Here is a 70073-nt window from a genome sequence, read left to right on the forward strand (position 1 = left end):
AAGGCATTTACATGTCCGGAGGGAAATCAGGCAAACACAGTGAACAACAACTCCTACAGTTAAACCCCCCCCTTCCCTTTAGAAAAAGAAATGATAGACCACCCCCATGCATATGAAATGGATACAGAAAGACTTGTTCGGTGTGCTGAGGCAAAAGACAGAGTCGCCACACACTACTACATAGCAGTACCTGTGGTGTAAGGCTCACTGTTGTTCTGACCGCAGTTCTTCATCTTGACAGGCGAGAGGCAGAGGGGCTTGACCACCTTATGGGTACCCTCACACCAGTAGGAGGTGCAGAGAGCCAGGATGGAGAGAGCCAGAGCCAGCGTGGTCAAGGTCAGGGAGAGCAGGGAACGAGAGCGGCGGGACATGCTCTCCAGCATGGCCACGCGAGGGAGCAAGGGGACAAAGAGGCAAGAGCGAGGGAGGGAAACAGGGCAAGGGAGGGGATAGGGAGTGAAGGGGGTGCACGTGGAGTTATGACAAAGGGAACTGTGGGGACGATGGTGGTCACGGATTGTACAGAGGGAGTAGAGGCAGATGTTTTGGGATGGCTTTAAGAAGGGATGAGCTGCCAGGTCACAAAATCAATGATGAACAAAGAAAAAAGTGATGTAACAGTACAGAGAGAAGATGACAAAAGCAGAGGACAAAGTGGCGTTGTGATGTGGAGGAGATTATAGCGGAGGGAGGAAGAAAGCAGGAGAGGAGGGGGCAATGGGATGAGGCTCTTTGAGGTTGATACATGTAGGAAAGGACAGATGTAACACAAAAATGAACAAAACAGGGGGGATTTACACGGCCCACACTGGGATTCAGTAGCAGGAGGCACGATACAAGGATGTATGCTGTCCGGGCAGCTTTACTGTGTTATCCTGCTATGGATAATGAGAGCCATTGATTTGGCCATGGCCTTGACCTCTCTGCTGAAATGTATTACATCAGTGATATAAACACCAGGAGATCATTTGAAAATACTACGATATCTAATTATAGGTAATATTACAAAGTGGATATTTGCACCATCTCGAAAAGCCAACTGGTCTTGCTTGCAAGAAAGTGTAGTGAAATGGTTGCATGGAATGCACTCTGGCAGCTACAGCCAAGGCGTCTGTATGGCGACATCCACAGATCCGCTAAGTATTCTCTGGGTTAACAGATGTCACCGTAATGGCTGAGGCCACATAACTCCTCCTGTTGTCTGTTTGTGTTCATGAAGAGGGGTTAAGGAGGGATCAGTAATCCATGCTATCCTGTGACTCAGTTTAAGGTCTTCCCGCTTCCTGATTAAGACACTCCGGCCCTCGCCCTGCCTCTCATTATGCACTCTGCTACTGGGCCCTAAATGAGGGGACACGATGGAGGGGAGGAAAACAAGAGATTACTTTTTTTTGATGAAATTATAGATAAACCTGAGCTCTAAATGAGATTTTGCTAGTAATCCCTGTTCATCTTTTTTAATCCGTTTGTGTTAGGTGTGCTTTAGTGTGAAAGTCCCTCTAAGGTTTGCTAACGTCTCTTCTCATATGATGTCTCCCCGTCGGCCCCTGAAATACAACGGACCCCATATTAAACCAACCGAATAGACAACTGCTATGGCAATTGAGCAAGACAGTGTTTAGCTCCTGCAATTGCAAAATATGTATGTAAATATCCATCAACATACATATATTGTGAGTCATGGAGAATTTTTTAAAAGCTATCAAATCACTGTGTGTATGGATTGTGCCATTTTAACACTGCTACGACATCATAACAACTTTACTTCCTTTCTTAGCATGAATTGATTCAGTCAAATCAGTGGTGCATCCCTGGCGTTGAACATTTAAAGTCTGTATGAGTTAAGAAAAATGTTCACATGCCATGGTGTTTATGGTACCGGCCATTTTTTTCCTCCTTCGGTTTGCAAGTAATCATCGATAGGCTCACAAAGTTTTGAAAAGCTGGCACGACTCTCGCTAAACCTCATCCGAGGCTCTGCAGATCTCCCATCATCACCGACATGCCCTCATAATTCAGACCCAACGCTTCTAATTCGGGTCCCTACTGGGCCTGAGGTGCTGCTCTCAGAGTGATAACGCTTTGTTCGCTTGTGAAAATAAAATGGAGCAGTGCTGAAAATGAGTCTGTGAGACGACAATGCTCTCTGAATTCTGCTGGGAGAACAACATCCACCGCCTAATGATGCAGCTCGACCAGACCAGTATTATTACCCTTTCATCTCGCTCGCCGGTGGAGATGGTCTTTAAAAGATTAAAGCAATCAGCTTCAACACAGGAGGAGTTCTGGCCTAAATAAGAGCACTGCTTTTTCGGTGTTCTGATTTTGCAACTTGGGGGGGGAAAATGGTGAGAAGACAAACGGTTTGCTTTGCAATTATGAGCCATATCATAAAAGCTACAACATGCTGGTCTGCGTCCACCGTCTTTTAGCAAAATATCAAAAGCTCCATCTCAGAGGCAACGCTCACAGAAATCAACCATCCACCGTTATATAAAAAGTAGGAATAACGCAAATACGTACCAAAGATTATTATTATTATTTCTGGTGGACCGCTGTAATCGTTTAAGTCACACGTGGGAAAGTCACTAGTCTTGTACCTTCAGTTCTCACTCCTTCCAGCGCTCAACATTTCTAAAATTTTCTGAAGACGTCTAATGGTCGGTCCATCTTCAACAGACCTTCTCCGAATCACTACTCCCTCTCCATCCTTCCTCCCTATTTAACCAGAATCCTCCCGTGTGTCCGTCACTAACGATCCACCATTGGGACGAGCATCCATGACCCTTACCTCGCCAGCCGAACCGCTCCCCTTATCCTCCTCGCCGATGTTCAGATGGAACTGCAAGAGAGTGATGGAGTGTCTGTCTCCATGCCACTCTACTGCCTTTTCTGTCTTTCTTGGGAATTTATGTCACAAACCCATCCTGAATCGTGTAATCCCTCTAAGTCCATCTGTTACTGTAGTCCCCCTCTCTCCCCCTCATCCAACCGATTTCTCATTTATGGCTCCTTCTCACACACACCCCCACCCCCACCTTTACTGAACCTTCAGCCTCCGTGTAGAACGACTCGCGGATCATCAAAGCATCTTCCACTCGACATTAAATTATTTCCCCGTGTGGGCAGTGAAACAAGAGTAACCGCTCATCTGCAGGAATGATTTTCTCCTTCACCACCCGTCAGTGCCAGCGCTGTGCAAAGCCAAATCCTGAACCCGCCGAGTCAAGTTAAATGTGTTCATCTCTGGGTGCCAAATGTGTTTCTTTTTTAAGGAAAAAGGCAAGCAGAGAAACAAGGACTGAGCTTTTTGGTCATAATAATTTATTTACAATATGTTATGTACATTAAAGTTGAAAGAAATACATTGGCAAAGAAGCAAAAACAACAAGGTATGTATGTGTCAATGGTGAGGTTTAAAAAGAAAGGGAGCAGAACCACGCTGGAGTTGAGGCCGCTAACCCCAGGCTTGGGACTTACAGTAGTGTAAAACCAGCTTGCCATCACTGCCGAAACACTAAAAAGAAGTAGAAAACCATTCTTTTAGTCAGAAACAGAGACCAGAGTAAGGATTTGGTGTTAGATAACAACACCTGAGAAAATCAGCTCTTGATTAGTCAGTCCAACAGACAGAGGACACAGACGGAAAGAATGCTGTTTGATTAACACTCGTGACCTGTCAGTAGCAAAGAGAGGCATATAAACTGCTGCCTGCTGTGGCTTTTGGACTCTGAAGCCTTTCCTTTTATTGATCAGGACTCATCCTGGGGCCAAGAGTAGGATAATGACTCAAACAGAGCTACTCAGCTCCATTTGAGTCTGTAGCGGATGTAGTCGGTAGCCTGTCTCTACTGAGCCTGTAGCAGATGCAAACAGGCTCAATAAACTGATCTGCAAGGCCGGTGACGTTGTGGGGGCGGAACTGGTGGCGGTTTCCGAGAGGAGGATGCTATTGAAGTTAGGTGCCATCAGGGACAATGTCTCCCACTCCATGACGTGATGGTGGGCACAGGAGTACTTTTAGTAATAGACTCATTCTGCCGAAATGCACTACAGAGCGCCACAGGAGGTCATTCCTGCCTGTGGCCATCAAACTGTACAACTCCTCCCTCAGAGGGTCAGACACTCGGAGTTAATGGTCACTGGACTGCCCTTCCACTTGTTTTACCCTGTTGGGTTTTGTTTGCGCTGTTTCTTTTGTGCTGCGGTAGTATATGTGCACCATGCTACGTATGTTGATATATTTTGCTCTTATTTCTATTCGTTATTTAATCTTTTATTTCTATTTTTCTTGTTTCTATTTTCTGGCTATCTTGTTAGTTTTTTCTTTACTAGAGCGTGAGTGTCTGTCATGGAACCCAGTTTCCCTCGGGGATGAATAAAGTATTCTGATTCAATTATTGCGCCCTCTGCTGGCCAATCATCCACATGACCTAATCGCCGTACTGCCTTTTTCTCAGGGTTAAAGGTATCCAGTGCCGCGTTTAACCGCTAGCGGCGCTACAGAGCACAAACGGGGCCTCATGTTGTTTGTATCACGTGTTCTTCCAGCACGTGCACAAGGACACACGCACACCTGAACCACAGAGGGGTTTTCTATCACATTTCTACACAACACACAACGAAGAAGAAACAAAACAACAACGACCTGTCGACAGGCGGATGTTTCGTTTGAAGTCATCGATCAGGTCAGGATATAAAGTGCAGTTTTATCCAATCAGTTTAACTGCAGTGGAAGATCGCTTATAGTGCTCACACCTATCCAGGCCAGTATCCATCCATCCACTATCCAAACTGCTTATCCTGCTCTCAGGGTTGCAGGGATGCTGGAGCCTATCCCAGCAGTCATTGGGCGACAGGCGGGGAGACACCCTGGACAGGCCGCCAGGCCATCACACAGGGCCCACACACACACACACACACACACACACACACACACACACACACACACACACACACACACACACACACACACCTATGGACAATTTAGCACGGCCGATTCACCTGACCTACATGTCTTTGAACTGTGGGAGGAAACCGGAGCCCCCGGAGGAAACCCACAGACACGGGGAGAACATTCAAACTCCACACAGAGGACGACCCGGGACGACCTCCAAGGTTGAACAACCTCGGGGCTTGAACCCAGGACTATCTTGATGTGAGGCGACCGCGCTAACCACTGCGCCATCATGCCGACGTGATCACATCTATCCAGGCCAATATGATCACGATGAATCATTCTATATCACTATAGTTGAACACTAACATGAGATAGCCTACTGTCGGCAACTGTACTGCAGCAAGATCAGCTGCTCCAAATAGGAATTTAAAAATAGACTATATGTTACAGTAGCATTGCTTAGTATTGTCTGTACCGTACTGCACTGTAAGGTAAAGAAAGCACAAGGATCAACAAAACTAATCATAGAAACTGGAGGTATGTCTACTGTCTTTTATCCTTTTCTCCATCCAATAAGTGATGTCAGACTTTGCATCAGCTTCATTCACTGGTGGGAAAAGAAACCCCTCGAATGAAAAAGGCCCAATATTATTCAAAATTTAAAGCTACAAGAAAGAAAGAAAGAAAGAAAGAAAGAAAGAAAGAAAGAAAGAAAGAAGAAAGCCACTTTATTTCTGTCACTGTACAGTTGTTGGTTACAACGAAATTTGTCTTCTGCATGTAACCCCTATAGGAGCAGTGGGTAGCTGTGGTGCAACACCCGGGGATCAACTCCAGTTCTTTTTCCTATTGCCTTGGTCTGGGGTACAGACAGGAGTATTAACCCTAACATTGATTCATCCATTATCCAAACCGCTTATCCAACGCAGGCTGGCGGGGATGCTGGAGCCTATCCCAGCAGTCACTGGGCGGCAGGCGGGGAGACACCCTGGACAGGCTGCCAGACCATCACAGGGCTAAATAGTGTGTGTGAGTGTAGCTGAGAACTATGGCCTACACACCCTCTCTTAAGGCCGTGTAGGCCGTAATTCTCAGCTAGACCCACGCACTAACATGCATGTCTTCTTTCTTTTTTTACAATATGGAACTGGACAAATGAGCAAGAGTGAGAATAGATTTTTCAAGTAATCAAAAAAGTCCACTTCCCTCTCGCTCTGCTTCCTCCTGCCCTCCCATGACCCTGCCTCCAGACTAGCATCATGCACATGCATGAGTTTGTTACTGATAACTAGCAACACGTATATTGTTGTTGATAATCTATATGGTAAAAATATTGATTTTCATCCAATCTCTTAGTTACACCAACACTGTTACTGAGAAGCAATTGTGCACTTAATAGGCCCACTATAGCACGCACAAACACACTTCTAATGCTGATCAAAACTATATCAATCCGAATAAATGAAATACATGCTACAAATAGTAAGGACATGAACACATATGACACAGTTGTCCCTTAAGTACTTACTTCAAACAGGACGCCAACTTCTTGGTCAGGTGAGGGAGCAAAAGACTGGTTGACATAAATAAACTGTAAGTAAGAAAAAAGAAGGAAAGAAAGAATCAATGCAAACTAGTAAATATCAAAAAGAACAGAGCAATTGTTTAAACTGCAAACTAAGCAAGAACTCAGGACTTTGGTGAGGAAACAAATGAATTTCATTGGGAGTGACGAAGGAGGACAGGATTAGGAACGAGTATATTAGAGGGACAGTTCAGGTTGGACGGTTTGAAAACAAAGCAAGAGAGACAAGACTGAGATGGTTTGGACATGTGTGGAGGAGAGATGCTGGGTATACTGGGAGAAGGATGCTGAATATGGAGCTGCCAGGGAAGAGGAGAAGAGGAAGGCCAAAGAGGAGGTTTATGGATGTGGTGAGGGAGGACATGCAGGTGGCTGGTGTGACAGAGGAAGATGCAGAGGACAGGAAGAGATGGAAACGGATGATAAAGTAGTAGTAGTAGTAGTAGTAGTAGTAGTAGATGGTGAGGAAACAATTGAACTGAGTCCTTACCAGTTGTTCATTGGCATCAAGCTTGAGGAAGCGAGCGATGAACTGAGCGAGAGACTGCACCGTCCTTCCTTTCTCCACTGCCCACTTCTTTGTCTTCATGATGGGAGTGTCCCCCACTGCCTTCAACAACACATCAACTGATGCACACAGAGGATGGGACGTAAGACAGCAGCTACCACCAACAACAGTCTGGGCCAATCCACCACGGATTTGGCCAAAAACACTTAATAATCAGTACACGGAATTATGCACGGCCCTTTAACTTCATTCTATGTGCACACACGACGCAGAGGTAAAGTCTTACCTCCAACGAAAACGCGAAATTCTTCAAATACGCGATATACTGTCATCGTTACAATACTTTACGCAAGTAACTTACAGCATGGGTTCTCAACCTTTTTGGGGTGCTGGACCCCCTGCGTATTTTGGATCTACCCTGAGGACCCCTCCACCTGATCTTGGGGGAGGGGGCTTGCAATTTGGTAGAAACAGTAGAAACTGCAGTTTAAATTGCATTATAGCATTTATTCACTCTTTGGGGCAAAAATAAGAGCTTTCAGTTGTCACTTAGATATAGTTAACAAAACAGAATTCTTATGCAGTAACTTTCAGATATATGTAACAAAACAGAACATGTATTCAGTAACTTTCAGATATATGTAACAAAACAGAATATGTATTCAGTAACTTTCAGATATATGTAACAAAACAGAATATGTATTCAGTAACTTTCAGATATATGTAACAACACAGAATATGTATTCAGTAACTTTCAGATATATATGTAACAAAACAGAATATGTATTCAGTAACTTTCAGATATATGTAAAAACAGAATTTTTATGCAGTAACTTTTAACAATGCAAACGGGAGCGAGATCTCTTATTAGAATACAATAAATTACACTTGTGAAACAGATGTAATTAGAGAAAAAAGTCCTGTTACCCTTTATAGTTTAGCTAAAGTCTCAGCCACATTTGAGTAAAATAATCCTATTTCTATAAATGTCACAGGATCTTTTTTTTAAAAGATATTTTATTTTCACGGACCCCTTGCAATTACACCACGGACCACTAGGGGTCCGCGGACCCCCGGTTGAGAAACACTGACTTACAGGATAAGTAACGCAAGGTGGAAGTCGGACTAGTTTCTGTGGTGGCGTTTCACTGTCCCCGGGTGCAACACGTGTAACGGCAGCATTAGTTATTCCCTACATACAACGGGAAACACCTTGTGCCGGAAGGGTGAAAGCACAGGCGGCCAGGGGAAACTTCTCTTTATCAACATTAGCCTCCTGACTCTGACAGCGGCCTTAGCCAGCCAGCGCCCGCCTCATTCCGGATGTTTTGCAAATCCCTACCAGTTCATTGGCTACGCGAAAAACGTCCTTCCATTCTATTGGCCCAGCAGCACGCCAATCACCGCTTTGTCACATATGCGGAACTAGCTTCATTCAGCGTTAGCGACCAGCTCTCGCAAGCCGCAAAAAAAGTCCAACACACGCACACACGCGTTTTCCAACTGCGGCGTTTTCTTACTCTTTTTCTTCTCCTCAGCCGTCGCCGACTCCTCGGGTGGCGGTTGTGGGGCGGAGAGCTCCTCTTTCTGCGTCTCCACAGGGGACTGCGCAGCACTGTCAGACATCTTCCGGTGTGGGACGCGCTGACCCCTCGGGGGTTGAAGCCTTGCGTCATTAAGTGGGCGTGTCGAGGCGGTTTCTCTCTCTCTCTCTCTCTCTCTCTCTCTCTCCGTTCTTTATTGAACACGTGTTCACATACAGCGAGAGAGACAGACACACATGGCAGAGGACAAAACATAAAAAGGAGACAAAAATAAAAAGATGACGCGTTATATGCAGCGTATTAAATTCGCCTAGTAACTTATAAGTCTTAATAGCGTTTTTGTTTTTAAGATTAAATGAAATGGTGCTATATTGTTTAAATTCATGAATGAAGTGCAGGAAATGTCAAGATATTGGCATTGAAGTTATCCGGTAAAGCTCGTGTTAGAAAGATCCAAGCTAGATATTGATTATGTGATTTTTGTGGACTAAAAAACGACAGTATTACCCATCTGTTCTTCCAGTGTGTACTGTATATACAAGAATGGGGAACACTTTAGTATGGGGAACGTAGTCACCATTAATTAGGTGCTTATTAGCATGCAAATTAGCAACATATTGGCGCTTAATTGGTCATTATTACGTACTCATTAATGCCTTATTCTGCATGGCCTTATTATACAACCAGTAAGCCATTAACTATGAGTTGTCCCTCTATAACCTCAGAAGTATTGCTTATTAGTAGTACCATCTCAATATGCTTTGCTTAGTATGGCCTTTATAAGGTGGTAGTACCACAAGAAGAGTTATTCTCCCTTATGCACACTACAAAAAAGAGCCATAAGGATAGTTAATAATGTAGGATATCGTGAGCACACCAACAAGCTATTTTTTAAAGTCACATGCCTTGAAGCTCAGGGATTGAATAGAATTTAACACAACACAAATAATGTTCAAATCAAGAAACACTCTACTGCCTCTTGAGGGACAAGTTTTGAGGCTTCGCTTTCTTCCGTGTACCCGATTAAGGCAAAAGACTACAAGTGTCAAAATCCCCATTTTCATCTCATGGCAGCAAACTTTAGATTCTTTGGTGAATCAGATCAATCTAATTTGATCTTAGCACCTACTGAACAAATATAGCCTACGCACAAGTACACACATATCAGTGATGTTATATTGTCATACAATTTAGCTTTATATGACATTAGACGGTTAGTTTTGAATCTTTGCTAGCCTATGAGCTGCTAGCCTATGAGGTTCAGATGGGTGGTAGTGGTGCAATAAACACCACCATTGAAGGTGATGATGCTAACACAACACACACCTTTCTGAGAAATTGAGCCTCTCTTGATTCCTTGTTTAAAAGGCAGCCAGGGGTCAGGGGTCAGGCGTCTAGGCGCTGAATAGCTACTACAGAACTGTGCAGCACCTTGCAAGGCCATGACCTCTTGCAGTCAACCAAAAGTTTTTCCCTGAGACGGTTTTCTTACGGCACAGCAGTTTGACCTCAGTATGAACTCAGCTGGGGCCTGGGTGCCTAGAATGTAGGGTGTCAGCAACGCGCCCCTTGTTATTAAAGCGATTGATTTTAAGAGGGTTGGATCAATATCCACAAAAAATCATGGTAGCCTTTTAAATAGAGCAAATGAAGCTTTATCGCTCCCACACACCCTCATGTGCCACAGCTTGAATTTGGCCAAAACACAGAAGGATAAGGACCAGTGTTGTGACCTAAAAGGGAGGTTTCAGCTATGAGAATACGCTACGGCTTCTTACAGATATGACTCATTCCACGTTGAAGAGGGAGCCTCAGAAGCCAAGAAACACATGGCTACGGATGGTGTTGTGGAGTCTTTCAAAACCAAAAACTCAAACACAAGTACTTCTGAGACGATCCACATCAAGCTACCCCTGGCCGAAGCACACAAGAACCAGAACTTATCGCTAGATTGTGGGTTCTCCAAGAATATTCATCCTCTACCTACCTACCTACCTACCTACCTACCTACCTACCTACCTACCTACCTACCTACCTACCTACCTACCTACCTTACCTTACCTACTTTACCTTACCTACTTTACCTACCTACCTACCTACCTACCTACCTACCTACCTACCTACCTACCTACCTACCTACCTTACCTCCTTTATCTACCTACCTACTTAACTTACCTTACCCACTTTACCTACCTACCTTACCTTACCTACTTTACCTACCTACTTAACTTACTTTACCTTACCTACTTTACCTACCTACCTTACCTACCTTAACTTACCTCCTTTATCTACCTACCTACTTAACTTACTTTACCTTACCTACTTTACCTACCTAGCTTACCTTACCTACTTTATCTACCTTACCTTACCTACTTTATCTACCTTACCTTACCTACTTTACCTACCTACCTAGCTTACCTTACCTCCTTTACCTACCTACCTACCTCACCTTATATATACCTACCTAAACTTACCTTACCTACTTTACCTACCTACCTACTTACCTACCTTACCTACTTTACCTACCTGCCTGCCCGGTTTCTGGATGTGACCCGTCCACTATCAATGGTATTTTATATTCAAGTAACCGGACTGGCTAGGGACCAGTTTTAGTGCTTACTATTGGCTAAAACAGACGTCAATCATTTGTTTCATTTGATTGGTTGCTGGGTTGATTAAGGCGGGGCTTACTAAGGAAGACGTTGCCGCGTGAAGTAGAGCAAAGTAAGAGGGCTCCGTTTTTATGTTACATTTAGATGATTTAGTTTTACGTGTCGATGGTACAATCTGAGAAACAGGGAACAGGCTGAAAGAGGCTTTAGCGTGTCGATTAGTGTTGACGTTTTCTTCTGTGGTAGACGTGCGCATGCGTCCTCCTGCAAGGGCACCGGAGAAAACATAATACGTTTTATTTCCTTACGCGGTGTCACCCGTCCGGGTCCATCAGGCAGACCTTCACCTCGACTTCCTTACGTGGTGTCCCCTGTCCGGGTCCACCAGGCAGACCTTCACCTCGACTTCCTTAGGTGGTGTCACCCGTCCGGGTCCACCAGGCAGACCTTCACCTCGACTTCCTTACACGGTGTCACCTGTCCGGGTCCACCAGGCAGACCTTCACCTCGACTTCCTTACACGGTGTCACCTGTCCGGGTCCACCAGGCAGACCTTCACCTCGACTTCCTTAGGTGGTGTCACCCGTCCGGGTCCACCAGGCAGACCTTCACCTCGACTTCCTTAGGTGGTGTCACCTGTCTGGGTCCACCAGGCAGACCTTCACCTCGACTTCCTTACACGGTGTCACCTGTCCGGGTCCACCAGGCAGACCTTCACCTCGACTTCTTTACGTGGTGTCACCTGTCCGGGTCCACCAGGCAGACCTTCACCTCGACTTCCTTACACGGTGTCACCTGTCCGGGTCCACCAGGCAGACCTTCACCTCGACTTCTTTACGCGGTGTCACCTGTCCGGGTCCACCAGGCAGACCTTCACCTCGACTTCCTTAGGTGGTGTCACCTGTCCGGGTCCACCAGGCAGACCTTCACCTCGACTTCCTTACACGGTGTCACCTGTCCGAGTCCACCAGGCAGACCTTCACCTCGACTTGCTTAGGTGGTGTCACCTGTCTGGGTCCACCAGGCAGACCTTCACCTCGACTTCCTTACACGGTGTCACCTGTCCGGGTCCACCAGGCAGACCTTCACCTCGACTTCTTTACGTGGTGTCACCTGTCCGGGTCCACCAGGCAGACCTTCACCTCGACTTCCTTACACGGTGTCACCTGTCTGGGTCCACCAGGCAGACCTTCACCTCGACTTGCTTAGGTGGTGTCACCTGTCTGGGTCCACCAGGCAGACCTTCACCTCGACTTCCTTAGGTGGTGTCACCTGTCCGGGTCCACCAGGCAGACCTTCACCTCGACTTCTTTACGTGGTGTCACCTGTCCGGGTCCACCAGGCAGACCTTCACCTCGACTTCCTTACACGGTGTCACCTGTCTGGGTCCACCAGGCAGACCTTCACCTCGACTTGCTTAGGTGGTGTCACCTGTCTGGGTCCACCAGGCAGACCTTCACCTCGACTTCCTTAGGTGGTGTCACCTGTCCGGGTCCACCAGGCAGACCTTCACCTCGACTTCTTTACGTGGTGTCACCTGTCCGGGTCCACCAGGCAGACCTTCACCTCGACTTCCTTACACGGTGTCACCTGTCCGGGTCCACCAGGCAGACCTTCACCTCGACTTGCTTAGGTGGTGTCACCTGTCTGGGTCCACCAGGCAGACCTTCACCTCGACTTCTTTACACGGTGTCACCTGTCCGGGTCCACCAGGCAGACCTTCACCTCGACTTCTTTACGTGGTGTCCCCTGTCCGGGTCCACCAGGCAGACCTTCACCTCGACTTCTTTACGTGGTGTCCCCTGTCCGGGTCCACCAGGCAGACCTTCACCTCGACTTCCTTACACGGTGTCACCTGTCCGGGTCCACCAGGCAGACCTTCACCTCGACTTCCTTACACGGTGTCACCTGTCCGGGTCCACCAGGCAGACCTTCACCTCGACTTCTTTAGGTGGTGTCACCTGTCCGGGTCCACCAGGCAGACCTTCACCTCGACTTCCTTACACGGTGTCACCTGTCCGGGTCCACCAGGCAGACCTTCACCTCGACTTCCTTACACGGTGTCACCTGTCTGGGTCCACCAGGCAGACCTTCACCTCGACTTCCTTACACGGTGTCACCTGTCCGGGTCCACCAGGCAGACCTTCACCTCGACTTCTTTACGTGGTGTCACCTGTCCGGGTCCACCAGGCAGACCTTCACCTCGACTTTACGCGGTGTCACCTGTGCGGGTCCACCAGGCAGACCTTCACCTCGACTTCTTTACGCGGTGTCACCTGTCCGGGTCCACCAGGCAGACCTTCACCTCGACTTCCTTAGGTGGTGTCACCTGTCCGGGTCCACCAGGCAGACCTTCACCTCGACTTCCTTACACGGTGTCACCTGTCCGGGTCCACCAGGCAGACCTTCACCTCGACTTCCTTAGGTGGTGTCACCTGTCTGGGTCCACCAGGCAGACCTTCACCTCGACTTCCTTACACGGTGTCACCTGTCCGAGTCCACCAGGGAGACCTTCACCTCGACTTCCTTAGGTGGTGTCACCTGTCCGGGTCCACCAGGCAGACCTTCACCTCGACTTCCTTAGTCCAGGTCTCACTGAAGTGGAATAAATGCGTGTGTACACAACGTCCAGAAGAGCAGGAGACGCGCCTAACAACATGAACTGTGACCTCTGTCCCACGGCAGGAAATGCCCCTTTCCCTCACGTGCTGCTGAGGGCTGTATGCCACAATAACATGTTGGGGTTCAGTGCCAACACTACCACTGCAGTGTGAACCCACACCGGGTATGACAATGACCCCCAGATTTACCACACACTCTGTTTTGTCTTCTTTCTTCCCCAACAGTGGCAGGCATTGGCAGGCTGTCCACCAAAGGCTCTGTCCTCTTGCTTTGTGACATGCAAGAGAAGTTCAGGCCCAACATTTTCCAGTTCACCAACATCGTCAGCAACGCGGCCAGATTACTTGAGGTAGGCTACGCATACACCTTCACCTACATATACACAGATGTCAGGCATACAGAGTGCCGAAACTGGAGATTACATTCACATGACTTTTACATTTGCATCGGTTTACAGTTCCTCCATTGTGCTCCATCTATAGTCTTAGAGCTCTGCACAGCCTTGAGTGTGTCACATGCGCACACTTGACTATTAACGTCACAGCACCGCATAAAGTCAGCGAGCGGATTTATATTATTAAACCGCAACTGCACTTTATATATAAACGGTCTACTGGACGCCGTCCAGGCTGCGTGGCCTGGGCTTGGTAGACAGCTCAGAGTGCTGGAGGTGTCTTGACAAAGATGGCACCTCTCATACACGTGCTTTGGAGTTGCCCAAAAACACAGGCGTTCTGGTCTGCTATACATATCGATTTAAAAAAGAACGACCGGCCTAGACATCCCTTCCTCCTCCCCCGGTCTGTTTATTGTGGGTGACCCCTCTGCGTTAAGTGATGTGACTGGATCCAGACTGCCCTTATGTTAGTTGGGACGGGAACTGGTGGACTGGATCCAGACTGCCCTTATGTTAGGTAGGACGGGAACTGGTGGACTGGATCCAGACTGCCCTTATGTTAGTTAGGACGGGAACTGGTGGACTGGATCCAGACTGCCCTTATGTTAGTTAGGACGGGAACTGGTGGACTGGATCCAGACTGCCCTTATGTTAGTTAGGACAGGAACTGGTGGACTGGATCCAGACTGCCCTTATGTTAGTTAGGACAGGAACTGGTGGACTGGATCCAGACGGCCCTTATGTTAGTTAGGACAGGAACTGGTGGACTGGATCCAGACTGCCCTTATGTTAGTTAGGACAGGAACTGGTGGACTGGATCCAGACTGCCCTTATGTTAGTTAGGACAGGAACTGGTGGACTGGATCCAGACTGCCCTTATGTTAGGTAGGACGGGAACTGGTGGACTGGATCCAGACTGCCCTTATGTTAGGTAGGACGGGAACTGGTGGACTGGATCCAGACTGCCCTTATGTTAGTTGGGACGGGAACTGGTGGACTGGATCCAGACTGCCCTTATGTTAGGTAGGATGGAAACTGGTGGACTGGATCCAGACTGCCCTTATGTTAGGTAGGATGGAAACTGGTGGACTGGATCCAGACTGCCCTTATGTTAGTTAGGACAGGAACTGGTGGACTGGATCCAGACTGCCCTTATGTTAGTTAGGACAGGAACTGGTGGACTGGATCCAGACTGCCCTTATGTTAGTTAGGACGGGAACTGGTGGACTGGATCCAGACTGCCCTTATGTTAGGTAGGACGGGAACTGGTGGACTGGATCCAGACTGCCCTTATGTTAGTTAGGACAGGAACTGGTGGACTGGATCCAGACTGCCCTTGTTAGTTAGGACAGGAACTGGTGGACTGGATCCAGACTGCCCTTATGTTAGTTAGGACAGGAACTGGTGGACTGGATCCAGACTGCCCTTATGTTAGTTAGGACGGGAACTGGTGGACTGGATCCAGACTGCCCTTATGTTAGTTAGGACGGGAACTGGTGGACTGGATCCAGACTGCCCTTATGTTAGGTAGGACAGGAACTGGTGGACTGGATCCAGACTGCCCTTATGTTAGTTGGGACGGGAACTGGTGGACTGGATCCAGACTGCCCTTATGTTAGTTGGGACGGGAACTGGTGGACTGGATCCAGACTGCCCTTATGTTAGTTGGGACGGGAACTGGTGGACTGGATCCAGACTGCCCTTTTGTTAGGTAGGACAGGAACTGGTGGTCAAAGAACGGGAACGCCTCCTCTGCACCAGCACCATCTCTGTGGCACACTTCCCTTGGTCAGCTGGCTGCCCTAGAACAGCTCTCATGTAGGCTGCTTGATAAGGTGGAGGAACATCACCTGAAACGGGGGCAGTACCGTTCTTATCTACGGAGCGTTTAATGGCGTTTCCAGCTCCTAGAAATAACACTACCATTCCATATCGCATGAAATGCAGACAACTGCGAGAGGCCTGCGGTTCGAATACCTGCTGACAAGCCGTGCTGTCAACTTTCAAGCACTCCACACACCGCAGTCGTGTTTTCTTTTCCCTATGTTTCTTCTCTTTCTTCTTTCCTTATGTCACTCCTGATCTTTCACGTATTTTGGTCTGGTTGTGCTCGTTTCGTTTCCCTCGCATTCTGGTTTCATATCCGTGTCATTTGTAATTGAAATGCTTGTATAATATGTTTTGTTTATTGTGGAAAAAATGAACTACTAATCCTAAACCCCCCCCCCCCCCCCCCAGAAACTGCACTTTCTAATTCAGACTTCCTGACACTCCTCCTTGTAGGCGAGTCGTGTCCTGGGCATCCCACCCATTGTGACGGAGCAGTACCCAAAAGGCTTGGGCCCCACGGTTCCAGAGCTTGGTGCCGGGGACCTGAAGGCTTACGCTAAGACCAGTTTTACCATGCTGACAGAGGACGTGGAGAAGGAGCTCGATGCCCTGGGAAACCCCAAGCGAGCGATCCTGTGTGGAATAGAGGCACACGCCTGCATCGCTGTGAGACCATATCGCTGTCTGCTGAGATTCAGTGTTTCCTTTTCCCCCACTACACTTACAAGAGATTTCCAAATTATGTTGGCACAACACGTTTTAAGGAGGATTTAAGGCCTCTGGACTTCTCAAATATGATACAGACTTTGTTTGTGTGTGTGAACTAACCAGTACCGTGAAAAGTGACAACAAATATTGGAAAGAGGTGATGGCATGCACATACATGTAAAGTCAGACTACAGCTCTGTTGTTCCAGGTTTCCTTACAGTAATGATGTGCTGCACCCTAGGGCAACACTGAGTTCCTTCAGTCCGGACATGTGAATGCTCCGTGTGGAGGGAAAAAGCATTTTGTTTCCTCCTGACTTCTGCTCCATCTTTTCTTCAGTGCACAACCTTTGACCTGCTTGAGAAGGGAATTGAGGTCCACATTGTGGCTGATGCAGTCTCATCCAGAAGGTAATCGTCCATCTGAAACGCATCATCCTTTCCTTCCCGCTCATAAATTGTCGATGTGCGTGGTACGTCAAGTGTACTGCATGAACCGCTGTCTGTCTGTCTCCTCTGCAGCCAGACAGACCGGTTGTTTGCCCTGTCGCGGCTAAAGCAGAGTGGAGCTTTCCTCACCACCACAGAGGGTGTTCTGCTGCAGCTGGTCCAAGATGCTAAACACCCCAACTTCAAGGAGGTTCTTTCTACCAATTACTTTGGATTGCACTGCCTCCATCACAGCAGTTACCCTGGTTTTCCACGGCATATTTTAAGTAAAAGCAATTTCTGTGACTTTCCTTGCTAAATTATAATCTGTTGACTCAATGGTCTGTTTACAGATCCAGCGGCTGCTGGCCCATCCTTCCCCCGACACTGGGTTGCTTGCCTACTTCAGCTCTCTATAGGGATACCCATCACCTCTCTTCTGTTTCATGAATACGGCACAGGATTTGAATGCACTGAACACAGTGTTTATCTCCATCCATCCATCCATCCATTACCCAAACCACTTATCCTGCTCTCAGGCTCGCGGGGATGCTGGAGCCTATCCCAGCAGTCACTGGGCGGCAGGCGGGGAGACACCCTGGACAGGCTGCCAGGCCATCACAGGACACACACACACACACACACACACACACACACACACACACACACACACCTAGGGGCAATTTAGTACGGCCGATTCACCTGACCTACATGTCTTTGGACTGTGGGAGGAAACCGGACCCCCGGAGGAAACCCACGCAGACACGGGGAGAACATGCAAACTCCACACAGGGGACGACCCGGGACGACCCCCAAGGTCTGACTACCCCGGGGCTTGAACCCAGGACCTTCTTGCTGTGAGGCAACTGTGCTAACCACTGCACCACTGTCCCGCCCAACATAAATAAACCAAATGTAAACACATGTTCATGTAAAGCAATAAAATAACGTTGCCGTCTTAACTTTCCACTGTGTTCGTTTGTTTTTATTATTAGTGTATTTGAGCAATTCCTGTGTTGTGTGATGGCCCCATCAATGACAGGGACCTTTTGTGAGCAAAGCAGGAAAGTGCATACAAGCAACAAAAACGTCTGATGTACTGTAAAGGACTGCTGTCCTCCACACTACCATGTCTCCTCCTGCAGCACCGGACGAGCAGCACTGAAAAATCTCCTCCTCAAGCTACAACAAGTCGATGAGGTGTGGCCAACCCCCAGAGGCGGGAGCCGAGAGCCTGATGTCATCGGAGGGGAGGAGTGAGTGACATAATTCTGGGACAGTCAGAAAGGGAGGGGTAGAGGACAGGGAGAGAAAAAGGAAGCAAGCAGTCTGCGATCAGTTTTGTTTGTTTAAAGTAAAGGAAAGTTTCTAAAAGAAAGCGTGAGAAGTGGTGCGCGTGGATTTGCAGGCTGAGAAGGACGGACATCCAGCTGTGGAGAAGAAGAAGAACTGCAATTTCCCACAGCATTCGCACAACATCTGATGACAACATCAAATATTAACAGTGTGTGAGGAGGCCTTGGGCCTTGAGTCACTAGAGAGGTAAGCAAGCCACTCTTCTTCCTCAGAAATGATGATTCCATAGATCCCTGTGAACTTGGAGTGGAAATACTAGTATTCATGTACTCACATACTATCCACAGTGTCTTTTCTTGAGGAAGGAATGTTTATAGTTCAGCAGAAAATTCTCTTGGGTCTCGGCTTGTAAATGACGTTGGCTGGGGCTGCAGGAACAGAATGGACGGCTGCTGCATTTCAAGCAGAGGGTTAGCCTACTATGGCATTGCTCCCCATTGCTTAAAGTAAGTACAGCTGTTGATCTTGTGGCGCCTTCTCCGATTCCCCCAGGCCCCGGACACAGAAAGAATGTCATCCGACCTGGACTCCAGTCTGACCAGCATCGACTGGCTGCCTCAGCTGGGAATCAGCAGCCTGCGGTCAGGCAAAGAGAGAGGAGAAGGAGGAGAAAACGACAACAAGAAAGAGAGAGGGAGAGAAAAGGCCGACTTTCTACCCGCCGTCCCAGCCCCATCTCTCTCCAACTCCAAAGGAAAGCCCCCTCACAGCTATGCGACTCTCATTGCCATGGCAATTGCTTCTGCCCACGAGAGGAAGTTGAGTTTGAATGATATCTACACCTGGATCAGCGACACCTTTCCCTACTACAGCCGAGCAGGACGCGGATGGAAGGTAACAAACAAAGGACAGTACTTCATTATCAATCTACTAGGACAGTAATATTTTTCTTACTTAAAGCTACAATTTTGAAGAATATCATGCAAACAAATGCTCGTTTTCATGCTTTCTACCTCTGCCGTATTTAAGACAATAGCTTATCCACAAATATCAAATTAAGGAACTCTTTCTATGGTCACGGTCGGATAGGAGTTGACCAGGAAAAATGACAAAGTGCACAGCGTGATGCTTCTCCACCATAACAGCAGAAGGCAGAGGTATAAGGCAGGTATAGACAAGTTTGAGAAAGCACAGTTGTTGTGGCTAACGAGCAGATAGAGCAGATAAAACTGGTAGAAGACCTTTACCAGCAGATACTATACCAGCAGCTAAAGCCCAGCTTCTATCATGTTGTTTCTGTTCTGCGATGGGGAGGGTCAGCGGCGTCGTAGTGGGGGGGAAAAGGAAGGAGAAGGACCTACCAGAGCCCGGGGGGGGGGGGCGTCGAGAAGCCTGGAATTAAAAGTTTGTTTTGGTTTGCAAATGTTTATTCTAACTAATTAGTGTCATAACTTCAACCAATACATCGGTTGAGGGACTTAAAGAAAATACTGGAGGCTCTCTGAGGCCCCCCTCGCTCCTCTCTGAGGCCCCTCTCACCCCTTACAAAAGGTGCAAAATGGTTTAGTCCGCCCCTCACGAGTGTCTCTCAGTGCAGCTCATCTAGTCCTGTCGTGGTGACTGCTGACACGAGCACAGAGTCACGTCTCTCCCAAAGAAAACAAAATCTGGCTTCCAGATAAGAATAGAAAAAAGGAAAGGCAGAGAAGGCAAAATGAGGGAAAACAACTGTTGAGTAATTTCTCCCAAGAGAAAGGTGGCGAGCTAACTCCTACTACCACAGCTAGGTACACATGTTTTTCAATCACTGCACGATAGTTAAGTTAGGTTAAAACTGTGTGAGAGACAAATGAGGAAAGGAGCCCACAGACTGCTTATATATAGGGCCCAGAATTTTGTGCTACACCCCTGGGGAGGGTGACGACACAGCAGCCCTGCAACGGTCTCATTTTGAGTGGATCTGTAGGATTTGGAGTTCCCAAACACCCATGTAATTACTAGTATTATCTTAGCTGTGAGTAAGTTCAGCAAAAATGGCAATTTTTCAGGATTACAGCTTGAAGTATGAGCAAATTAAAATCGTTTCTTTTCATTTCATCAGTTTGGATATGCTTTGGCTTAATAGTTCATTTGGTCTAGGTTCTGTCATTAGGTATCTTTTTTGTTCCCAACAGAACTCCATTCGACATAACCTCTCGCTCAATAAATGCTTCAGGAAGGTTCCCAGACCTCAGAGTGACCCTGGAAAGGTGAATGTGTTTTTTTGTTTTGTTTTTTGGTGTTGGGTTTCATCTCTGTGTCTGATATTGTACACATTATTAGGGATGTAAAAAATAACAACATGAGGCTCGGGACGTGACCTGTTCAAAAAGTGTAAAGGTAAACATAAGGTTTATCTCCAGGGGTCCTATTGGACGATGGATGCACCTTCAGAGGTGACTCAAATGAGGGCACCCAAACGTCCCTATCCAGAAGAGGAGGAGGAGGAGGAGAAGCAGAAAGTACGTTGCTAAGTCCCTCACTTGCTCGCTCACGTTCCTTCGTCAATGTTCCAAATGTTGTTGTCAAAAAGACGGTTCTTCTGTTTACAGATTCCTCAAGTATCAGTGGCCCAAGCACAGAAAAGACCCTCACCCCATCAACAACCACAAGCAACCTCCCGGACAGACCAGCTTCTTCAACCAGAGCCACCAGGAGCCATCCAGCAACCATCACCTCAGCACGTCTCCCTCTCTCCTCCTCTGTGCAAGGTAGGGTCTCATCCATGCTCATCACTGCAGCTGGAAGACTTGTGTCGTTTACTCACTGCGACATGCTGTAGGTATCCCACTGTAAATTCTCCTATATTTTTGCAGCAGCAGCGATTACCCTACACGCCTTCTCCTGTCTCTATGCTGCCTGCTCCTCATTCGTCTGTCTCTCCTACAGCTGTGCCCTCCTCTGCTGCCCCCCTGGCTACCATCTCGACCCTGCCTCCCCCCCAGCCAACAGCTCCCGCTCTTGCCATCTCCACCACTTCTGCTCCAGTCATCCCCATTGCCATTATGTCTGCACCTCCTCCAGTTGCTCCCTCCTTCTCTATTGCCGCGCTATCTGCCCCTACTAACTCAGGGCCAATACCCCACTACACTTTCTCTGTTCCCCTTAACTCGGCGCCCATGCCCGTTTCCACTTTGTCCGTCCCGGTTCACTCTGTGCCTTCTGTGTCCATCGCTGCTCACTCTGGTGCTCCTCCTGCTGTTTCATCTCACTCCATCGCTGACCCCCCACTGCGTTTCACCTTCGATGAGTTGAACCTGCCGGATCTGTACGCATCCTTCAAGTCCTTCTTCAAGACAGTGCGAGAAAGAGGGGGCTCACAATGTGAGTACCCCCTACCTATGTAGGACTTTGACAGATTTATGCTGTGGGTGTATTTTCATACTTAGTCTGATCCAATGAGAGTGCGTTTTGCTTTGCAGCGGATGGGGCTTCCTCGTTGATGTCGACCAATGACATAACCCCACTGCACACTCCAACCTTACTACCGATGTCCCCTCACCCTCCGCCTGCACTGGCTGCACCTCCTCCTGAGATGGAACGCCCCTCTCATCATTGTGAGTCTCACACTGAGCTTTCCCGACTAGCCTGAAATATATGAAAGTCAATGAGGATCAGCAAGGTAAACTATGTCTCTCCTGATGTCCCTCCTTCCCTCTGTAGTGGTGCCGGCTGACTGGTTCAGTAACACCGACTCTCTTAAGGAGAGCTTCCGCATTGCCAGCAATCTAGACTGGGCTAACATAGACCTCTCCAGTCACCCAGGTCTGTGCTGTTTACCTCAGTCATCATCTGAAATAATGACCACTTGGAAGGAAAATGCACCTACAATGGCACATTGCACGCCAGGACAGTAGGGCTAGAAGTGGTTAATGTATTGTTGCAGTAGCCAACAAGTTTTACAAAATAGCAACATTTTTGAGGATGGCATCATCTACATTCACAGGGTCTGATGTTAAATCCCTTGTGCTTATATTTAGGGGGTTACACACAAAAACCCAGTTCAACAAACAAAGACAGGAAAAATTCAACCATCAGGCAGTGCTGTCACGAATCGCCATAAAACTGGTTCCAAATGACTTATGCCCCTTTTCCACTACATGGTACCGGCTCGGCTCCGACTCACAGAGTGTCGTTTTCCATTACCGTAACAGGACCCTTCAGTGTAGCTGGTCTGCATTGATTTTGGTACCCGCTCCAGAGTTTTTGGAACCTCAACAAAGGTGGCACCAGAAAAGTGGTTCCCAAAATGCCGGTACTCTCCAGTAATGGAAAACGAAAAAGTCGAGTTGAGCCGGTACCATGTGGTGGAAAAGGGGCATTAGTTGGATTCTAAACTGTAACAACATGATGTGCACCCTCACTCTTGGTATAACTGTAAGCTAATGGGATGGCGGACACTGGGGATTTGAAACAGCCTGTTCATCAGTTCAGAAACTGAACGCCTACTAGCGTAACCTCACCCTTGATATTAAAGACCAGGACACTCGCACAGATGTTTTCAAATGAGTTGGCTTAGACCTCTTCTCAGGTCTGTCTGGGCATTTAGACACTGTTGGACTGACATCTCCTTGACTCTCCTGTGTTAGCGTTGTTGCACTTGTTAAGAAAGATGACTTACTCTATTGGTTCTTTTGAGCACACGGTACAAGCTGACCTCACCTTGTACCATACATCACTCCACCCAACCTTGACTTTAGAAGTGGTCTAATCAGTTAAAGTAATAAAAAACAACCGTGGGTGTGTCCTGGGTCTTTAACAACTGTAAGGGAACTCAAATGGGAGCATGTCTATGTTCCTTCAACCCTATTTCATTGAACTTACCAAAACTTAACCTACCTTAAGCTGACTTAACGTCAAACTCTACCTAACCCTAACCTTAACTCAACGCTTACCTTAACCTTAGCCTCAACCTTAACTTGCAGCACGGTGGCCCAGTGGTTAGTAGCATTGTTGTCTCACGAGTCACAGCAAGAAGGTCCTGGGTTCGAACCCCAGGCCATCCCAGGTCCTTTCTGTGTGGAATTTGCATGTTCTCCCCGTGTCTGCGTGGGATTCCTCCGGATGCCTCGGTTTCCTCCCACCATCAAAGACATGCATGTTAGGGTTAATACTCCTGTCTGTGCCCCTGACTGAGCCTTGGCAAGAAGAACTGGAGTTGGTCCCCTGGAGAGGCATGGCTACTGCCCACTGCTCCTAGCTACATGGCTGTCCACTGCTTCCAGTGGGCAGCTGTGTACAACCCGTTCAGCAGTTTAGAAGCCAAACACCTATCAATGTATCCTCATACTTAATATTAACTACTGTAAGCTAATGGGTTGGCTGACACCGCTGACTCGAAACTGTCCACTCAGCAGGTCAGAAACCAAATGCCTACTAGCAACCTTGGGCTACCAAACTGCAGCAAACACTGAGAGTGCTAACATGAGTATTTCACAGGGGTTATCACGTGGCCATCTTCCATCCCAGATGTTTCGTTGAATTTAACCTGACACCCCCAGAGGCCTCAATAGAGAGTTCTGGCATCCCAGAGCCACCCCCTCCATACTAACACCCAACACCCTCCACCTTCCACTAACCAGCAAGAACAACATCTAAGAGCTACACCCCCAACTGAAGTGATTTCTTTTCATCCACAGCCACTGACATGCCCATTCCATTGTGTCAGTCAACTTCAACAGGGCTCATCTTAAAGAGCGGCCAAAAAACACCAAATTCTAAAAGAATTTTGATTAAAGGAAAACGCACCTACTACGAAACACTTCACGGCCAGGAAAATAGAGATAGTAGTAGTTATTTTGATAATCAGTTTTACAAAAATTGCAATATTTTTGAGGGTGGCAACATCCGTACTTCAGATAAATGCTGAGACATTTGATAAGTACTGACTAACGTATGTTTTTTTTTTTTCTTCTTCCATTTTTATTCAGTGCTTCATTTTGACCTTTCTTGTCATCTGGCCTTTGTTCCATTTGCAGACCTACTGGAGAGCATGCGCCAGGCAGAGCTCTGTGACTGGGCACTGGACCCGGCTCTCTTCACCTCCCTCTGTGATTCACTTAACCGCTTCTTCACCCAGAAGGGCATGATCGGCTCCTGCTCCGGAAATAACTCCCCACTGGCCCTCGGTCCCCACCCTTCTTTCCATGTCCCACCCTTCAGTCCATCTCTTACCCTGGCCAGCCTCACGCACCCCTCACCCCTCCCATATCCCACAGCAGTTGCCTCTTCCAATGGACAGCCCCCCAGGAGGTTCCTGCCCCCCCAGGGACAGAGGGCCCCTTTAACACAGACTGCTACTACCAGCGGTAAGACTCTGAGACAACTTTCAAAGAGAGCTCCTCCGTTTTATAAAACCTAAATGCAAAACAAAAGGCAACTGTAAGAATCCGAAGGGTCACAAAGAAACCTGGAAGCTGTAGAGGAAGAAACGTGTAGAAAAAAAAATAACCTCGAAGTAAAAGTGTAAAAAAATGTTTACGAGGGGGCATCCGGGTGGCGTGGCGGTCAATTCTATTGCCTACCAACACGGGGATCGCCGGATCGAATCCCCGTGCTGTTTGGTCGGGGCGTCCCTACAGACACAATTGCCCGTGTCTGCGGGTGGGCAACCGGATGTGGGTATGTGTCCTGGTCGCTGCACTAGCGCCTCCTCTGGCCGGTCGGGGCGCCTTCTCAGAGAGGAGAGGAGAGGAGAGGAGAGGAGAGAAGGAGAGGGGAGGAGAGGAGAGAAGGAGAGGGGAGGAGAGGGGGAGGAGAGGGAGAGGGGAGGAGAGGAGGAGAGGGAGAGGGGAGGAGAGGAGGAGAGGGGAGAGGAGGAGGAGAGGAGAGGGGAGGAGAGGAGGAGAGGGGGAGAGGGGGAGAGGAGGAGGGGGGGAGGAGAGGGGGAGAGGAGAGAGGGGAGGGGAGGAATAGCGTGATCCTCCCACGCGCTATGTCCCCCTGGCGAAACCCCTCACCGTCAGGCGAAAATAAGCGGCTGGTGACCCCACGTGTATGGGTTATTCTCGTATTACGTCACATATCAGGTGACGGCAACACGTCCGCCATGTTGGAGGACAACGGCTCCACTCCATAGGATACTGTGCTGCGCTCACTGCGCGATGCCGAGCGTTGTCTAAACAGTCAGAGTGACAGTTTGTCTCGAGGTTTGATTCCTGCAGATCAGCTGTCGCGGTTCCATATGTTACGGTGATGGAGGCCTGACAGCTTGGGCTGTAACCGTAGCTGGTTGGGAGTATGTGACCACCGTGGCGCATCGGCAAGAATGCAAAGTTGTTATCTTCAAAGGTGTTTACTGACAAGTAGGCGTGTGTGTGTGTGTGTGTGGGGGGGGGGTTCTGAAATGAAACAATACAAAGTGATCATGAAAGCCGTTAGCTGCTAATCGTTAGCTCGGTGCCTCCCTACCAGTCGTTCACACTCGTAAGGACAGACAAGCTAACGAAGCAGCCAAGTTGGGTCAGTCAGAACAGCACAACTTACATTTCTCCGGACGCACAGGAGCGCAGCGGGTCTTCCGGGGGGACAGCAGGGGGCACTATAAACAAACTCTCCCTTAACTCCTACGGTGATCAGGCTTCGCGGCGGCCTCACGCCGGCTTCCGGTCCGTCACTCAAACAGGTCCGACGTTCTCGTCGAAGCTAAAGGGAAGTTCCGCCCCGGCAACGGAAGGCGGCAAAAATGGTGATACACACGCACACACACGCGCGCACACGCACACGCCCATTTGGAACCGTTCTAACATTTACAACGGTTAGTTTCCGCGCTGAGAACGAGAACTTCAGCGGGAACAGCGGTTGCTAAGGCCTCGCTGTCCTCCAACATGGCGGAGCTGTTCGGTGTCAATGGACAGGTCACGTGATTGAAGCCCATTGGAGGAGACGTGTGGTAGTGGCAGCCTGCAGCCCTCCCCGGCTCGGCAGAGCGGGTGGAGCAAGGAAGAGTGGGGTAATTGGCCACGTGCAATTAATTGAGGGGGGGGGGAAACGTTAGTGTCCAAAATATTTGCCCATGCATTCCTTGCACTTAAGAGGAAACCCCTGGTGTTTTGCCCCCCCCCCCCAGTGGCAAAAAGAAAAGAAGCCCTTTCAGTGGCTGTTATTTGGTGAGTGTAATTGCCCCACTGGATTGCATGGCAGCTTGGTGTGCAGCATCCACCAGAGTTTGAACAAGGGTGCTGCCGCCTGTGGGACGAGCGGAGCAGCTCTCGAGTTAACAAGAGTTTTCCTGCAACTTATATCGCATGTAGCACACCAGTACACGTGCCCTTCTGAGTGTCTCTCTGTTCCTCTCTGCCAGTTGGGATCCAGCCTCCACCGATGGCACCCAGCCCACGTCCTCCATTAAAGCACCTCCGAGGCAACAGCGAGGAGATCCAAGATGACTTTGACTGGGATTCCCTGATCGTCTGACCACACAGCCAGCCGTCCATCATCCGCACCGCTTATCCTGCTCTCAGGGTCACGGGGATGCTGGAGCCTATCCCAGCAGTCACTGGGCGGCAGGCGGGGAGACACCCTGGACAGGCCGCCAGGCCATCACACACACACACACACACACACACACACACACACACACACACACACACACACACACACACACACACACACACACACACACACACACAGGGACAAGTTAGTACAGTGATTCACCTGACCTACATGTCTTTGGACTGTGGGAGGAAACCGGAGCCCCCGGAGGAAACCCACGCAGACACGGGGAGAACATGCAAACTCCACACAGAGGACGACCTGGGACGACCCCCACGGTTGGACTACCCCACCGGTGATCAGACGGTGCATAAAAACACACTCATGACAGACGCATGACTCCACCCTCACATCTCTAACAGCCATGCCAGAAAAGCTTTGCAGCAGCTGCCTCGGGGTCACGCACTGAGGCCCACCTGAGAGGAAGTTGTAGTTTCAAGCACATCCTGTTTGGCTGAATGCTGTATTGCAAGGGTAGAATTGGGACGTTTTGTCTCTCGGTCCACATTTATCCACCGCTGTACGGTTTGTGGACATGTCCTTTCTTAAGACGGCGGAGGGGACTCTCTATCAGGACCTTTAAGTTCACGTTAGCAGAGAACAAAGTGCAGGTGTATTCTGGACACGCTCCCCTGCACCTCCGAGGTTCTGGGACTCCGTTTCTGCTGTACACGACAGGACATTTGACCGAGGAGAGTGACCCCATCGGAGGGACGATACCTCACTGGGATCTGGAAAACCTCAAAACCTACAGGGCGGGACATGAAACAAGCCAACACAACATCCTTTTGTGTGTTTTTTTTTTATTTCATAAATTTCCTTTTTTCCATTTTACTTTTCAAATGTGAATGTTCACAGTTAACACCACACAAAATTTAATCTTACCCGATAAAAGAGATATTTTCTTCTTGTTGATATAAAATAAATTCATCAAACTAAATTAAAAGAACAGCATGGAGCATGTCATCAAGTCCCCATTTTTTTTTTCATTCATTGAAATAATTGTCTTTTTTTTGTGAAGAAGCATCTGTTGCCCTCCCTCCCAGCGGGGGAAGGAGGGGTGGGAAAAAAGCAGGGAGTCGTGCGCTGGGACGCCTGTACGCCAGGGATCCTGTACGAAAGAGTGTCGAAAAAGAAAAAATACTTCCGATTCAGGTGAAATAAGATTGGCAGAGAAATGTGTGAGCTTTGCAGATACCTCATTTGAAACCCCAACATTACATAGCGTTGAACAAAGTGATCAAAAAAAAAAAAAAACCCCAGATGTAGTATGTAGCTCGGAGTCACTGAAAACAGCTGGGCCGTAGGAGGAATAGTGGCCAGATGTTGCTGCGCAGGCATTTTGTGCTCTTGCATTCTCTCAAACTCACAAATCAGCACTTGTGTTCATTCACGTAGCGATACACACTCACGCCTACACACAAACACACACCCGATACACACCCCGTCTCTCCCCCATCAAACCATGGACCAGTGGCGGCTGGCCAGTACGGGGCGCTGGGTGCCGCCCCCTTCAAATATGAAGAGATGAAAATCTACTTAAACATGTTAAATATAATGTAGTTGTGTAATGCAAATAATGATGAAATAAAAGTGTTGTCAGTCTGTGAGCGCCTGTCAGCAGCCATTAAATACTGGTTCAAATGGTATTTGGTTGGTTCCTGTCTGAATACATATACTTCCTGTCTGAATACATATACTTCCTGGGTGAGGGGCGCCGGCCAAACCATACCTTATGTAAGCCCTCAAACTTGTGGCGAGCAGGTGACCTGAGGCTGCTGTCTGATTGGTTTCTTCAGATTTTCCAGGGGGCGCTGTTCTGCGCCGCCCCAGACACTCCCACTTTTACTGGCAGTGAATTGGTATTGTTTTAATGTGTTTTGATCTAATGCGATTGGACAATTCTCGCGGCTGTCAATCATGTTCACACCCACCACCACGCCTCGTCACGACTGTCAATCATTCACCGTCTACCAACCCTGATAACATCTATAGGCTACATTGTCCTTCTTAATAACTCTGACTGTGTGGACATTAAAGCTGCTGTCAGGTGGGCTGCAGCAAGGTAAACTGCCCCCCCCCAACATTTTTAGCACCAGCCGCCACTGCCATGAACATCCCATCTTTCTATAGGACCTCTTTCACATACAGAAAAGACATTTTATTTAATGGTGTCATTGCGCATGATTTTTTTTTTGTTTTTGTTCCCAAAAGTGGAAAAAATAAATTACATTTAACATTAAATTAAAAGTGAAATAGCTGAACAAATTGCCCGCACTGTGCCTGACATGTTAACACAAGCATGTTGTTTTTCAGTTCAGATCTCAGTCCCGAGTTCGTTTATAAAATCATCCTTCATGCACTCGTTTCATTTCAGCGCTTCCTCGTTCTGCAGAGAGAAGAGGAACAGGGAGGTATGAGTCTGTTTCTGTTCAGTTTGTTAGTGGCTATGTCCCCTTTCCCTCTCTCTCTGTCGTCAGTGCCTCCGGTTTAAAATAGAGCGCAGTGACGCTACCGAGTCCGCCCGCTCTCACAGACCCACCTTCAGCCGAGGACTGAAACAAACAACTCACAACATGTACAACACAACAGAACAGAATTAAAAACTAAATAAATAGATCTCTATCTTTCACCCAGCCCCCCCCCCCCCCGCCCCCCCGTGTTGAAATGAAAGGAACTAAATAATATGTGGGGGGAAAAAAATTAAATCTTCTGAGCAGAAAGAAATTAAATTGTAATGCTTTGAGACAAGAAACGAAAATAAATTTTGATTTTCGCTTTTCTTTAAATATAGAGATGTACACACATTTCTTTTTGGACACATAAATTGTTTGTGTTGAAGGAGGACAGATCAGGGTTGGGGGTGGAACCAGGCTTGGGAAGTGGTGTGGACACTCCCTCAGAGAAGAAAAGGATTGGTGCTCGCTCCTGTCGTTCCTCCACCCCCCACTGACCCTCCTGCCCCCAAAGCACCTCCAGTTCCAGTGGGGCCCCCCAAAATCAGCTGAGGTGGTGGTGCTCCGCCAGGCCCCATGAAAAGAGCCGAGCCTGGGGGAGCCATAGGCGAAAGCCCGCTGTAGGGCATTCCCATGGGGCTGGCCTGCATCACGCCCAGGCCCATTCCTGGAGCTCCCATACTCACGCCCATTGACCCCATGCCCATTCCGGGGGGTGCCATGCCCAGCATGGGGTTGGGCGGTACCGGGCTGGTGCGGAGGCTGCTCAGGCCCAGTGATGAGGGCTGAGGCGAGATGGAGGTCATGGGGGCAGCCACGCCAAACGGGTTGGAGGAAGCAGGCGGTGTTGGAGAAACTCCCCTACTGGAGATGGCACTGCCTGGAGTCACCGCCATGCCGGGGGCAGGAGACGAGCCTGGGGGGGGGGGAAAGGGTCAGTTAGGCTATGAGGCAAAAACTTTCCCACATTGTTACTTGAGTTCATTTGTAATGACGTAATTGAGAGCATGTGACTTTTCCCCAGGAGAAACACACAACTTGGACATTGTTTTAGTGCTGTTTGTGTGGAGATGTTGACTGACTTCCAGCTGAAAGGTTTTCCCTGACCAAGTTTTTACATTTTTGAAATCGTACTTTCTAGCTGCAGTGCACACTGGACTAGCAGTACTCTTCCTCAGGTTGCTGTGCTCACAGTGTGTAGACACACTAGGAGTCATAGCCTTCTTCTTGGTGTCAAGATCATTTAGAAACCTTTGATTTTTAAGACCAGAATTAAAATGACATTTTGGAAGTATTCCTCACTAAGCTTCAGCTTCAGCCCTACGCCACTAGCATCAGACTGCCAAGTAGTTCATCAACCTGATAAAGTTATGCATCACTGATGTTAACCATCTTGGTTTAAGTGGGTTTTTTTTTTTTTTCCTCCATTTTCTCTCTAATCGTATCTGGCCAATCACTCCACTCTTCTGAGCCGTCCCGGTCGCTGCCCCCCCCCGTGCCAATCCGGGGAGAACTGCAGACTACCACATGACTCCTCCGATACATGTGGAGTCGCCAGCCGCTTCTTTTCACCTGACAGTGAGGAGTTTCACCAGGGGGGCACAGCGCGTGGGAGGATCACGCTATTCTCCCCAGTTCCCCCTCCCCTCTGAACAGGCGCCCCGACCGACCAGAGGCAGCATGAATGCAGTGACCAGGACACATACCCACATCCGGCTTCCCACCCGCAGACACGGCCAATTGTGTCTGTAGGGACGCCTGACCAAGCTGGCGGTAACACAGGGATTCGAACCGGTGATCCCCGTGTTGGTAGACAATGGAATAGACCGCTACGCTACCCGGACGCCCCCCCCCTTTTTTTTTAACTTAGTTTTTATTTCAATTTCACAACTTATACAACCAAATTCACAATTTTTCCTGCTGTTTTTTCCATTTTTTCAGCTCTACCTACACTACCGTTCAAAAGTTTGGGATCACCCAAACAATTTCGTGTTTTCCATGAAAAGTCACACTTATTCACCACCATATGTTGTGAAATGAATAGAAAATAGAGTCAAGACATTGACAAGGTTAGAAATAATGATTTGTATTTGAAATAAGATTTTTTTTACATCAAACTTTGCTTTCGTCAAAGAATCCTCCATTTGCAGCAATTACAGCATTGCAGACCTTTGGCATTCTAGCTGTTAATTTGTTGAGGTAATCTGGAGAAATTGCACCCCACGCTTCCAGAAGCAGCTCCCACAAGTTGGATTGGTTGGATGGGCACTTCTTTGAGCAGATTGAGTTTCTGGAGCATCACATTTGTGGGGTCAATTAAACGCTCAAAATGGCCAGAAAAAGAGAACTTTCATCTGAAACTCGACAGTCTATTCTTGTTCTTAGAAATGAAGGCTATTCCATGCGAGAAATTGCTAAGAAATTGAAGATTTCCTACACCGGTGTGTACTACTCCCTTCAGAGGACAGCACAAACAGGCTCTAACAGGTACTATTTAATGAAGATGCCAGTTGGGGACCTGTGAGGCGTCTGTTTCTCAAACTAGAGACTCTAATGTACTTATCTTCTTGCTCAGTTGTGCAACGCGGCCTCCCACTTCTTTTTCTACTCTGGTTAGAGCCTGTTTGTGCTGTCCTCTGAAGGGAGTAGTACACACCGGTGTAGGAAATCTTCAATTTCTTAGCAATTTCTCGCATGGAATAGCCTTCATTTCTAAGAACAAGAATAGACTGTCGAGTTTCAGATGAAAGTTCTCTTTTTCTGGCCATTTTGAGCGTTTAATTGACCCCACAAATGTGATGCTCCAGAAACTCAATCTGCTCAAAGAAGTGCCCATCCAACCAATCCAACTTGTGGGAGCTGCTTCTGGAAGCGTGGGGTGCAATTTCTCCAGATTACCTCAACAAATTAACAGCTAGAATGCCAAAGGTCTGCAATGCTGTAATTGCTGCAAATGGAGGATTCTTTGACGAAAGCAAAGTTTGATGTAAAAAAAATCTTATTTCAAATACAAATCATTATTTCTAACCTTGTCAATGTCTTGACTCTATTTTCTATTCATTTCACAACATATGGTGGTGAATAAGTGTGACTTTACATGGAAAACACAAAATTGTTTGGGTGATCCCAAACTTTTGAACGGTAGTGTATATGGTTTACAGATAATTCAACAAAAGGGAACAAATACAAATAAACAAATAAATAAATAACCAAAAAAAAAAAACAAAAAAAAACAAACAAAAACAAAAAAAACCCAAAACCCCCCCCCCCCGCTTTACTTCAGCTTGAGGTGTTAGCTGTAATAGCGGTATAAATTAAAGACATGAATAAATATATTTAAAAAAAAGGGAAAGGAGGGGTCAGGGTCAGGGAGGGGAGTTGTGTACGGGTGCGAGTAGTGGTATGGCTGTGTGTATATGCATAGACAGATAAGGTGAATTGAGAAGATAGAGATGCATGTATGATACAGAAGGTATACAAGGGTCTGGAACACTTCGCTGTCTCAATATAGCCATGGGCGGGCTCCACCTTTTAATAAATATATCTTTCTGAAGTCTCAAGGAGTAGGTTATTTGGTCCATCTGATATATTTCCCAAACTTTCTCAATCCATAAATTGTAAGTTGAAGGGTCAGATTTTAACCACTTAATTGTTATGCATTTAATTTCTGCTGTTAGTAATATTTGCAAAAGGTATTTTTTAGGTCTTCCATCAATCCCTTCCAGCATTAATCCCAGTAATGCCATCTTTGGATCTTTTGTGAAGTTTTGGTGGAATACTTCTTTAAGTGCCTCAAACACCTCTTCCCAAAATGTTCTTAATTTAGGGCATGTCTAAAATATGTGGGTATGGCTGCCAATTTGTGTGTTGGGCTCATTTTAGCCACTATTTCTGGTGTCTGAAAGAATCTCAGTTACTTTCCATTTGAATTCCCTCCATGTATTTGAATTGGTTACTAGATTTGCTTCAGTACATATTTCTTCTCACATGTCCTGTGGTATATCTGTATTCATTTCAGTTTCCCATCTTCCTTTTATCTGCAATGTATTATTCATATTCAAGCCTAAAAATATTTGGTAAACATGACTTATGACTTTCTTATCCCCGATCCCTGTTAGTAATTTTATCCAGAACTCTTCAATTGGAGTGGGCACCAACACGCGATCCCACTCTTTGTTTTGTTAAAAAGCCCCTTAATTGTAAATACCTGAAAAAATCTGTGGTAGGAAGCATAAACTCCTCTCTCAGCTGTTCAAATGATTTAAGGATGCCATCCTTATGAAGTTGATGTAGATTACTGAGACCATGTTCTGACCATTTTCTAAAACCTGCGTCTATATGGGAGGGTACAAAATCCTTTATAAATCCGATACTAGTTAGTGCGGAGATTACTTTAGGCAATCCAAATGACAGTTTTATTTTCCTCCAGATTGTTAGTGTAACTCTAGTCCATTCACCCACTTGAGTTTCTTTTAAGGGGACATCTAGGAAAGGCAAGGTCTGTAGGGGCTTCATACACTTGCTTTTTTCTATGTTAAGCCAACGAGTACATGTAAGATCCTGAATCCATATTGTTAAAGGTTTTAACTGTGCAGCCCCAAAATAATATCTTAGATTCGGGAGTTTGAGCCCTCCATGCGGTTTTGATAGCTGTAATGTTTTTAGTCTAATTCTTGGTCGTTTTCCTTGCCATATAAATTTTGAAATGAGCCTGTCTAATTTATTAAATATAGATTTAGGAATATCAGTGGGTATCATCTGAAATTGATAGAGAAGCTTAGGTAGCACAATCATGCGTATACTCTCAATACGGCCCAACAGAGACAGGGGAAGTGTTGACCACTGGCCCAAATCCTTACTGATATTATGAATTATGCATCTGTAATTTGCATCATATAACTTTCCTAGCGATGGGGGGATTTGAATACCGAGATATTTAATGCCATTTAAACCCACTCTGGAGTCTGACCGCTTTAGGAAACGGACGCCCCTTTTTGAGTGTATTTCTGACACCTGTCAGCATCTTGCCAGGATTTGAAGGAACAACAAGGACCAAGATGTAAACAAGCCCTGGACTTTACAACTCCGTCCATGACAATTTCTTCCCCCCCAAATGAAATGTCTTGAACTGATTTGTCAACAACACCAAACCCATGTTATGTCTGACCTGTGTTCTGGAGGAAAGGATTGTGCGCTGAAGAGGAAGAGATGGAGGGAGGAGGCGGCTGTTTGGGCTTGGGTTTGGAGCACACCAGGGAGTCAAGATCCACCAGCGCTGCATTGGGGCCCAGGAAGGACTCTGGAGTCTTACGAACAGGAAGTGAGGTACCAAGAGATGAAAGGTCGAAGGGCACTGGGGAGCCTGTGCTGTCGCTGGCATTTGCTGCAGACTCTCGCCTGTCTGGATCTCCTGAGAGCAGGAAATGGAGGCATAATAATAAGTGGAAGAGAATGGGAGGAATGAGAGATTCATCTGACTCTGCATACTGGGTATCACAGTGTTCAACATTATCAGGCGTAGTAGGGGAGGATGAAATGTAGGACAAGACAACTGTTTCGTGTGTTCATGTGCCTGATAGAGAGCCTCTGGCTATAACTGCTAACTATGAATATCCCCATCAAGGCGTTTAGCTTTGTAAAAGCCAAGTGTTTCTACATGTGAGTCCATGTAGTCTTATCTGAGAATGTACCTGTGCCGTTAGTGTGTTTGGCGGTGCCACTCCAGATGTCAGAGGTGATAGGGTCAGAGGCAGGGGCGGCCCCGTCCCCTGCCCAAGGGTCTACTGGCCCCCCCGAGGAGGAAGTGCTTGGAGGCACTGTCGGGCCCCAGGGGTCAGCACTGGGGGGGGTCACAGCTACACGGGAGGGAAGGAGATGCAAGGGGAAGGGGGAGGGTTAACGCAACAACACCACAACAACTTACAGGTACCGTTCACAATGCACGTAGGGGTAGGACACTGTGCTGGGTCCAACAGCGGTGGTCTCCCCCTTAACCTCTCCTTCAACGCCCAACGTGACACATGAATGCAGGGAAGCATATTTTGTTTGGCTGTCTAACCGTCATCTTATGTTTGCAGATCAGCGGAGTTGAAGGAGAGGCATGGGGGAGAAGAGGCTACTGCGCACAATATGAAAAAGCGCAAAAAGGGAAAAATGAGAGACAGCTCTGGTTGAGCCACAGCCACAGTCAGTCCTGAATAGAAACAAGAGGATAAAAAGATGCCAGGTTTAGACACAGAGGGAGAATGGATTTAGCATGCTTGCTTTCCCGTAATCAACTGAAAGCATTAAAATGGATGAGTGGATATGATGCTGTGAAGACATGAGAGAAAACGAGAGGGGGCCATTTTGGAGAGACAACAGCAACAAAGAGAAGGGCGTGAGGGAGGCTGTACAGCTGAGCAGCCCTCAGTTCATTTTCACCCACAGGGCAGGGTACAGCTCTTGACATAGAAACGTTTGTCAAGTTCTGCTTTATTCCCAGCAATCCGAATGGCTAGACTTAAGCTGATACCCGACCACTTTTGGCTCCACTCACCTGAGGTTCCCCAGGGGTCAACATTGTTAACTCTGTGGGACGTCTCGCCCCACGGGTCTGCAGGAGGGGCTATCGTAGGTGGGGCTCCTCCGCCCCAGGGATCCGAGCTCGGGGGAGATGTGGGTGACGCTGCACCCCATGGGTCTGTGGAGGCTGCGCCCCAAGGCCCTGAGGCAGAGGGGGCAGGGACTGTGGGTGGTGGTGAGGGCCCTGCAGAGCCTACTGAGGCAGTAGCGGCAGGGGCCCCCCACGGGTCCACAGCACTCAGTTCCATGAGAGCACTCTGGACAGGATAACATAATAGGTTACAACACAGTGCTGTGGTCAGGGACAGACTAATGCATGTGACACACCCACACACCTACACGCACACACACACCCACACACCTACACGCACACACACACACACACACACGCACACACCTCTTTGGTAGGTCAATAGGGTTTATAGAGGAAATGCTGAAAACTGAGAATGAGACAGACCAACACAAGGTAGAAACACACCCACACATGAACACACACAATCAGCAAACAGACCGTGAAGCAACTGTTTGTTAGGTTGGTCATAAGCCTCTCAACCCCCTGCCAGTCTGATATGACTGAACAAGAACTCTAAGAAAACTACACCAAGTGACTCATCTGAACTGAACAGTTCCCCCAAACTAAAAAGCCCATTAACAGATGCTAACAGAGGACAGGAAAGAGGGTCTGGCTGCATACCTACTTGGCACTGGGCTTCCCCTAAACATCACAAGCTAACAGGGGTGAGAGACACAGCTAGAGCAGGTAACGCCGGGAGAGCGAGAGAGGAAAAGAGCGGCACTGTGTAAAGAGTGTGTGCCCACTGTGGCGTACAGACACATTCCACACACACCTCCTCTGGCTTAGGCTTCTCCCTCTTGCTCTCCTCAATGGCCATCTGCAGTCTCAGGTCGTCACCTCTGCGCAGTCGCTCCTCCTGCCAATCACACGCATACACAGCTGTGATGTCAGCAGCCCGGGACGTGCACCCTCAGTCAGCACGCCACAGGTACAGATTTAGGATCAGTCTGTATTCCTCAGAGTTTCATCTGAATCAGTGAAGTTGGAAATCAAAAACTGACCTTAAATCAGCTTCTAGAGACAACTGAGATCATATCGACCGTAGCTAGGAGCACTACCTGACCCCTACTAAAACATGCTCAGCTGCTCTCCTCAGTTCTCCTAACACCTTTACAAAACTACCTAAAAAAAAAAAAAAGCAGCATTTTGGGATCCTCTCACTTTTATTTACTGCAAGTTGGAAAGGAGAAATAAAATGTTTAACCGGGTCCCACATCAGATGTTTTACATGGCTTCTATGCTCGCCCACATTAACTCAACAAGCTACGGCTTTAAGGCTGGATCAGATCAGCAACCCAACTTCAACATTGTTTATGTACAAAAATATATGCTGTCTCACCTGGACCTGATCGAGTGTGAGGCTTAAACAATTACAACTTTCAACGTAATGTGTGTGTGTGTATGTAATACATGCACGCACGCACACGCACACACACACACACACAGATGGGTGACAAATTAAAATCCTGAATTCTTGACCCCTACAGTGAGGGGGTCCGGGGGTTCTGTTATGTTGTAGGGGACATTTTCCTGGCATGGTTCGGGTCCACTTGTCCCCTTAGAGGGAAGGGTCACTGCAGATCAATACAAAGTTATTCTGAGTGATCACCTTTATCCTATGATGAGACATCTCTATCCTGATGGGAGGGGTCTCTTCCAGGGCACGAGGGGTCTCTGAATGGTTTGATAAGGATGAAGATGATGTAAGTCATATGCTACGGCCTTCACAGTCACCACATCTCAACCCAGTTGAACACCTATGGGAGATTTTGGACCGACGTGTGAGACAGCGCTCTCCATCATCATCATCAAAACACCAAATGAGGAAACATCTTCTAGGAGAATGGTGTCCATCCCTCCAGTAGAGTTCAGAGACTTGTAGAATCTCACAAGGAGCACTGAAGCTGTTCTGGAGGCTCATGGTGGACCAACACCTCACTAAGACACTTCATGTTGGGTTTCCCTTAATTTGTCACCCGTCTGTGTACGGTAGGGACAACCCTCAGTTAGCAGTCATAATACTGAGCAGTCTCGTGTGTCGCTGAAATGCCGCCAAAACTGTGTAAGCCAGACTGGCTGACGGTCCATGAATGTGACAGCTAACTCCCTGGTTTGTTGATGGGCTGTGTTGAACATGACAATATGAATACCAATGCTACATACAGCTGCAGAAGAACATGCAAACAGTCCCTGCATTACACAGCTATTTGTAGCATTGTGATATGCATTTTCTTATACAGACTAATGGCAAACCAGGAAGTCCGTTTTCAGAAACACAGGTCAGACTAATCGGCATTATAGCTGCGAACAGGGACTCATTCCTACAATAAATAAATAAATAGATAGATAATGTTGAAAATCATGATTATTGCCCTGACTGTTCGAAGCTGAACTCATTCTGATTGGCTGTTAGATAAATGCACCTTGTCGGCACTCGACTTCAATAACCACCCTCACATCACAAATACTCCCCAGTTTTCCTTCTCTCGCACGTGCATGCACCTCATCTAGGTTCTCCATCCCACAAGTACCTGTGTCCTGAACAATGCCAGTAGGCCAAACTGAAAGGTGAGTCCAGATAAGAAGTGTGTGCAGTCCACGGTTTGAGGCATGCCTTCAGAGCAGTTTTAAAGAGGAAACAGATGAATGGCTTTACAAATTGCTCCAAGTTGAATTTAGTGGAAATTATGATGCAGTCTCTGCCATGCAAAATTAATCAGTAATTTAGGTGAAGTTATTTTCAGCCCTCCTGATGTCTCAGTTTTGTTTCTTTAATACAGTTTTTAACACATCTAACACAATTTTGAAGAGGTATGTCAACACATTCTGTATGAGTGCATACTAGAATGTGACATAGCAACATACTTCATTATCATGGAGGAAAATTAGTATTAACACAGTCAAAAGAGAAACTGGATGGAAAGTGAAACCAGACTTGGCTCATGAAGAAAGGGAGACAACAGGTAAGAGCATAAGTGTACTGCTTTGATTCGCTGATAGTTGACATCTAATTGAAAGGATTCCAACTGATAGAGAGGTAGACAGTTGATGGCTGGTTGGCCAGTTAGGTGGCCGTGCCCTAAGCCCCCTGACCTTTTGGTGAATCTCCTTGCTGATTGTGAGTGCATAGCGGAGCTCTGCGTCCTCCAGAGGGGCCATGCTATTCTGGGGGAGGTCAAGTGTCAGATGATGAACACAAAGCTGAGTGGGCAATATCATGAATAATAATCTGACACAACCCTCTGTGCTCATAGGTTTGGCAATGGATAAATACAAAAACACAAGTCATAGTTATGATACACGTGTTATATTTATTACTATGCTGTAATCCTTAGTTAGACGGGCTGAGCCCTGACCCCCGCCTGCGTCACATAGCCAGCTTCGATTTACCTGTTCTGCCTCTTCTTTGCTCATGGCCAATGCCAGCTGGAGTTGTAGGTCCTCCTCTCCAGAACTCTGAGGCCAAGCTTGCTCAGGGTCAGCCCCTCCAGAGTGGGAGCCCAGTGACAGGCTGCCCCCCAGCCCTGGCGCTGAGGGGGCTGAGGAGGCTGAGGAAAAAAGCAAACGCACAAATAAATTAATGTTAATTATGCAATGCAAATATGTTTCCACATGACATCATCTTGAGGAAAAATGTTAGAGCCCGATCGATAAATCGCCGTGCCGATATTATCGGCCAATATGAGCTGACTGCAGATAAACCGGTATCAGGTTTTATAAGGGCAGATAAATGACAATTAAAAAAGAAATGAAGAGACACCTTTTTTTCCCACCAGCATTTTGCGAAGACCCGCCCTACTCTGCATCTGATTGGCTAGTACTCGTTGCCTCCATTGGTTAAGGTTAGGGTTAGTGTTAGCCAATCAGAGGCAGAAAGATGGTACAGTCAAGTCACACATTAAAACTACATTTAACTTTATGGTAGTTGAGCAGTGTAGGCTAAGCTGTTGACAAACTTGACTGTAGGTTTATTTATCAAGCAGTGTGGCAGTTCTAGCGAGTAAACAAACAACACCCCTGTTACTTCTCCCTCGTCGCTTCTAATAACTCTCTGGCAACATGGCTTACAGAAGCTTATAATGCTGAACATTGCTAAATGAGGTTAGCCACGAAGCTAGCTAACACTGTGCTTATCAGAGCAAGACCGCCAAAGCTAATGAGCAGTTAAACCAAGGTTCCCCAAACTTCTGACGAGGGACACATCGCCCTGCCTGCCTCTTTGGGAGAGCCAGAATATGTTAGTCACAGTAAATAGTACTGTGGACAACAACAGGTCTACGTTAGTTGAATATTAACCCATTACATCTCATGATATACTTCAATATACCACTGCTAGCTGGGTTTATGTCACAACGTCATGGCACACTGTCAGAACATAGTAGGGGAGTAACTAGAATTAAAAAAAAAAAAGCTAATTCTTAAGCATTTCCTCCATTATCATCATTTTATTCAACCACTTTAGTGCAAGCAGGGACATTGTGATCTGTAGCAAGAGTAGGGAGCAGGTTGAGGAGAGCCTGGAGAGGTGGAGGTATGCACTGGAGAGAAGAGGAATGAAAGTCAGTAGGAGCAAGACGGAATACCTATGCGTGAATGAGAGGGAGGACAGTGGAATGATGAGGATGCAAGGAGTGGAGGTAACGAAGGCATACGAGTTTAAATACTTGGGGTCAGCCGTCTAAAGTAATGGGGAGTGCAGAAGAGAGGTGAAGAAGAGAGTGCAGGCCGGGTGGAGTGGGTGGAGAAGAGTGTCAGGAGTGATGTGACAGAAGGGTACCAGCAAGAGTTAAAGGGAAGGTTTACAAGATGGTAGTGAGACCAGCTATGTTACATGGTTTGGAGACAGTGACACTGATGAAAACACAGGAGGTGGAGCTGGAGGTGGCAGAGACGAAGATGATAAGATTTTCATTGGGAGTGATGACGAAGGACAGGATTAGGAACGAGTATATTAGAGGGACAGCTCAGGTTGGATGGTTTGGAGACAAAGCAAGAGAGGCAAGATTGAGATGGTTTGGACATGTGTGGAGGAGAGATGCTGGGTATATTGGGAGAAGGATGCTGAATATGGAGCTGCCAGGGAAGAGGAGAAGAAGAGGTTTATGGACGTGGTGAGGGGGGACATGCAGGTGGCTGGTGTGACAGAGGAAGAAGCAGAGGACAGGAAGAAATAGAAACGGATGATCCGCTTTGGCAACCCCTAACAGGAGCAGCCGAAAGTAGTAGTAGTAGACTTTAGTGCAAGTCGTGTAATACATAAATAGTGTAATACATACGAGTGCAGTGTGCACTCTGCAGGCTTTGCATGAACAATTCAACACGTGAATAAAAAGAAACAAGTGAAGGAAAAGAGTTACAAGTCTCAAAACACGAGTCCTTTAGAAATCTTAATTAATTAATTAGCGACAAATTAGCGATTTTCAGGAAAAGCTTCGCCTTCCTATTTTTTCTCCCTGTTAAAGGGTTTTATTAGGAAGTTGTTCCTTATCCGATGCGAGGGTCTATGGACAGGATGTTGTGTTGCTGTAAAGCCCACTGAGGCAAATGTGTAATTTGTGATATTGTGCTATACAAGTAAAACTGACTTGACTTTCTTCCCTGCTGTCTGTGACTGATACAGCATAAACAAAACGCACATAAACAAAGAAAGAGTTTACCTCTCCGTGTTTCTTAATGTGAACAGTGGGCTTGCGTCTTTATGACCAGTAGGTTGACGTCAGGCTCCATTCTGGTCACAGCCAATCTCAACGAACCGTGCAAATGTTCATTGGTGAGTCTTGGTCTTGTTGGACTTTTCAGAAGCTTCATCCTTGAGAACGTTTGCTTGCATAGATAAGTGCTGCTGAAGATAGTGCACAACTTGATACCATCCATTATCCGATCCATTCATTACCCGAACCGCTTATCCTGCTCTCAGGGTCGCGGGGATGCTGGAGCCTATCCCCGCAGTCATTGGGTGGCAGGCGGGAGACACCCTGGACAGGCCACCAGGCCATCACACAGGGCCGACATACACACAAACATACATTCACACCTAGGGACAATTTAGTACAGCCGATTCACCTGACCTACATGTCTTTGGACTGTGGGAGGAAACCCACGCAGACACGGGGAGAACATGCAAACTCCACACAGAGGATGACCCGGGACAACCCCCAAGGTTGGACTACCCCAGGGCTCAAACCCAGGACCTTCTTGCAGTGAGGCGACCGTGCTAACCACTGTGCCACCGTGCTGCCCTTGATCTTGATACTGTGCATTTTAATGTTCGGATAAGTGTCGTTGGGTAGGGCAGCATAAAATTCAATAAACTGCCTGACTCAAATGCATCTCTCAGTGCATCACAGTTTTTTAAGTCGGCCGACTCAAGCTGGAGACGGCCGAGCCTCATAGATGTCCACAGCAAATGGGCTCTGAAATAGACGAATGCCTTTTGTGTTGTGATGTAGCTCACGGAATTTCACCATCTTCAACATTTCCAGTGCCTCCACACACTTCGTGACAGGGAGCGGTACCTGTGGGTCCTCAGTGGCTACATTTTGCGTTGCAGCAAGATGAGGAAAGCTTCCCTCTCTACGAGCCATCTTTTTGACGGCTCATGGTTATTTTAGGTAGATCTTATCATACCTTTTTTTTGTGTAATTGATCTAAAACGCATTTTAATTCAAATATATGCAATTTTAGGAGCATTCAGGTGGCGGCAGGTCTGTTATCTTGACGGCTTTGGTCATTCTATTGCTAAATAACTTACATAAAAAATGTTAGGGAAAAAATTGTTTACGTTATGCATTTCAAAAAAAAAAAAAAAGAAAAAGAATATTGGCTGATATATCATTATCGAAATTTCTAATCCTCAAATATTGAAATCGGTATCGGTTTTAAAAATTCTACATCGGTCAGGCTCTAAACAATATCTCCTTGTAGGGGTCTTCATGGGGTAGCACGTACTTGAAACTAAGTGGCTCCATGTGCGGCGCTCACCCACCCCTATTTCTACAGCAGACCAGTGGTAAACACTGGTTATCAGAAGAAGAACCAGAATCACTGTGGTTGTCTCACCACTGGAGGTCTGTGCCATCTTCTCTTTGGTTTTTAGGGCATGGATTCTCTCTTCTCTTAGTCTCTCTTCATCTTTCAACAGTGTCACCAGCTGCTTGGCCTTCTCTCGTACGTTCACCCCCTGGAAAAACACATGTACAAGCACACACCAACACCAACACAGGACCATCATTACTGACTGCAATGTGCAACAATCTCTAACAAAACAAATGCACATGCAAAGGGAATGATGAAAACCTTATAAAAATGTAAGGTTTTTTTTAACATATCTTTATCTTTAGACTAATCTATCCGTGCTTCTGATATCACCATGTGCCAGATTAATGGTTAAACGTCTTGCCACTTTTCAGCCATTACCAGCCTGTAAAAATATGACTGGCTTCCCACTGTTTGCACAAGACGTCCAAGAGACATTGTACAATGACCTTGAACGAGTGGTAAACAGCATTCTTGACAAGGTAATAATAATTATAATTATATTTATATAGCGCTTTTCTAGACACCCCCAGCGCTTCACATTGAAGAGGGTAAAGTAGGAAAATGTCCTTATTTCCACATAGTTTCAGTGTGCTTATGGTTTTGTGGGTGTGGTGTAGATGGGGTTGGGCGGCCGTTTCTATTTCCATATCGTCCAGTCGCGGCTACTCAAAATGGCCGATGGGCGATCTGATCGTCAGGGGGCGTTACATCACAGTACACCAGTGAAATGCCAGCATGGATGACTTAAGACTTAGCGTCAAAGAAAGTAGTAGTAGTATATTTATTTGTTTTTAATTAAATAATTTATTCTCCATTTAACAGTTTTTAAATCCTTATTGACATTGGAATTTAATTTGGATTAAAGATTTTGAATAGTCATCTTGAGCGTGGCTCAGCGTCTGACAGAGGTTTTAAATAATCAAACTGCTTTCTGCAAGCAGCACATTTAAAATTACATGAATATACATTTATAAAGGAGTATGAACATTTTATTTAAAATACTTCAACATTCCAGCAGTCATAGGGCATCCCCGCGACCCTGAGAGCAGGATAAGCGGTTCAGATAATGGATGGATGGATGGATGGATATTTAAACATTAAAAAAAAAAATCTATTTAATAACAATGTCTCCTCTATTCAAACAACGGCTCGCTTTTAAAAGTCTGTGTGTCTGTGCTTGGTGGGACAATATCACAACATCATGTTCCTTTTAACATTATTATCTCATCTTTAATCAAATATGCGGATCATAGATTTCCATACCGGATTGGTCGAGGCCCGGGTTACCAACGACCGCTACCGGTACTGTTGGCCAGCAGCGTGCCGGTGGAAACTACTAAGCTACTGTTGGGTGAAGGAGAAGGAGAAGGGGAAGGCATGTCCAGAGTCAGCGGGACAGGAGTAAGGGTAGAAGTGTGGAGATGAGAGTCAGAACTTTGAATGTTGGTACCATGACTGGTAAAGGGAGAGAGCTGGCTGATATGAGGGAGAGAAGGAAGGTAGGTATGCTGTGTGTGCAAGAGACCAGGTGGAAGGGGAATAAGGCCAGGAGCATCGGAGGTGGGTTCAAACTCCTCTACCATGGTGTGGATGGGAGGAGAAATGGGGTAGGGGTAATTCTGAAGGAAGATAATGTAAAGAGTGTGTTGGAGGTGAAGAGCGTATCAGACAGAGTGATGAGTATGAAGCTGGAAATCGAAGGCGGGATGATGAATGTTATTAGCGCACATACCGTGCAAGTTGGATGTGAGATGGAAGAGAAAGAATTCTGAGTTGGATGAAGTAGTGAGAGGGTACCCAAGGAGGAGAGAGTGGTGACTGGCGCGGACTTCAATGGGCATGTTGGTGAGGGGAACAGAGGTGATGGGTGGGTATGGTGTCAAGGAGAGGAATGTGGAAGGACAGATGGTGGTGGATTTTGCAAAAAGGATGTAAATGGCTGTCGTGAATGCATATTTCAAGAAGGAAGAACAAAATGTGATGTATAAGAGTGGACCAATGCCAGGGACCAACACCAGCTCTTCTTGCCATGCCTCGGTCAAGGGCACAGACAGGAGTATTAACCTAACACTAACCTAACATGCATTGTCTTTTTGATCAGGAGGCAGCAGTATGGTTTCATGCCATGAAAGAGCACCACAGATGTGATGTTTGCTTTGAGAATGTTGATGGAGAAGTATAGAGAAGACCAGAAGGAGTTACATTGTGCCTTGTGGATTTAGAGAAAGCATACGACAGGGTGCCGAGAGAGGAGGTGTGGTATTGTAGGAGGAAGTCGGGAGTTGCAGAGAAGTATGTAGGAGTGGTGCAGGATATGTATGAGGGCAGTGTGACAGTGGTGAGGTGTGTGGTTGGAATGACAGATGGGTTCAAGGTGGAGGTGGGATTACATCAAGGATCGGCTCTGAGCCCTTTCTTGTTTGAAATGGTGGACATGTTGACGGACGAGATCAGGCAGGCATCTCCATGGACTATGATGTTAGCAGATGACATTGTGATCTGTAGTGAGAGTAGGGTGCAGGTTGAGGAGAGCCTGGAGAGGTGGAGGTATGCACTGGAGAGAAGAGGAATGAAAGTCAGTAGGAACAAGACGGAATACCTATGCGTGAATGAGAGAGAGGACAGTGGAATGGTCAGGATGCAAGGAGTGGAGGTGACGAAGGTGTGTGAGTTTAAATACTTCGGGTCAACTGTCCAAAGTAACGGGGAGTGCAGAAGAGAGGTGAAGAAGAGAGTGCAGGCAGGGTGGAGTGGGTGGAGAAGAGTGTCAGGAGTGATTTGTGACAGAAGGGTACCAGCAAGAGTTAAAGGGAAGGTTTACAAGATGGCTGTGAGACCAGCTATGTTATATGGTTTGGAGACAGTGGCACTGACAAAAAGACAGAGGTAGGAGCTGAAGGTGGGAGAGTTGAAGATGATAAGATTTTCATTGGGAGTGATGACGAAGGACGGGATTAGGAATGAGTATATTAGACGGACAGCTCAGGTTGGACGGTTTGGAGACAAAGCAAGAGAGGCAAGATTGAGATGGTTTGGACATGTGTGGAGGACAGATGCTGGGTATATTGGGAGAAGTATGAATATGGAGCTGCCAGGGAAGAGGAGAAGAGGAAGGCCAAAGAGGAGGTTTATGGATGTGGTGAGGGAGGACATGCATGCAGGTGGTTGGTGTGACAGAGGAAGATGCGGAGGACAGAAAGAGATGGAAACGGATGATCCACTGTGGTGACCTCTAATGGGAGCAGCCGAAAGAAGAAGAAGAAGATCTTATCTTTAATATCACAATCCAAATCATATATTAATACCTTTAACTACTCATGTAGTGCAGAGAAAAGTTTTGGTGAGTAGGCATATGGAGAACAGAGATGTGGGGTGTCAGATTCATGGAAAAGAGATGGCAAACTGATTCGTAATCAAGGATTTAAAATTCACCCGTCACTTGTGCTGATTAATGGGGCTCAGTGAGCGGACATGCCACTCCATCTCTAAATGCACAGTAGGGTGCAGATTCTAGAGATTATTATCAAAACATGTAAGTTATTTAAAATCGCCTTAATATCAGCGTATCGCTGATCATCCCTTCTTCAATCATCGATATACAATCCGAATGCCAGCTGGTGCAAGCCTGGGTGATGTGTTTTTTTTCCTACCTGGTCTTTGCCATCTCTGTCTATATATTGGAAGTCCTTGAGGGTCTGGACTGCGTAGATATTTTCTCGGCATTGTTGGGCGACGCGCTCTGAACCCGTCTTGATAAGGTACTCCATAAGAGTCATAGCCTGTTGCCAAGACAGATCACATCGAGTAAGAACAGGTAGCTAAGGTCTTCATACTTGACTTAATAAAAGGATATGTCCTTAAAACAAATAAATAAAAATCAACCAACAGCTCATAATTAAACTTTTTGGACAAAAAACACCGCACACCTTGTACACATGTCTCCAGTTCTTTCCGTGGTCATTGAGGCGTTTCCAAACCATGCTCATGATTTCAGAAAAGGCCACAACATTGTAGGTCAGATCTGCTATCTCTGACATCAGAGAGCTGCTGGGGCCCCATGGGTCATTGGACGTCGCCTCTCTAACCTGGACAATAATAAGGAAGATGGAGAACTTTCAATTAACCTCTACAAGAGTGGTTCTCCACCAAATCAATAAGGGAGGGTGGGAGGCTCGGTTAAAATGTAGGCTATTATTAAAACATGCACGCACAGGGAGGGAGGAGCAAATTAAATAATCGATAATAAGGAAAGGAGGGTGGGAGCAGAAAGTAGATGATACAACCTTGATTTCAGCCTCTGAATAGTTATGGACAATGTTCTTCACTTGTCGCCGCAGCGATGAAGTCGACATGGCAACCGTCTGGCTGTCAGGCTCCACTGTAATCTGACAGCATATGATGGAGAGAGGTTGAAAATACACTAAGCAAATAGTACAAAAAATAGTGTTAAGACAGTGAAGATTGAATGAATAAACGGGTGGGAGAAGACAGGAGATTACATATGAATAAGCCTAGTTATTTTAAAGAGAAACAGACAGGGAGTTGGCAACAAAGACAGACCTCAAGAAAAAAAGATACAGTGTGAGAGATGGAGTCTATAGTGGCTATCAAAGTCAACAGACACAGGCTTCCTAGTGGCACAAGGGGAAGAAAAACAGTGTCATAAACACCTGTTACTCAAGAATGGTAAAGGATAGGGATCTCTTTTCTCGGTATCTCTTGTTCTCTCTCTTTTTTTTTTCTCCCAGTGCCACCCGTTCATGGAGCGCTCTCTCAGCCTGTTTCTCCCTGCGGCGACATTGGGTCCCGAAACCACAGGTTCAAGGGGATAAAAACTGTTGAGTGAGAAGAATATGCTTTACATTGAGAACACACACATTCACCAGCAGATTACTTAGTCTGCAACTTGATAAACTGAATTCCCATTTACACTTGGACTGATCTAACAGCGACCACACTAAGGACAGACAAAGAACAGCAAGTATACATGCTAAAAAATCACATGAAAGATTGCTGATACACCCAATGAATGGTTCACTGATGCACCATGCAAGCAAGCTTTTCCACTTAAAACTATCAGTTTCAGGTCAGCTATACCAACTTGACAAGGAAGTTGACTGCTCACTGCAAATTTGACATTTCCGAGTCATCTTGTATCTCTCACACATAAACAGGCAGATATGGCTTATGATAAAACATTAATAATGACAGCAAGTTTCAAATACAGCTATTGTCACTGCAGAAAAGTTACAACAACCAAGACTTTTTTTTTAATGAAAAAAAAAATGAAAGCACTAATAATGACTTTTTCTGAGATGGGGCATGTTCCCGTAACGGACGTATCCTGAAATACTGTGAGCAAAAGGGAACTAATCTTTGCCTTGTTCTGCAAAATTCAACATTAAAAATAACTGCTTCATTTCTAGCAGCAGGTTTCACATTAGCTATGTTATTGTTGAGTAAAGACTCTCGTGAAAGAGGCACATGTCCTTTTAATGCCCAACATGACTACCTCTAATATATATTTCACCAGCAAGACAGCCAACATAAAGCAAGACATGGCACCATTGGAGCTCATCTATGTTGATCAACTGCCAGAGTCAAGAGTCTGTGATTAGAGATACACAATTCAATCCTATTAATCCTAGCTGCAACGTCCATACAATTTTAATTCCACTGACTTATCTAAAGAGTAGGACCTTACAGGGACAGCTCCTCTGTAAACTTGTGTTAAGTAGTGCTAGGCAATAACTAAACATTATTGTTTATCATTTATTGTTTTTCAGAGTCAAGTAGGCAGTATGTTAACCTACATCTAAACACCAAGTGTACAACTATCCATAGCTGTTTGATCTGACACACAACTGCAAAAAGTTCATTATGCAGAGATTTTAATTACATTGATAAAAGCAAGATTTTTACAACCAAAAGAAAAACAATTAAATGTTGTAGTATGAAGCTCAAACAACTGGACAAAACAGTACTTTGGAAATTCTTTGCGGTTCTGAGATTGGTTGAAATAACTTCTTGCATTACTAAGCACTGTTTAAACATTTAACATAAGCTAAAGGCGTAGATATAAAACATGGTTGCTCTCAAGGCCCACTTCTATCGCTCTGGAAGGAGTGTAGTAACTAACAAGCACTGTGAAGAATAAGTTACAATACATTTATACATAATGATCACTTGACTTTTGTTAAGCTATCAACATACAAAATACACAGAGACAGAACGGGCCTTACATACTCTTAAAATTCAGTTAAAGGATCTGGTTAATATCGAGTGCCTTAGACATATCCGAAATTAAGGGCGAGACAAATAGACAAGAGTTGCATAACCTTAAACAGGGACAACCATTCCAAAAGTCAGTTTAGATATTCCTGAAACACGGTGCCAAAGTTCAGATGAGCCATCTCATCCTGCAAACTATTGGTGTGGCGATAAGGGACACGTATAAACTCCACCACCGTTCAATACCTCGAGCGACTCCCTTTCATAATCAGATGAAGCACAATTCCTAAGAATCATCGTGCAGTGTGGAAAAATAAACTCAGGGCACAGTATTTACTGTTCCAATGCCCAAATCCATTTTGTCACATATACTCCCAATAATCACAAAAAACATCTTGTACTTACAAGGAAGAAATGAAGCGAGCTAGCCCTATCAGGAATTTCCATCAAACGTACTCTAATGTGAATGTTAAATACACATTTAAACATGCCCTGTCACTTACTTTAAAGCTTTCTGTATGTTTTCTTCCACATGCAACAAGTTATTTGATAGCAGCTACTAGCTGGGCACACTTTGAGATAAAGTTTGGCATTTATCAGATCACACTTGATAAGAGGGACAAACGCAGCATTAGGCGATCACTGAATACTGTAGCTAAGGTCACAGAAGGTACTTATCTGTAGATCCAACTGATTTGCTAAAGTTAGCCAAGTGCCATAACTCAGGACGGTATCAAGTCTAAGCTCATGTCTCCCACTGTATCACCATCAGAATCAGATAGATACACAGCCTAAGCAAGGGAGCCCTCCACCCAGTCAGCTAGCAAACAGCTTTCTGATACCGTTCCCTTGGATGGCAAACAGAGGCTTGTCCGCTAACGTGCTGTCTGCCTGTCTGTCTCTCTCTCTCTCTCTGTCTGTCTGTCTGTCTGTCTGTCTGCCTGTCTCTCTCTCTCTCTGTCTGTCTCTCTGTCTCTGTCTGCCTCTCTGTCTCTGTCTGTCTCTCTGTCTCTGTGTCTCTCTGTCAGCCGTCCGGCACCTCAACTCAAACGCAACGTTGACCACGCCGCCGTGCGCCGCACGCACAGAGAGGTGTGGGTGTACCGTTGAGCAACGTCAAACACGCAAGAGTGGCGTCGTCAACTACTCTGGAAAAGTCGCTTCGGTGGTCTGGTGGTGCCGCTGACCACCAGCAGCTTAGCTAGCGTGTCCCTTCGTTAACCAGAAACGTCACACAACCAAAACTGCTCAGAGGCAACTCTCCTATTCAGGCGCGGACGTAAACACAAAGGAAGTATCGCCAGCCGGGCTAGGGTGAGACCTGGAGCCAACAGGTAGCTCCGAGCAGAATAAGAAGTAAGCTAGCTCTTAAGACTGAGAGAACAAATACCAAGAGAAGCGTCGAAACCCACGCGTCACGTCGCTAAGCCGAGGCGGATGAGAAGTCGCTCGCCAGACTGAGCGAAGGAGCCAGTTACCGGCCGACGCTTGTGCTGCCCCTCGCTGCTCATTAGGCGCCGCTGCTGCCGCTGTAGGCTAACATTACACTGGCTAACAAGGAAGCTAACCTAGCGCTAACATCTAGGGTTAGCGGGCTAGCCGAGGCTAACTCACAAGTGGCAGCATGATGCCCCCGCCGGTGTGGTATAACCCGTAAGAGCGCCGGGCACGACCGGGCTGGTGGAGCGGAATCCGCTCTCTGACGTTACCAGCAGACACGCGTCACGCCGGTTCACACCGGGACGGGATAAACGGCCAAATCAAGTTATGCACTGACCCTGTTGTAGCTGGAGTGTACGAGGAGATGGCCGAATTTCCGGTTCCGTTCCCAGTCGCAGGAAAGACCGCGCCCCCTCGCACGTTCTGGTGGAGGTTCTGCACATGCGCAGAGTAAACCGTACCTTTAAGATTTTTTCTGAAGCGTCAAATGTATTCCAAACATATTTTACAGTATTAGTAAAGCAGTATATTTAATGATTTAATAGTATGATGCAATGATTTAATATAATAGTGTGATTTAATGATATAATGTTATAGTTATATTGAATAGTGAAGTATAATAGCACTGGTAAAGTATAATAGCATAGTATATTAGTGGTACAGTATATTAGTGTAACATGAGTACAAAACTATACATTTTAGTATATAAGTATAAAATATTAGTGTTAAGCACAATTATAAAGTATGCATAGTAAGATAGACGCCATGGTCTCTGGTGGTAGATGACTGAGTTTTCATGTATGTCACACAGTTCACTGTTGAAATACTAAAACAGAAAAAGGGGGTAGGACAAGAAAAGTTGCTTTTTAACTTCTGCCCACTCCTTTCCCAACTGCCGAGATTTAAAACAAGTGTCTGATGATGATATTGCTTGCTTGTTTTGGTTTTTTCTCTTTTGTATTCTTTTATTATACATTTGAATCGTTTTAACGTTCGAAATAAACAAATGTACTGCTACTAAGTACAAACTATTAATATACATTTGCACAGTTTGTGGCATATTTTGTTTATCTGCTTGGCTACAACATATCAGAGTCAGAATCATATTTATTGACAAGTAGTCCAAGATCATGCAAGGACTCTGACGTGGTATGTTGGTGCAAGAGGGGGAAATGAACAGCAGCAGTAACACATGTGGGACTCCTTTTTTTGCATGGTGATGCTGGTCGCGTGGCTCGGTTTCTGGGCTGTTCTGGTGACGTCTGCACACTGCTTGGCATCCTGCGCATCATATTCTTCATAAATTTTTTAATTCCACTATAATTCTGTTATCCTCTTTCAATGGTGTATTCTGTAAATTGTGTAAACACAACATCCACTGCACGTCGTCCATCTTGGGAGAGGGATCTCTCCTCTATTGCTCCCCCTGAGTTTTCTTCCTGGCTTTTTCTCCCTGTTAAAGGTTTTTTATGGAGTTGTTCCTTACCCGATGAGAGGGTCTAAGGACAGGATGTTGTGTTGCTGTAAAGCCCCCTGAGGCACATTTGTAATTTGTGATATTGGGCTATACAAATAAAACTGACTTGACTTGACTTAACAGTAAGGTAAAAGTTAAAGGAATAATAATAAAATATATCTTCTACTACTACTACTACTACTACTACTTTCGGCTGCTCCCGTTAGGGGGCGCCACAGCAGATCATCCGTTTCCATCTCTTCCTCTGCATCTTCCTCTGTCACACCAGCCACCTGCATGTCCTCCCTCACCACATCCATACACCTCCTCTTTGGCCTTCCTCTTCTCCTCTTCCCTGGCAGCTCCATATTCAGCATCCTTCTCCCAATATATATATATATAAAACAAGACAAAATAAAAATAAATAAAAATAGGTGCAATAATGTGGAAATATTGGGAATATTGCAAGTATTCTATTTACGAAATGTGAAGTGAGGCGAAAGCTCTACCTTGGCGTGGGGTACCGTTCGAAAGGGGCTATATGTACACTCTTTTCCGCATTCCGGCTCGGCCAGCTCGATCATTTCCGGGAAGCGCCGGAAGTGATACGAACAACTGACAACAACAGCAAAGCGATGGCGTTTTTGACTCGGTTTCTTCAAGATCTACCCAAACTCACGGTTAACGACATTAGTCGCGTTATCCAAGAAGCATGCGTACTTCAGTTACCAAAAAGGAGAGGGGCTTCAAACTTTACGTTTCAAGCTACAGCCGAAATTACGAAGGTATAATGTTAGCACCTAGCATGCTTTTGTACTAGCCAATGCTAGCGTAGTGATAAGTTACTGCTAACGTTATGTTTCTGTGTCAGTCACTGTTACAAGTTTCTTAACGTCATTGTCCGTCTCAATGTCAAACAAGGATTCGGGCTGAGTGCTGCGGCACGGTGGCGCAGTGGTTGGCGCTGTCGCCTCACAGCAACAGGGTCCTGGGTTCGAACCCTGGGGTTGTCCAACCCTGGGCGTCATCCCAGGTCGTCCTCTGTGTGGAGTTTGCATGTTCTCCTCGTGTCTGCGGTGGGTTTTCTCCGGGTGCTCCGGTTTCCCCATGCATGTTAGGGTTAATACTCCTGTCCGTGCCCCTGAGCAAGGCATGGCAAGACGAACTGGAGCTGGTCCCCGGGTGCTGCACGGCGGCTGCCCTCTGCTCCTAGCTACACAGCTAGGATGGGTTACATGCAGAGCGTAATTTCCCCACGGGGATCAATAAAGTACCTCAAAATCATAGATCTATGGGAAAAAGCCAAAAGCCTCACAGTTTGAGCATAAGGGAGTGTTGTCCTGCAGGTCCAGTGCAGACTGGTTCATGAGACAGGCTCCTGTTTGTCAGATCAATAGATGTTTTCCCTTATTTACATGCACAAGATTGTGAGGCAAAAAGGGGCCACGAGTCTTGCGTTTGTAAGCATTACTACGTTGATTTCGAAGAGGTCATCATGGAGGAATTGATTTAAAATGAAACGACACGCCTCACAGTTGTTGTGCCGTCAGCTGTACAAATCGTAAAGACGGTAAAAACGAGCATCTGCATTTTTATCGCACGGCAAAAGGGAAAACTCCAATCGAAAAACAAAGACGACAGGCGTGGATTCATGCCATCCGTTGGGAGGACTGGAAGACGTGGTCAGAAGAGCAAATATCAAATGGGAAGATTCTATAACTTCTGGCTACCTTCAGCTCCATCTGTGCACACTCGGATGTACTGTTTGACATTCTGCAGACTGACGTGTTGGACACGCAGTTTTGTCTGAAGAGGATCGGTGACTTTTGTGACACAATTGAGAGGGAGAAGATGAGCTTCCATGCCATCTATAAGAAAACAGTTGGTCAGACTGGAGTACCCAGGAGGCGGCAGGCTGGAGCACAGTATGACGTGCGCACTCATTACCAACAACTACACAGTGGGATAACGGACAACCTGCACGCACAGGTGAGGGACAGGTTCAAAGACCACCAGAGACTCTTGCTTCTTGCACTAATAGACCCACGGCAGTTTACTGCATATAGGCAGCGCTTCCCCAACACGGCTCTCTGCAGGCTGGAGGAAAGTTATGGGTGCCACTTTGACATATCCCGTCTGCAGGCCGAGCTGTGTGTAATGTACGCTATGTCTGACTTCGAAGGATGGAGCCCTTCTGCCGTCCTCCACTTTCTCCAGCAAAAGTGACTGACCAAAAGTATGCCCCAACTCCACCTTCTCACTCGCCTCTTCCATGGAGAGAAGATTCTCAGCACTGGAAGGGGCTAAAAACGTACCCAAGAAGCAGCACTGGACCGGCTCGTCTGTCAGCCTGGGCTTTAGTCTCAGTTGAGGAAGAGCTTCTGATGGAGCTGAAGGCGAAGGACAAACTGTACGACCCAGCAATTGCACACTTTGTTAAAAAGGATCGGGGGATGGACTTTGTTTTCAATAATCGGCTGGTTTTCTCTATTTTTATTCTGTCCCGAAATTATGCAACTTTTGCTGATGTCTGCTGTTCTAATGAGGCATCAGTGAATTATTTTTAGTGGGTTTGTAAATGATTGAGCAGAGGGGTACGCTAGAAGCTGGACTGTCAGATTTTCCAGAATCACCTTTGTGTGTTGTGAAGCCAGTTAGCACAAAGAAACCTTTAATATGCTGAACTTCCATGTGACAGGGCCCTGGCTATTATTTTTATTGCTATGTTTGATTTTTTTTTTGTTTTTACGTCAGCAATTTTCAAAATAGTTGATCTCTCGTTTCGGAACGCAACGGCCTGGTTTGCTCAACACAGTCTGCACTCAGCAATCCTGTGATTAGTAATGGAAATGAACCAGTGAGCTAAATGTGGAGGCAGGGTCTGACTCTTTTATGGCGGCGCAGTGGTTAGCGCGGTCGCCTCACAGCAAGAAGGTCCTGGGTTCGAGCCCCGAGATTGTCCAACCTCAGGGGTCGTCCCGGGTCGTCCTCTGTGTGGCGTTTGCGTGTTCTCCCCGGGTCTGTGTGGGTTTGCTGCGGGTGCTCCGGTTTCCTCCCACAGCCCAAAAGACATGTAGAATCGGTCAGGTGAATCGGCCGTACTAAATCGTCCCTAGGTGTGTGTGTGTGTGTGTGTGTGTGTCGGCCCTGTGACGGCCTGCTGGCCTGTCCAGGGTGTCTCCCCACCTGCTGGCCTGTCCAGGGTGTCTCCCCGCCTGCTGGCCTGTCCAGGGTGTCTCCCCACCTGCTGGCCTGTCCAGGGTGTCTCCCCACCTGCTGGCCTGTCCAGGGTGTCTCCCCACCTGCTGGCCTGTCCAGGGTGTCTCCCCACCTGCTGGCCTGTCCAGGGTGTCTCCCCACCTGCTGGCCTGTCCAGGGTGTCTCCCCGCCTGCTGGCCTGTCCAGGGTGTCTCCCCACCTGCTGGCCTGTCCAGGGTGTCTCCCCACCTGCTGGCCTGTCCAGGGTGTCTCCCCGCCTGCTGGCCTGTCCAGGGTGTCTCCCCGCCTGCTGGCCTGTCCAGGGTGTCTCCCCACCTGCTGGCCTGTCCAGGGTGTCTCCCCACCTGCTGGCCTGTCCAGGGTGTCTCCCCGCCTGCTGGCCTGTCCAGGGTGTCTCCCCACCTGCTGGCCTGTCCAGGGTGTCTCCCCGCCTGCTGGCCTGTCCAGGGTGTCTCCCCGCCTGCTGGCCTGTCCAGGGTGTCTCCCCGCCTGCTGGCCTGTCCAGGGTGTCTCCCCGCCTGCTGCCCAGTGACTGCTGGGATAGGCTGCAGCTTCCCCGCCACCCTGACAGCAGGATAAGCGGTTTGGATAATGGATGAATGAATGATTTTTTTTTATTGCCACATGTGGTCCTACTGAAGGCCACTGCGGTCATGGCGTAGTGGTCTAGTCCGTTGCCTACCAACACGGGGATCGCTGGTTCGAATCCCCGTGTTACCTCTGGCTTGGTCGGGCATCCCCACAAACACAATTGGCTGTGTCTCTAGGCGGGAAGCCGGATGTGGATGTGTGTCCTGGTCACTGCACTAGCGCCTCCTCTGGTCGGTCGACGTGCCAGTTCGAGGGGGGAGGGGGAACTGGGGGGGGGATAGCGTGATTCTCCCACGTGCTACATCCCCCTGGTGAAACTCCTCACTGTCAGGTGAAAAGAAGAGGGTGGGGACTCCACATGTATCGGTGGAGGCATGTGGTAGTCTGCAGCCCCCCCCCCCGGATCAGCAGAGGGGGTGGAGCAGAGACCGGGACGGCTTGGAAGAGTGGGGTAATTGGCCGGATACAACTGGGGAGAAAAAAAGGGGGGGGGGGAGTTGCATGAACTCATACCATAAATGGTAATCCTCGTTGTCACCATCATTAGATTGAAGGCTGTGTGTGTTCTATGAATTGTAACCAATCAGGCTGAAGTAGATGTGGAACTTGGCGATTACAAACAGTTTTTCCTGATTTTAGTCACACGATTCATTGTCTTTTGTTCACGTTAGTGGTGCACCATTTCTTTTCCCATCATCATGCTGTAGCATCAACCCTCCACATAGAGGCAACCTTGATCCAGCTGTAGCAGCGAGTGCAAGTGGAGCGGCATAATAGAGTCAGTACACTGTGGAAATATAAATAATACACAGTAAGCCCTATAGATCAGGGCAAGACAGTAACAGCTGCCATGCATGTGTTTTGCATGTCCCCCTTTTATCCTGCTTCAATTTAGCCTTTTATCCTCACCCTCTTCCCAGGGAGACAGGGCAATGGAAAAAGCATTGCTGTATTACTCAAGCAAACTAATTTAGTGTTAAAATACAGTCTGATGTACCACTTAGTGGTGGAAACACTTCTCTCATGAAGATAAACTACAAAAGCATTGAGGGAGGATAAACTAGCCTAAGCTATTTCGAGAGCTGTTATTTGACAGGTCTGGAACTGAAAAAGAATAGTACATATTTCCATAATACCCGTGGCCCAACACTACTCTGTTGGTAAAGGGTGGTTTGAAACACTGTGGCTCTGTTCAGACACCAAGAAAAACAACCAAGCTGAGAACCTGCACTTGCAGCAGGGGACAGACTGGAAAACCCTCTCTGGGTCTTAAAGGGGAAAATGTGGCGGGTTTCAACCTTATCTCTATGTACTGACAACAGGGACAGCATATGAGAAACACCTGCAGTTATCCCCGGTCTTTTCTGAATCTCTGAGGGGGCAGTGAAACAGATTTCCTTTCTGTTTGCCAAGTGATTTATTGTGACATCTGTCAGCGGACAGAAAAAACTATTGCCTTTGGGCTTTCAAATCTCTAAAGACGCCGTTCAAAAAACGCATCCTCGCCACCTCAGAAAAGCCACTTTTCCATCCGTGGAAAAGGGGATTTTGCATCCATTGCACGTCTGTCCGTCTTGGGAGAGAGATCCTCCTCTGCTGCTCTCCCTGAGGCTTCTCCCTATTTTTTCTCCCTGTTAAAGGTTTTTAGGGAGTCGTTCCTTATCCGAGGCGAGGGTCTAAGGACGGGGTGCTGTGTTGCTGCAAAGCCCACTGAGGCACGTTTGTAATTTGTGATAATGGGCTATACAAATCAAATGGACTTGACGTAACTTGACTTTGTGGACGACAATACCGAAGCCTGCATGCAACACGTTCTGGTACGTGTAGGCACCGTAGGGAAGGCTCTGTAAGCAGGGAAAACAGATTTCTCTGTCAACATACTACACAAAGAGAATTGTATCGTTTCATTCTACTACTAATTGCACATGCACAAAATAATTGACAACATTTTCCTTTAACTGGTTTTACTCTCATAAAGAGACGGTTCACAGTCAAGTTGGATGACCACTTCTCACAGCATGTCAGCATAGACAGTGGCATCCCCCAAGGCAGCGTAATGGGGCTCCAGCTTGATGTCCCTGTACATGTTGCTTAATGGAAACATCATTCACCAACATGGGGTGGCCATTCATTCCTTTGTTGATGACATTCATCTCTATCTGTCTGTGCAGCATAATGATCCAAGCACCAGCTCTGTTTAAAGTAACTGCCTTGCTCATATCAGTGAATGGATGAACAGTAGTTTTTTTTTAATTAAATGAGAGTAATATTATTAATTGGTCCCAAATCGAAAGGGGACTTATTTCGTTCTAAGCTAGGCACCCTGATTTCACAGACAAAGTCAATGGTAAAAAATCTATTTGCTACTGTAGACTCTGGGCCCGCACATATCAAGGGTCTCAGTTTGGGAAATCGGTCCTAACTGCCCAAATGTTTTCAGTGACACAGTTCTGGTCGTACCTTAGTGTAGGTCACGTCAAGCTATTTTCCAAATTCTTCTCTAGGGTAGGAGTATAATTAGTCCTAGCCATACTTTAGTGCAGCTCCAAGGAGTAAATCGGGCCTTGATCTGAATTTTTACTCGCATATCACCCTCACATAATCTGCTTCTCCCATCTCAGAGACACAGCCAACGTAAGCCTTTTTTAACACAGCAGGATGCAGAGAAACTAGTTCGTAGTGTTTTTATTCAGCTTTAGACTAGATTATAAGATTCCATTCCTAGTTTTCCTGAACCATTTTAGTGCGTTTCTGACATCTGCAGCTCAAAACCCATGCAAAAGTTCAAAAACCTGCCAGGCTGGTCTCGGTGCCTAGTGATGTTGACGATGATGCGTAGCAGGATAAACACAGCTGCAGCAAATAACATTAATAATGGGTCTGTTTGATTTAGGTGTGCCAGCTCACCTATCAGCACTGACAAACAGACAGACAGCCAGACAGACAGAGCCAGCACTAACAATTGTCAATAGTACGGTCAATGTTGGTTCTTTGGCACACCCAAACCAAATAGGTGTCAGCAAACTCACTAAAATGGTCTAGGGTTTAGTTGCTTTTTAAGTGGGAGGAAAACCCAAAGTCTCGGCAGAGAATTTACTTCCTGCGGCAGCTGAGAAAATTCAACCTGATGCAGGCAATGACGGTCCTATCCTCAGCTTTTCCATAACCACCTGTTTTAAGTCATCCACATCACTAGACAGCTGGACTACTGCAAACATCCAGTCGGCAGAAGCCACCTTCCAGAACCCTCATGACTCCAGGTCCAGGAGGCATGTGGGCAAGGTTATTGACGGCCCCTCAGCCACAAAACATATTCAAAGACACAACATATGCCAACCTCTTCCCTCTTCCTCGCCTTCTCAATAACTGAACTACACCCACCCATTTCCAACCCTCTTTCTTGCTGTGTTTGGTTCACAGCCCTACTGCAAGCCGTGGATATTCCACTACGATTTACTCCGTTATTTGTGTTTCACTTTGTAATGGCCGTATAGCTTGTAATTACTCATCTAACTTGTGCTGTATTTGCAGATTTCACTCAGAGAAAATGGCGGCACGGTGGCACAGTGGTTAGTGCGGTCGCCTCACAGCAAGAAGGTCCTGGGTTCGAGCCCCGGGGTAGTCCAACCTTGGTGGGTCTTCCTCTGTGTGGCATTTGCATGTTCTCCCCGTGTCTGCGTGGGTTTCCTCCGGGTGCTCCGGTTTCCCCCCACAGGCCTAAGACATGTAGGTCAGGTGACTCGGCCGTACTACATTGCCCCTAGGTGTGTGTGTTGGTCCTGTGACAGCCTGGCGGCCTGTCCAGGGTGTCTCCCCGCCTGCCACCCTATGACTGCTGGGATAGGCTCCAGCATCCCCGTGACCCTGAGAGCAGGATAAGCGGTTCAGATAATGGATGGATGGATGGATGGATGGATGGATGGATGGATGGACTCAAGAGAACATTTTGCAGGTTTGTTTACGGCTGAAATGTTTCTTGCCAGTATGAAGTGGCAATACAGTACAATACACACCCACCTTTTTACCTATTACATGACACCAATAGACTTGAACTTTCCATCAATTATTTACACATTGTATAGAAAAGTCCCATGATTCCCTAAAATATTTACCCCCCCCCCGCCCCGCTATACATAGATACTCGTTTTGTGCTACGTTTATAACTGTATGTTGACTGCGGCGTGTTTCACGTGAGCAACCTATCAAGTCAGATTCCTTCAATAAACCACAGGTGCTGTTAGTATCTAGGTTATATGCTGGATTCCTGCCTCCCGGCGAAGGGTTCCAGTCATGGTGTTGCTCGAGGGAAATAGGACATTATTTCTCCAAACCTGTTGTCGTGCTCGATTCTGTGGTTTGGAAATAGTGCGTAAGAACACCAGTCTCTTTTACTAGTATATCTGTAGGGGGCCTACGGATGGAAATCTCGGACCACACTGTTTGTGCGGGGATGGACAGTTTGTGCACAGGAGGATCACTGAACAGCTGAGTGGTACATGATGCAACTTCTTGGTACCCGTCAACAGCAATGTACTGTGTTAGGTGTGTGTGTGTGTGTGTATATGTCTCTATATGGGCATGTATTTGTATGTGGGCATCTGTGTACCGTGTATTTCAACACTATCTTTCCACTGTGTTGACTTTTTTCACATCTCTATGTGCAGTAATTGGGGGCAGCGCACACACACACACACACATATATATTTATTTTATGTTTTTTAATATATATTTGTTATATTTGTATTTTATTTATATATTTTATTTTATACATTTATGTATATTTTATTTATATATAATATATATTCTTCTTCTTCTTCTTTCAGCTTGTTCCCTGTTTCTCAGGGGTCGCCACAGCGGACTGTACAGTTTTCATCGGTACCCTGTGAGGGCACATCACCGATGGCGGCCGTTGTTAACCCGGGCCTCCGCGAATCCCGTATGGAGCCTCGACTGAGCCGGTATGGCCTTGTCAATCCGCATAATAATTTGGCAAAAATTTAGGCCGGATGCCCTTCCTGACACGACCACTAACCCTGTGGACAGGTTATATTATAATAATATATCATATTATAATACATATCTATATATATTATAATACTATATAATATTATAGTATATATCTATTATATATAATAATAATATCTATCATAATATATATCATATATATAAATATTTATACATATATATTTTATACATGTGTGTGTGTGTGTGTGTGTGTGTGTGCACATGTACATGAGATGCACAGCATATCTGTGCATCTCATGTACATGCTTATGCTGCAAGTTTGGGAGCGTCGCAGCATTCCTGGTATCGACTCAACGTGTTGATAGTTGTGTTTTAGCACGGGCGAGGGCCGCAGGTTGTCACAGCAGGGGCCCTGGGACCCGACAGTGCACGTACCAACATGGAAGCGGATAGTGGTCCCAGCCCACCAGATTACCAGCAGCAGGAGAAACCTGAGCGAGGCCGCTCGGTTGTGATAGCAGCCAGTGTTTGTGTTACATAACCGGCAGTCAGAAGCTTGTGGCAATAATAGTACCGTAGTACGAACTATCAGGGGAAATCTATCTGAGCAGACAGAAAAAGGAGGAGGGTGTTGAGGCCGAGGGGTACGGAGCGAGGGCCCGAGTAGCAGCTGGCGCTCAGTAGAAAACAGGGCTGGCATGCGGAGCCAACACCGCAGTATGAGGCCGTTTTGTAAAGCGAGGCTTCAGCTGTTAGCTGTGTCATTGGCCGATGATAGGATATAGGGTGCTTTACATTGGAAAGAGATGTAAGTGAGCGGGTTCGATGGGGGTGGGGGGTCGGGGGCACGGAGAGCCAGCCAAGAGTAGCCCAGGATGGGATCCTTCCTCTGATGCTCCTCCCGAGGTTTCTCCCACTTGTTTTTGTTTTCCTGATAAGGTTTTCTTATGGAGCTTTTCCTCGTCCGTGTGTAGGGTTCAAGGACAGAGGGTGTCATATAGGATACTGTAGTGATTGTGGAGCCCTCCTTGTGATTTTGGGCTATACAAATAAACTTGACTTGTCTTGAAAATAGTATTTGACGATCATAGAATTTACATTACAAATGAGTAGAGGCATCAACCCATTGGATGTTCAAAGAAAGTTGAGGGTGTCCAGATGAACTGACCCAACTTTCAAAATCAAAATGAAAAACAAAGATCAAAGATCAAAAATCAAAATCTTTGATTTCCTTACCTGGATTACTGAGCATGCATAACGACATGCACCATGTCGTTATGCATGCTGATGAAATTATGATGCATTTATGCATCCAGGTGAACTGATTCAACCTTCTTTGAGAAGGTTCACCCAGTACCGTCCATACCGTGTCTTTGTCCATGTTTGCGTCTATGTTTGTCTTCGTTTGATGGCTGGGAGAGCTGGCGCTGGATCGGCTGGGAGAGCTTGGTCTCCAGCGTCCTGTGGGCCCAGGGACCACGGCCCTGCCTGGTCGGAGGTAACACCGAGGGCAGTCTGACAGGACGCGGAAGCGGGGCAGGCTAAGCTAACTGCTAGCCCATGCAGCCCGGCAGTTCCGATGGCACCGAGGGCGGACTGGCGGCGGCCTTGCCTAGCCTTGACTGTGTTTTTAGAGTCGTCGTGTGGAGCGCGGGGAGGTGTGTTGAGGGTTTCTGGCTGGGAGAGCTGGCGTTGGATGGGCTGAAGGAGCTTGGTCTGCTGTGTCCTGTGGGCCCAAGGACCATGGCCCTGACAGGAGTGCGCCCAAGGAGGAGGGACCAAGGACAGTCTGACAGGACGCTGAAGCGGGGCAGGCTAAGCTAACTGCTAGCCCATGCAAACCGGCAGTTCCGATGGCACCGAGGGTGGTCTAGCGGCGGCCTCACCTGGCCTTACGGTGTTCTTAGTGTCGTCGTATGGAGCGCGGGGAGGTGTGTCGAGGTTGTCTGGCTGGGAGAGCTGGCGCTGGATCGGCCGGGGGAGCCTGGTCTGCTGCATCCTGTGGGCAGAGGGACCACGGCCCTGCCTGGAGCTGCACCCGAGGAGGAAGCACCGAGGGTGGCTTGACAGGATGCGGAAGCGGGGCAGGCAAAGCTAACTGTTAGCCCATGCAGACCGGCAGTTCCGACAGTCATCCTGGCTGGCGTTCATTCTCCTGGACAGTGGTTTTTTTTTGTTAGTTTGAGTATGTGTTCATTTCATGTGCACAAGTGCATGAAATGAAATCACAAAGTGTTTCTGATTCTGACATATTGGATGTTCCTTTCCCCCTCCTGCAAGGACAGATGGGAAGAAAGAGCAACGGAAAGGGGAAAACACAGTAACGCTGGCCAGTAAAAAGGTTTTGGCACCTGTCCTGCTCCTCTACAGCCCTTAATCTCGGTAAAATGCGGTGATTATGGAAACAGCTTGTTTGCCTATTCAAACCATCCGAATACAGCATACTGTTGATTAGATGAGAAATCCCACACTGTGGAGGGAATTCACTTACTAAGGCTGGCTGAGAGGGCGAGAGTGATAGAGAGAAGCAGAGAGAGAGAGAGAGCGAGCAAGAGAGACAGAGCGAGAGAGAGAGAGAGAGAGAGAGAGAGAGAGAGAGAGAGAGAGAGAGAGAGAGAGAGAGAGAGAGAGAGAGAGAGAAGGCTGTGTGTGGGGAAGGGGGGTACAAGTGTATTTGGAGAGATTGAGGAATGCAGAAAATGAGTGAGGGCTGAGGAGGGGACCAGCAAGGCTGGGGGGGGGGGGTGCAGGAAGGACAAGGAACGGGATGGTTTTGTGCAGACAGACAGATTGACAGATCAGACACATCGGGACATTAACACTGCCGTGCAGTGGGAGGGCAAGCGGGGCTTATGGGGGGGGGGTTTGAAATACCTTACAGCTGGTACATGCATAGCTGCCAGCAAAACAGGCGAGAGACAGAGAGAGTTGGCACAAGGACAGGAAAGGGTGAGAGTAAGGTGGGGGGTCTCCTGGGAAGAGGCAAAACACTCGCTATCCCAGGTCGCTGTGGTAGGTAGGGTGGCGGGCGTACGTCCGTCTCTGCTATAAAGCCGTTTTATCACCGCACAGACTCCACAGCTGCCCAGAAGCCAGCCGCCCCCCCCCCCCCCCGTAGTAGTATTTCCACTGTCACCCTCACCCAAAGGCTCACAGCAGATCAGACGTGCCCAACAGTAGATGTGAACTACGACCCTTCAGTCTGCAGGACGTTTTTCTCCAGTCTTTCTTTAGATGCTGGCAAGAACCGAGGCAGAGTGAACGGAGCCTGACCCACTGAACAGAGACGCTTCTAAAATGGCCGTGAGTAAAAAACAAAATAAATAACAATCATCAGAATAAATGAAAAATGATTTGAATCAGCAAAGGGAGACAAACCCAGTCATTCCGCCGCTGATAGCGTTGTGTTACGTTGTGTGTTTTACGTGAGCGCCCCACCAGGTCACACTCGCTCCATGTGCAACCTTCAAGTTGTTGATGGAAACAGATTCTGACTCTGATTCTGAACGGACTGTTCCGTGTTCAGCACTTCTTGTCGTTTTTGAATTATTACTTTGTGAGTTTTTGCTTTGAAATACGACTGCAAATGATTCATGTGAGCAAATTTAGATTCGCTTTTATGCCCCTACGCGCCTGCTGGCAAGACAAGATATCTCGGTTTATGCGCACTGAGTATTAGACGGGGCTTTCGGGGCTGCATAGCTTGATGATGATGGTGGAACACAGATGTATTATCGGCGTCTTGGCTGTTCTTTTCGCGCCGCCCGGCTCCAGCAGAGCTGTTGAAGAGATTTCCAGCTCGAGGTGTTTACTGGCTTCACTTGTCTTAACGGTGTTAGTTCTCACAGAGCCTTATGTAAAACCCACAGAGGCTGGCTTTTGGATCCCAGAGTGCTCCCTGCAACGCCAGGGTCCATTGCAGTGGCGGCTGGTGCTAAAAATGTTGGGGGGGGGGGCGCAGTTTACCTTGGCGCGGCACACCTGACAGCTGCTTTGCTGTCCACACAGTCACAGTTATTAAGAAGGACAATGCAGCCTAGAGTTTATCAGGGTTGGTAGACGGTGGATGATTAACAGTCGAGACGAGGCGTGGTGGTGGGTGTGAACATGATTGACAACCACGAGAATTGTCCAATCACATTAGATCAGAAACATTACAACAATACCAATTCACTGCCAATAAAAGTGGGAGTGTCTGGGGCGGCACAGAACAGCGCCCCCTGGAAAATCTGAAGAAACCAATCAGACAGCAGCCTCAGGTCACCTGCTCGCCACAAGTTTGAGGGCTTACATAAGGTATGGTTTGGCCGGCGCCCCTCACCCAGGAAGTATATGTATTCAGACAGGAAGTATATGTATTCAGACAGGAACCAACCAAATACCATTTGGACCAGTATTTAATGCTGCTGACAGGCGCTCACAGACTAACAACACTGTTATTTCATCATTATTGCATCACACAACTAAATTATATTTAACATGTTTAAGTAGATTTTCATCTCTTGATGTTTGAAGGGGGCGGGCCCCAGCACCCCGTACTGGCCAGTGGTTGGTCCACTGACTGACAGAGGAAGAGTGAATCGCCCCTTCATGTCGACAGGCCGTCACAGATTTCACAGTGCTGCTGTTGCAGCAGATGTGTTGCATGCACGGCTCTGCAGCGAGATAGCCATGCACCGACTCACACCGGCACCAGCTCACACCGGCACCGACTCACACCGGCACCGGCCTACACCGGCACCGGCTCACACCGGCACCAGCCCAGGGACCAGTTCTAGCTGATTGCACAATTTAAGAGATGACATTCACGTCATCTTGGCGATTACCGAATGAAGAGCAGCATATGAACTGTTTGTACATGACCTGGAAAAGATACTGAAATACATCAAATGCTCCAATAGTAACCTCAAAGTCACATAACTTGCTGTCTTCACTCTCACATCTACAAAAAATGCTTAGAAATACTTGTCAGAAGAGATCAGATTTAGTGCACAACCTTCATACCTCAACTCATATTCTCTGCGTGTAGTTTGGCTGCATCACAGTGTGATTTTTTTTAATCTTTATTTTTTTTTGTTGCATTTTCAGTCTTTAGTCGATAGTGATAGCAGAGAGAGAAAGCGAGACGGGAAAGGCAGGGGATGACATGCAGCAAAGGGCCCAGGCTGGATTCGAACCCGGGCCACTGCAGTAAGGCCTCAGCCTTATATGTGGTACGCACAGGGCGCCCTGATGTTTTTCTTCTTTTTTGGGGGGGGGAATTGATGGTGGACATTGTCCTTGTACTGTTTTATGAAGCTGGCATGACGTCGTCGTCGTCGTCATAAGGTAAAAGAAGAAAAAGAAAAGAAGGCATGTCGTTGAGATCACATGACTGCGTTGCAGAGGTGCGAGGTTTCTGCAGGCACACCGATGGGGTGGTATGGTGTAGGTTTAAAGTGATCAGACAGATAGTGCTGTGTAGGGGGCTGCTGGTTCACCTGTGGAGCAGGCTGAGTCTATTTGGGCGCCGCTGTCCTCGACTCGGCCTCCGTGTGAAACGTAACTGGTGGTATCGACGCCGAGCAGCGCCTTCACGCCGGCTCAGGCCTGCAGGCTTATTCTTGGCTGCACATCAAATACACTGCTTTGTCGAGCGCTTGACACACACAGCTCAGATAATCCACTTGAACAGGCCTCGGGTCAAACACCGCACACAGTCTGATCCCTCGTCAGCACCAGATTTATTGATCGGTTACAAATATCCCGATGAGGCTCACCGACGCACCAGGTCCACATAATTATTTTGGTTTCAGTGAAAAGGATCAATGCTCAGAGGCATTTCCCCTGTATTTGATCACCCTAAACCAGACTTTTGTGACTCGGGACTCGGACGTGGATTCCCACCTTAACGAAGGTGATTCAATCAAAATCGAAACAGGGTGCCAGTGACGCCACCCCCCCCCCCCCACCCCCGCAAGTGGAAGGTCAAAAACAAAAATATACAACCACGTTGCGATTGCGTCACCTTTTGTGTTAAGCTGTGTCCAAACCCTCCCTAATTGGCGGGGACATTCAGTTGGGGCTCTAGTTCAAAAGGAGTGGTGACGGAGATCGGTTGATAAAACAGAGAAGCGATGTCCGCTCATGACCTGGGAGGCTGAATGACAGCACCAAATGTTCGGATTCTCCAGATAAGACATCACGTTACCGTGTCCTAGTCAATCACGCTATCTGACCATGTCCATTGGCAATTATAGAATTAGATGAGGTAAGATAACTTTATTTATCCCCAACAGGAAGTAGGAGGATGAGGAAAGATAAGGAAATATCAGGAAACAGGGTTGTCGCTGTCATAATAGGCATTAGAGCAACGTTTCTAGCCCTTACTTGTCAAATGAAATTATTCCTTCTCCACCTGTCAGGTGGAGCTACAGCCGAAAATGATCTGAATAGACTAGTACCCCACCCCCTTGCATCATGTAGGATTCAAACATGTGAAGTCGTCTTTATGCAACGAGCCATGCAGTTGGTGATGTCATGTCAGCGTGTGGAGCAGCAGAACCCAACTTGGTTCTGCAAAGTCGCCCATCTGCAGCATCCACACATGCCAGCTCAGCTTCCAAGACAAGACCAAGGGATCATCATCTGTAGACTGCACGCATTGACACTGAAACTGATGACTGTGTGTGTGTGTGTGTGTGTGTGTGTGTGTGTGTGTGTGTGTGTGTGTGTGTGTGTGTGTCCTACAGGCTGTGGTAGCAGCTCAGGAACTTGATGAGCTATGTTTCCTGTCGGCCCAGTCCATGTCAAGTCTGAAGACCTCCAACCACTTCCAGATGGTCAAACTCCTGGGAGAGGGTTCCTACGGCAAGGTCATGTTGGCCATACACAAAAAGAGAGGTTGGTGCAAGACCGAAGGTCAAAGGTCAAAGGTTGCGACCGTTCGGTTTCAACCGGTTCGGTTTCGACCGGTTTCGTTTCAGTTCAGTCAAACTACTCTGCAGCTACGACATGTAAAATTCCCGTTTGAATTCCAAGCACTGTACTTTATTCCTACTTAAGAGCTTTGTTCCGGCATCGGGAACTCTACACCCACTTTAATTAAGCGCGGGGAAATGTTCCAAGTCTCAGATTTCTGTCATAACGTAATCATGCTTGTGCGCGGTCATTCCCGCGGCGCAGGAAGGGCACACTTGTGTCTGTATAGTGTTCTCGTAACCTTTTGCACCAGTGTTGGTGTAATGAAGTGCTTTGCTGAATTCTCCGGGGTAGGGTTGCTGCAGCTGAGATGGCTGCAGATCAGCTTCTACTAGCGCGATGCAGTCCACCCGAGGGGGAAGTTAAATATGTTCACAGTGTCGGTTACAGATTGCAATCTCGATCCAACGGCGATGACAATTTTTGGGGAAATTTCACTCGATCTGATTTAATCTTTCAGCATTTAACACGTTTGTCCACTTCCCTTTACCGCAGGCACTCCCATGGCTTTGAAGTTCTTCCCGCGTAAGTCGACCTCCCTCATCTCGTTCCTGCGTGAATACAACCTGTCGCTCTCCTTCTGCACCCACCCGTCTCTGACGAGAGCCCTGGGCATCTTCTTCTCCACGCCGACCTACTACGTCTTCGCCCAGCAGGCGGGCCTCTATGGGGACCTGTACAGTGTCATCGTGTCAGAGGTGCGTTTGAATCGTGCGCGACTGTCAGCAGATGTTGGTCTTTCGAGGGGTCTCTCACACGGCGTCGGGCTTTTAAAGCTGAACCCGGGAGGTTTCCATGTAAACAGACGGGGGTTTGTTTAAATTCGCGAGTTCACCTGTGCAGACATAGAGTCTGTTCTTACACCCCGCTGAGTATGATGTCCAAAGTTATTACCTTCCCGGGTAACATTGCGGTCTATTCTGTTGCCTACCAACACGGGGATCGTCGGTTCAAATCCCCATTTTACCTCCAACGTCCCCACACACGGGCGTCCCCGTGTCTGTGGGCGGGAAGCCGGATGTGGGTATGTGTCCTGGTCGCTGCACTAGCGCCTCTTCTGGTCGGTCGGGGCACCTGTTCAGGGGCGGGGGGGGGGGGGGGGGGATAGCGTGATCCTCCCATGCGCTACATCCCCCTGGCGAACTGTCAGGTGAAAAGAAGCGGCTGGTGACTCCACATGTATCGGAGGAGGCATGTGGTGGTCTGCAGCCCTCGCTGGATCTGCAGACAGCTCGGAGAGTGGGGGTAATTGGCCAGGTACAATTGGGGAGAAAAAGGAGGGAAACACCCCCCCCCCCCAAAGAAAGTTATTACCGTCAAAGATGTTCAGAAAATCCTAATTTCCAATATTTAGATGGCTACAATGTTTCCATCGCAGTGCTCCAGTGTTTACAGGCAGATGCCAGTGCAGTGGCATGGGGAGGAAGTTAGCTGCATTGGTACAAGGACAAACTCGCTAGCACCACTAGCGGCAAAAACCCCGCCACACTTCATTTTTAGTGCTGAAGTCTGCAGAGACAACATGTAATGCAGTTTTAACAGACACTGTGGGTCGCCTTTAGTTTAGAGGCACCTTTAGCTGTCGGCTTCAGCGTGTACGACATAAGGGTCCGAATCCAGCACAGCACTGGAACTGTCATCGAGAAACACAAGACGAGTTTGAAATTTGAACTCCATCTGCAGCCTCCGCTTCGCTGCGCTACCCTACGCTGCCCAAATGAAACGACTAGAAGATGTAAATAGTGGCCTGTCCTCTTGCCCTCTCATTCCTGTCAGCGGGAGCTTTAATGATAAAAACTTCAGCTGAAACCCTCCAGTCACCCCCCTCCTCCTCCCCTTGTCGTTGTCTCTCTGCCAATAACTCTGAGAGAGCCGATAACAAGACCAGCCTACCTTCGCCGTCTGAAGGAGGAATACGTGATACACAGCAGGGATTTTGACAAGGGCCATCAGCCAAATATCCTGGACGTGTGGACTAGAATAGATTAGAACAGAACGGATTAAAGTGGACCTTCACATGTTGCTAAAGTTCGATCCTGCTTGTATAAGCACCGGTCATTTAGAGTAGGCGATGGCCGCACATTTCTCGTTCTCACCTCTCTGCTCTGCTAC

General features: G+C 47.2%; 6 protein-coding genes across 12 annotated transcripts in view; 3 read left to right on the forward strand and 3 right to left on the reverse strand.

The window, feature by feature from the left end:
* The window catches only part of LOC130118277 (germ cell-specific gene 1-like protein), a 7978-nt gene extending 7592 nt beyond the window's left edge, over positions 1–386 (reverse strand). Inside the window, exon 1 of the mRNA XM_056286685.1 lies at positions 191–386. Within this exon, the coding sequence (XP_056142660.1) occupies positions 191–386 (196 nt within the window). The remainder of the gene's footprint in view (positions 1–190) is intronic.
* Positions 387–3311: 2925 nt separating this feature from the next.
* On the reverse strand, positions 3312–8667 carry atg12 (ATG12 autophagy related 12 homolog (S. cerevisiae)). Its single transcript, XM_056287141.1, has 4 exons — positions 8517–8667; positions 6979–7115; positions 6432–6494; positions 3312–3520 (listed from the first exon to the last, which is right to left on the reverse strand). The coding sequence occupies exons 1-4, from the start codon at positions 8620–8622 to the stop codon at positions 3461–3463; spliced, it is 366 nt and encodes a 121-aa protein (XP_056143116.1). The 5' UTR covers positions 8623–8667; the 3' UTR covers positions 3312–3460.
* Positions 8668–11219: 2552 nt separating this feature from the next.
* isoc2 (isochorismatase domain containing 2) lies at positions 11220–18089 on the forward strand. Its single transcript, XM_056287140.1, has 6 exons — positions 11220–11264; positions 13999–14123; positions 16455–16667; positions 17049–17119; positions 17231–17348; positions 17491–18089. Coding segments are annotated over exons 1-6 (594 nt in total). The 5' UTR covers positions 11220–11263; the 3' UTR covers positions 17557–18089.
* Positions 18090–18452: 363 nt separating this feature from the next.
* foxj2 (forkhead box J2) lies at positions 18453–27916 on the forward strand. 3 transcript variants are annotated; one of them, XM_056287138.1, is made up of 10 exons: positions 18455–18679; positions 18986–19327; positions 20608–20682; positions 20836–20934; positions 21025–21183; positions 21292–21796; positions 21895–22029; positions 22136–22237; positions 24451–24780; positions 26775–27916. In XM_056287138.1, the coding sequence occupies exons 2-10, from the start codon at positions 19004–19006 to the stop codon at positions 26885–26887; spliced, it is 1842 nt and encodes a 613-aa protein (XP_056143113.1). In that variant the 5' UTR covers positions 18455–18679; positions 18986–19003; the 3' UTR covers positions 26888–27916. The 3 variants fall into 3 exon arrangements, with proteins under 3 accessions (XP_056143114.1, XP_056143113.1, XP_056143112.1); XM_056287137.1 differs by having other exon boundaries at positions 18456–18679; positions 21289–21796; XM_056287139.1 differs by lacking the exon at positions 22136–22237 and having other exon boundaries at positions 18453–18679; positions 21289–21796.
* A 296-nt stretch (positions 27917–28212) lies between these two features.
* epn1a (epsin 1a) lies at positions 28213–51107 on the reverse strand. 5 transcript variants are annotated; one of them, XM_056287131.1, is made up of 13 exons: positions 50945–51107; positions 47770–47934; positions 47383–47484; positions 47026–47184; positions 46750–46878; positions 43121–43241; positions 39452–39609; positions 39155–39226; positions 36834–36917; positions 35960–36242; positions 35112–35276; positions 34589–34831; positions 28213–30337 (listed from the first exon to the last, which is right to left on the reverse strand). In XM_056287131.1, exons 3-13 carry the CDS (start codon positions 47449–47451, stop codon positions 29865–29867), a joined length of 1956 nt encoding a protein of 651 aa, XP_056143106.1. In that variant the 5' UTR covers positions 47452–47484; positions 47770–47934; positions 50945–51107; the 3' UTR covers positions 28213–29864. The 5 variants fall into 5 exon arrangements, with proteins under 5 accessions (XP_056143106.1, XP_056143107.1, XP_056143108.1 ...); XM_056287132.1 differs by lacking the exon at positions 50945–51107 and adding an exon at positions 50721–50908; XM_056287133.1 differs by lacking the exon at positions 39155–39226.
* Positions 51108–64277: 13170 nt separating this feature from the next.
* The window catches only part of sbk3 (SH3 domain binding kinase family, member 3), a 9128-nt gene continuing 3332 nt past the window's right edge, over positions 64278–70073 (forward strand). The window contains exons 1-3 of the mRNA XM_056286895.1: positions 64278–64304; positions 67733–67883; positions 68457–68659. Of these exons, the coding sequence (XP_056142870.1) occupies positions 64299–64304; positions 67733–67883; positions 68457–68659 (360 nt within the window). The 5' untranslated portion in view covers positions 64278–64298. The remainder of the gene's footprint in view (positions 64305–67732; positions 67884–68456; positions 68660–70073) is intronic.

The sequence above is a fragment of the Lampris incognitus genome, chromosome 9 (assembly GCF_029633865.1).
Source record: "Lampris incognitus isolate fLamInc1 chromosome 9, fLamInc1.hap2, whole genome shotgun sequence".
NCBI classification, from domain to species: Eukaryota; Metazoa; Chordata; class Actinopteri; order Lampriformes; family Lampridae; genus Lampris; species Lampris incognitus.

Excerpts from the sequence above, each read along its gene's own strand:
- atg12 (XM_056287141.1), bottom strand. The coding sequence starts at position 8,622 with ATGTCTGACAGTGCTGCGCAGTCCCCTGTGGAGACGCAGAAAGAGGAG. Across the intron at positions 7,116-8,516 it reads GGCTGAGGAGAAGAAAAAGA|TTGATGTGTTGTTGAAGGCA; the intron begins GTAAGAAAACGC and ends TGTGTGCATCAG. Across the intron at positions 3,521-6,431 it reads AAGTTGGCGTCCTGTTTGAA|TGTTTCGGCAGTGATGGCAA; the intron begins GTAAGTACTTAA and ends ACTTCTTTTTAG.
- isoc2 (XM_056287140.1), top strand. Across the intron at positions 14,124-16,454 it reads ACGCGGCCAGATTACTTGAG|GCGAGTCGTGTCCTGGGCAT; the intron begins GTAGGCTACGCA and ends TCCTCCTTGTAG. Across the intron at positions 17,349-17,490 it reads AACACCCCAACTTCAAGGAG|ATCCAGCGGCTGCTGGCCCA; the intron begins GTTCTTTCTACC and ends GTCTGTTTACAG.
- foxj2 (XM_056287137.1), top strand. The coding sequence starts at position 19,004 with ATGTCATCCGACCTGGACTCCAGTCTGACCAGCATCGACTGGCTGCCT. Across the intron at positions 21,184-21,288 it reads TCTCTCCTCCTCTGTGCAAG|CAGCAGCGATTACCCTACAC; the intron begins GTAGGGTCTCAT and ends ATATTTTTGCAG. Across the intron at positions 22,030-22,135 it reads GGAACGCCCCTCTCATCATT|TGGTGCCGGCTGACTGGTTC; the intron begins GTGAGTCTCACA and ends TTCCCTCTGTAG.
- epn1a (XM_056287131.1), bottom strand. The coding sequence starts at position 47,451 with ATGTCGACTTCATCGCTGCGGCGACAAGTGAAGAACATTGTCCATAAC. Across the intron at positions 39,610-43,120 it reads GATGGCACAGACCTCCAGTG|CCTCCTCAGCCCCCTCAGCG; the intron begins GTGAGACAACCA and ends TTTTTTCCTCAG. Across the intron at positions 35,277-35,959 it reads TGACCCCTGGGGAACCTCAG|CTGTGACCCCCCCCAGTGCT; the intron begins GTGAGTGGAGCC and ends CCTCCCGTGTAG.